Here is a 61482-nt window from a genome sequence, read left to right as displayed (position 1 = left end):
CTGCTCTGCTCTGCTCTGCTCTCCTCTCCTCTCCTCTCCTCTCCTCTCCTCTCCTCTCCTCTCCTCTCCTCTCCTCTCCTCTTCTCTTCTCTTCTCTTCTCTTCTCTTCTCTTCTCTTCTCTTCTCTTCTCTTATCCTCTATCTTTTCATCTTCTCTTCTCTTCTCTTCTCTTCTCTTCTCTTCTCTTCTCTTCTCTTCTCTTCTCTTCTCATCCAGAAGTTACAGCACAATCTCTGTCTGGACAACTTTCTTGCATCTCAAACCTTAAAGGAACATCTCTACTTCAGACCGTAATAAAACTCTGACACTGGGGACTCCTTGTAAAAATGCTAAATGCACGTCTCTTGGTTAACCCTGTAAATACAAAATTACATGGTTAAATTTGTTTATGTGGAGTGTCTGCCTTATGATGAGGTGAGAAAGCTGTAACTATAGAAACAATATCATTAAAAAGAGCACAAAGACTGAAACTTGGGCTTTATTTTTCTTGGATGGAGATGGGCGTCCCACAGAAATGTTTAGCTAAAAAGTATCACACAAAAAAATCTACACTCTTGTTCTGAGAAGTCTGAGCGGCGGCAGAGAGCCACCCTTGATGTTTAATTAACCTTATCACTGAGATCTGACTTGGTTGGAAGACTTTGATGGGAATGTTCTTATCTCTCCAGAGAGGTCAAGGAAATCTATTGTGAACTTGGACTGCTGGAGTTTGGTATGCTGTCTACAGCATGGGCGAATGATTGTGTACACCAATTCACACTGAAAGTGTTTGAGGCTTTTTTTAGCTGCTAATGTTTCGGTCCACACTAATTCAGTGAGGCGTGCAACATGCATCTGTCAAAACACGAAGAGCACACAAGGCTGAAATATAAAGATCCATTCAAAATCTAAAGTATGTTTTCTTAATTAAAAGATAAAGCGCTTGCTCTGATCCATAACAGAAATTCATTCATGTGAAGAATGTATCTTCTTAAATCCCAAATGTAATATTGTGATAAAACATATCAGAGTATTATCTTAAACTCCTTGCTGTGGTTTATAATCATATTTTAATAATAGGTAGAAGCATATAGTTCCAGTCTTCAGATCAGAATTATATCAAACATTTATTTTGCAGGCTCCATCCTGAAACCATACATTCGGTCAGACAGATGTAAAGGGCATTTTAAAGACAGGACTGACAAACATGTCAACTGAGCACATTGCCTGTTTGATGTCCTGGATAGAGGGCTGCTTTTAGTAACGCAGATGTCCATTTTTTGGCAGCTACGCACATCAAGAGCTCAAATGCTGTTCTGTATTCATAAGTTTGCAGATGAAATCAAAAAGCGGAGATCGCTGGGAGTCATGGAGCTAAAAACAAAAGTTACAGCAGTGACACACATACTTGTCCTTCACTTTAAATCTTTATTCTGACTGAGCATCTTGGTTTATCCTTCATCACCAGTCTGTATCTACTGTCACATTACAGTGCACTACAATTTAGTGATTACATAGAAATATTTAGAAGATAAAATACATCACAGCCTAATTGTTTTTAGAGCACCTACATTAATAATACAAGCAGACCACAAATGTACAATATACACCAATCAGGCATAACATTATGACCACTGACAGGTCACGTGAATAAGACTGATGATCTCCTCATCATGGCACCTGTTAGTGGGTGGGATATATTAGGCAGCAAGTCAACATTTTGTCCTCAAAGTTGATGTGTTAGAAGCAGGAAAAATGGGCAAGTGTAAGGATTTGAGCAATTTTGACAAGGGCCAGATTGTGATGGCTAGACCACTGGATCAGAGTACCTCCAAAACTGCAGCTCTTGTGGGATGTTGTGGTCAGTATCTATTGAAAGTGACCCAAGGATGGAACAGTGGTGAACCGCCGACAGTGTCATGGCCGGCTGAGGCTCACTGATGCACGTGGGGAGCGAAGGCTGGCCTGTGTGAACCGATCCAACAGACGAGCTACTGTTGCTCAAATAGCTGAAGAAGTTAATGCTGGTTCTGATAGAAAGGTGTCAGAATACACAGTGCAGGGCGGGTCAGGGCTGTTTTGGCAGCAAAAGGAGGACCAACACAATTTTAGGCAGGTGGTTATAATGTTATGCCTGGTTGGTGAAACATTTAATTCAGCCCTTGATAATAGCCTGCCACAGGTGCCATAGAAGTGTTTAGTGGACTTTTAGACAGTTTGTTTGTGTATTAGTCATTGGTCATGTCCTGGCTGTTCACAAGTAGTTGTGAAATTCCTGATTTTGGTGAGTGGAAAGAGTCTACAGATCTACATGACAGAAGAAAAGACCAATGAGAACCAGCACCAAACCCAATACCTACATTAAATAAAAAATCATCACTCGTGACAATATCATTCAATTGCAACAAAATGACAGACAGAGACAGACAGACAGAGAGGGGGGAGAGAGACAGACAGACGGGGGGGGGCAAACAGACAGACAGAGAGCAGAACAAAGACACTGAGAGAGTGAGGGACAAATTGAAGTGTCGTGTCTGTTGCGCTGCTACACAATCCAAAGGTAGCCAAAGTCCAGTCTGCAGCACGAGTTCAGAAGTCTAATTTCTGACCATACAATTAGAAGGGGGAAGCGTGCACCTGCCTGGGGTTCAAGAAGACAGCGTTGATTGGTTGTGGGTGTGGCTACAAACGTGACGTTTAGTGTTTACCTCGTCGTGGCTGTGGAGAGGCTGATCATTCACCCACGCACACTTCAGTTTAAATGCTTGCACTTTTGTCATCAGGTTGTAAAACCTAACTTTTTTCTTATTTTTAGATGTAGGTACAATAACAATTAACATGTGCTGACAAAGGAAAACTTCAAACGTACCGTTTAAACAGCTAAAATAACCCTTAACTTTACATTAAAAAGACGTCACGAGGGAACTTCGCCTATGTTCCGGTTTATTTTAAAGGGTTAAAATATCCGGGGAAGACACGGAGGATATCTCTCATCACTGTGCTCTCAGCATCATCGGTGTTTCTGTAAAACATATCCGAGTGGGAGATGGAGTTCTCTCTGATCCCCGCGCAGGTAAGATCACCTGCTGTACAGTTCCCCACACTTTAATTAATCGCTTTAATAGCCATTTACGTGTAAAGATATCATTTAAATGTGTAATAGTAATTAAAAATGTCTTACTTGTATACACTACCTGAAAGATGCGTAAAATATGATCAATTCTAAAAGTTCACTTGTTTGTGAAACTGTATTTGTTGTGGTTGAGAAAACTGATCCGGAGAGGTTGTTTGGGTGTCAATCAATCAATCAATCAATAATTCTATCTATCTATCTATCTATCTATCTATCTATCTATCTATCTATCTATCTATCTATCTATCTATCTATCTATATTCAGACAACTCCGTTTTATTCACAAAGTTGAACAAAACTGTATTAAGTGGTTGACAAAACTGATCCAGAGAGGATGTTTGTGTGTCAATCAATCAATCTATCTATCTATCTATCTATCTATCTATCTATCTATCTATCTATCTATCTATCTATCTATCTATCTGTCTGTGTCTGTCTGTCTGATAGTGTATTCAAACAACTCTGTGTTATTCACAAGGTTGTTTGTGTATCTATCTATCTATCTATCTATCTATCTATCTATCTATCTATCTATCTATCTATCTATCTATCTATCTATCGGATGGTGTATTCAGATAACTCCGTTTTATTCACAAGGTTGAACAAATCTATCTGTTTGTCTGTCTGTCTGTCTGTCTGATAGTGTATTCAGACAACTCAGTGTTATTCACCAGGTTGTTTGTGTGTGAATCTATCTATCTATCTATCTATCTATCTATCTATCTATCTATCTATCTATCTATCTATTTGATGGTGTATTCAGACACGGTTGAGAAAAACTTTATAGAAGATTTTTACATTTTGTTTCCAGTGAATTTCACACAACAGAAGATAAAATATAGCTTTTCTGTTTGCTGTGACAACCCTTTAGAGAGTAAGGATAAAATTTGTATCGAGATATTCAATGCAAGTGGCATGGCTCAGTGCAGCTATTTATTTTACTGGTCATAGATATTTATATTAGGTCTATATTTAAAAAGATGACTACATTTACATTTCTACATTCATATATCTGCCATTTGGCAGACTTAGGATACCATCAGCCTTAGAAACTGTGTTTTTTAATCAACATACAACAATACATAAAACAAACAGGGAAAAATAAGAGCTAGTTTAAGTGCTTCAGGAAGAGGTAGGTCTTCATCCGGCTTTTGAAGACGGTCAGTGACTCGGCTGTACGGACATCTCGGGGAAGTTCGTTCAACCACCTCTGTCTTGATATATACCTACCTTGCACCCTGAGAGATGGTGGGATTCTTCACTATTAATATTAGTGATGTACCAAATTAACATATAATACCAAACTCACATTAAATGACTTGATTCTGAAGTAAGGTTTTGATAACATTTGTGAGTTACTAAAAAATGAACGTAAAAAGTGTTCTTGTAAAACACACTGGCAGGTCAGATAGCATATAATAAATCTAACTGCTCAAGGAAAATTATGCCTCATAAGTGTACTTTGTTGATTTCTAGATCAGAATTCAGTACAAATCATGTCAGTTTACTGATCTATTTTTTTTTATCAAAATTTTAGTTGCTTTCTCTTGTGGAAAAATACGTAGAACCTTTACACCATATGGACTTCAATTCTTGGTTGTAAATCTATTTTCCCCAATCTTTGCCCTAAGTAAAGCAGATTGGAAATTAAAGGTATAAACAGATGGAGCAAGCTATTTCATCAAACTTCGTTTTTTTTTTATTTTTATAAATTATAATGAAGTGACAGAATATCAATTAGGGTGTCAAAGAAGGGCACCAGCTCACATCTGTTCCCTTTACTCCAAGATTGTAATTATAAATGTAATGAAGAGGGTACTGACACTAGTGTGTGGTATAGCTTTGAAAACCGTGTCCATAGGTAATTTTGTCACCTTGACCATTTTATAATAGTTTATTGACATTAAGTGAACCATCTAAACCTCTCCTTTACATATATCATACTTTGTCCAATGTGTAGTTCAAATCTGCTCCATTCAAGCTGACTGTATCCTGGCATGGCTTTTTGGCACAGCGGGGAACAGAGACGATAGCTTCCGAAGCAGGTGTTCAGTTAGCTAATGAGCGATGGAAACTACAGAAAAATATGCTGTCGTTCTGTTAAACGTGTTCCAAAGTGAGTGGGTGGTCTGGCACCACAACACCAATATTAATGCTGTTGGTTTAATACATTATTTCACTAGTAACGGCTTATCTACAGGGACTTATATGGCTCAACAGAAAGTGCTATTTATCAAGGGAAAACATATAATTGCTGATGGAGGAGCAACTATTTATAGTTATATGATACACATAACATGTGTAACACCGGGAAATAAGTATACGAGACTAATAGGAGCTCACAGAATCCATAAATATAACTATAAATCTATCTATCTATCTATCTATCTATCTATCTATCTATCTATCTATCTATCTATCTGTCTGTCTGTCTGTCTGTCTGTCTGTCTGTCTGTCTGTCTGTCTGTCTGCCTGCCTGCCTGTCTATCTATCTATCTATCTATCTATCTATCTATCTATCTATCTATCTATCTATCTATCTATCTATCTATTTGTCTATCTGTTTGTCTGTATGTCTGTCTGTCTGATAGTGTATTCAGACAACTCTGTGTTATTCATATTAAGTGGTTCAGAAAACTGATCCAGAGAGGATGTTTATGTGTGAATCTATCTATCTATCTATCTATCTATCTATCTATCTATCTATCTATCTATCTATCTATCTATCTATCTATCTATCTATCTATCTATCTGTCTGTCTGTCTGTCTGTCTGTCTGTCTGTCTGTCTGTCTGTCTTTAGCTCCTGTACTCTTTATTCTGCTGTCTCTCTGGAGCCCGGGACTAATCTGTTCAGAGCGATCCGTCCAGTGATTGCAGTTCACTCTCCCATTAACACTGGTCGAATCGATGTGTTGCTCGCTTGGTAGCCTTGCAAGCTGATCACTACAAACCCGAGGACTGATCTTGCTGCATTCAATTGCACTCAGTAACTGAAGCCTGAGGTATTCGATCAGTTCAGTCTCCCTTTAACCTCGAATCCACAATCTCCTATCTATGTCTAATAATTTCGAATCCTTTCTATAGTTCACAAAAGCATTATTATTATTTGTTTCTTGTAGTGTACAGATCTTCAATTGCATCCTCTGCAGATGTGCGGTATAAAATACAAGGATGCAGATCACAAAATATAGTACACATATAGACATAATGCAGTTGTGTCCACAGTGTGTAGGTGAGCAGTGCAGTATTCAGTAGTGCAAATGGAATTGTTAGGAGTAGTAATAGTATAGTAATAATAGCGCTGTAAACATTATTGAAGTGTATGCCTTTGCTGAGCAGGGCATGAGGCGTCAGTTACAGTCTTGTATATCAAACTGTATGTAGAACATGGATTAAGCCATGGCCTGAGCAAATGTTTATGGAGTGACTGAGAAAACTGACTCCTCACCTAGAATGCTAGTCTTACCTAATGCACGTAAAATTATAATTTTTATATGTCCTAAAATTTATTTCCCATGCTTTCATAAATCTCGACTCTACCTTGACATCTTTACCAAGTCTGGTACACATGTATACTAGTTTACAATATTTTGAGTATTACTGTCTATGAGGATCTATGTGGCTTGCCCTTGGGTTCTCTGGTTTCCTCCCTCCTGCCAATAAACATGATAGAAAGGTTTCCTCTAGATGTGAATGAGTGTGTGTGTGTGTGTGTGTGCACCCTGTGATGCACTGGCAGCCTCCATCCTGGGTGTATTCTCACACTCCTCATGCCCAGTGTTTCTAGGACAGGTCCTGGATCTAATGTGTAACCCTGACACATGTACCTAACACACAAAGCCAAACTACTTATCAAAGGATTTGCTATAAGCTTATATTTTGGAGGTAAATGTGAGAAGTTTATTTGGCAACATATCACTGAAGTTGCGTTTCTTGTTTCTTCTTTAGTAGGTGGATGATGAGTTACAACCTTTGTAAATTGCTCCAACTGTTTGTGAGAGCAGTTTATTGCAATGTAATAAACTCATACATTTCTGCTCAGATGGACAGAATTAAGAAAAACCCTTGTAAGTAATCCCTTAATTTAGTTACATGTATTCACTTACAGTCAGTCCCCTTCTGTCGAGGTCTGTCCTATTAACAAGAAAGGACGCTTAAGAGTCCTTCTGTGTCCTTTACTGTGTTGCTGTCAGTGCTGTGAGAGTGATGAGTGTGTCTGTGTGTGATGAATGAAGCCTCTCACAGTGGGGAAGGCAGAGTCGTTGGGGTAGAGAGCAGCAGGGAAGTGAATCGGACCACACTGCTCCGAGCGCACCTGCTCTAGCAGACTGGTGTCACCATATGTCAGACCCAGACGGGAGCTATCAGACGTTTGCATGATGAATGGGAATACATGAGGCGTAAACCAAGTTAGTTTTTCTGGTCTGGAACCCGTTTGATGGCTGACTTTCAAAGTCTTTAGCATCATGGTGAAGGATGTTGGAATTATTATTATGAATGATGATATTGCTTTAGCTGCAGGCATTCAAGCACTACAGTGAGCAATTTGCTATACGCAGTAGTACAAGATACTCAGGTGTGTGTGTGTGTGTGTGGGTCTGTGTCTGTGTGGCCATTTTTATTTTACCAAACAACACCAGAACAACAAAAGCAACATTCTAGCTATTATTAACATTATTTAACACAATTAATTAAGTTCTAAATTATTTAACTTAGATTATCCTAAATACAGGTTCCAGTGAATGTCCTATTGCTATAGAAATGATATATTGTATTTGAATGAGCACATTAATAATTCATTTGAAGTGCAGCAGGAAATACTATCAGAACTGTTGTTTTTGAGCGTTAACATTATATTTTGGGATTTTACTTCCTATTTACTGTCACTTTAAGCCATTAATAATTTAATAATTACTGTTGAGTAGATATGGAGGCATGTTTCTCGAGGGTACCCGGTCACATATTTTATTTTAATAATACCTGAATGACGATGGAAATAATTTGAATGCTAAGTTTCACAATTGTGTTAAAAATCATTCAGAACTTTTTGCTTTGATTTTATCTGATAATCACATTGTGTTACTTCACAGCAGTATCCAGTCACCCTCATGGATTCCCCGTTGAATGGCAATACGTCCCTCCAGACGTCTGCCTCTAACTTAAACGCCAAATTCTCCCGGCCTGCCGAGCAGGAGGACGAGGGCAAATTCTCCAGCGACGCCATCTGGCTGTGGGTGGCCATCATTGCAACTGTCTGCAATATTGTGGTCGTGGCAGTGGTGTGTGCCTGTGCCTTTTAGACTCCGTAACATGCAAGTACACAGCCTGACTTCCTCATTAGTCCCAAATAAAGTTTTAGAGTACATCTTTATTCCCAAAATTCAATCCTGGAATATGGGCTTATTCGGAATATTATGTATTTTAGATTAGAATTAATCACTACATATTTATTTAAACAAGTTGCGGTATCAAATGTTGATTTAACTGTGTAATCATATAAGTGTGTATATGTGAATGCTCCTACAAATAGGTTCTTTTCAGCATGAAAGGCTATAGCAGGTCAGATCAGCTGGATAGGAATTATTTAATGGACCCTTCTCTTAAAAATCCAATCTCAGTCACATAATCAGATATAGCTTCATAACCAGTGTGGCTGTGTGTAATAAAATGGTGACAGATGTTGCTTGTTCAGAGGGGCTGTAGAGTATTCAGCTGGCCTGAGCTGAAATCACCCATAGCTATTATGCTCGATGTAACTGTACAGGACAATGCATCTGTTGATTTGGATTCTCACATCTTCATTTTATTTTAAAAAGGAATAAACCACTTGGAAGCATGCTGTATAAGAAATAAGCTGTAGAAGTGTGCTGTGATGAGGTGCAACATGATGAAGTTACTGCATCTTCCCAAAGTTGATTATTTTCCTATAACAGCATGTCCTGCTGTGTGTTGTTCCTCGTATACCACAAGAATGTGCCAATGATTATATTTATTACTAGTTAAAGAACAACAACACTCACTTTATCAATTTATAGTTCCATCAGTAAAGGAAGTTTGTTCCTGTTGTCACTCCTGTTAAAGCAGCTAACCAATAATTATTTTCCTATAACAGTGTTTTATTGCTCTTATACCACAGCAGTCAGGGAGCTCTCTCTCCCTCTCTCTCTCCCCCCCTCTCTCTCTCTCTCTCTCTCTCTCTCCCTCTCTCTCTCTCTCTCTCTCTCTCTCTCAAAGTTAATAAGACAAAAATACAGCTTGTCATGTTAAAGCCTACAAAGCCCAAAGGCTTTTCTGTAACGGAAACATGTAGTTACAGCTTCACCTTTGACTGTTTCAAAGCACTGACACCCTTTCAAAAAATAAATGTCTCTTCACAGAAACATTTGAACATTTCCCTGATAAACAAATCCTTTTTGTTAATGAAAAATACACATTTAGATTGGTTGCATGAGTGATTGGAGGTCTAGTGCAATTAACCCTCAACAAAATCACTTGAAGCCTTTACTCCTTAATTGCTGACATTGGACATGAAGTGTAATTATAAATGAAATATGTTTTACGTGCAAAATCATTGAAACATATCCTGGAATTGACCTCAACTAACTTAAAGCTATATTACACAATCAGGAAGATTTTAGTGTCCTGATATTCCAGATCAATCAGTCCATTGTGCTAATTTGCTCAGATGACTTCTCTGAACACTTCTTTCTTCTATATCTTATTAAAACTGGGGCTCAAAGCAGACATGAACAAAGCTTGTTCTATCATTTTATCTTCTACTCTGTCTGTCAAAGCAGGAGGATGAAAAGAAGCCAAAGCAGATTAATATAACTAACCAGTAGTCGTTTTGCTTTCCTTAAATCATTCCTCTTTTTGTTTTAATAGGAAAACAATTTAGAGCTCATTCTGACAACATGACAGGAAAGGTTTATTCAAGAGGAATGGATCTAGGGTAGGGAATGATGACAGCCAACAGTGCATCACCCTGATAGATAATGTCCAAAGACCACATTTTGCACGTTTACAGGCCCATGCAATGTTCCATAACTTAGTTTTACTTAGTAAAAAGGCTAACTTAAATGTATGCTACAAATTTATCCCTCTTTTACACGTTCTTCGGTGGAATGGCAGACGGGCTCTGTTATTTTTCTTGGCATGAATTGAGTCTCAGCAGTTGTGCCAGAGCACAATTCCAGCCACTGCTGCCGTCTGGCTGTGTGCTTGAATCCACAGTCAATGGAGGCATAGGTGTCCATCACTGACACACACACATATACCATGAAATGTGCCTTAAAATGCTGCAAGTGCATAAATCTGGTCAAGATTCCATGCAAGAAAGAGGTCCAGCTAACCATGCAGGTAAGATGTTTTACACTAAACTCCTCTTCTTCATGGATAGTGTAGTTGTATACTGCATGTGGAGGTCATTCGGCTGCATCGCCCTGAGGAAGGGACACTCTGATAAAACACAATGCACAACATTGTGACTTTGCTGAAGGCAGGTTATGGCCCCATGTTTCCTTATTGGTATTCTCATTGAAAAAAGGATTGCAGAAAAGTAACAAGCCTTTAACCATCACTATTAATGTGAAATTGCATCAGAGTGGTATACTGTGCTTTCTCCAGAAAAAGGCAGAAGAACCTTTTGTGCTGATGTGAAAATTAAGCTCATGTGAAGTCAGTAGTTTAAATTATCCATCAAGATTAGATTTAGTAATAAAGATGAAATAAAGATTTGTTTAATTTTGATGATGAGGAGGAGGAGGTTGTTTGCCTTTGCCATAGCTTTGGAGAATGAAAATCCAGGAGACGAGGAGCTGCTTGTGTGACTTGGCTGTATGCAGGCACAGTTAAAGTGGGATGTCACATTGTGTACTGGTGAAAGTAGCCAAGCTGTTGTTTTTAGTTATATTATAACATTGGAATGTTGGCACTTTAATGTTTACAATTGAACATGTCACTTTTCCGGTGACATTCCTTTCCTCCAAGTGTTCTTTTTTTCACACTCAACCCCAAGTTGCGTCTAACTGGTCAGTATTCCTATTACTGGAAAGGTAGATGGCTGGCTCTGGTAACTTGACCTGAGGTATGTGTGTGTGTGTATGTGTGTGCATGGTATTTTTGACAGACCAGTGTCCTTTTCAGGTTGTTTTTCTACATCAAATTCACTGTTCCTGGTACAGGCTGTGTATCCAACAGAATCCTGTCCAGGATAACGCTCTCACTGCAGACGAATGAATGAATGAATGAATTTACTCCACTCCACTGTGACACAAAAGATTTTCTCTTCTTGTCTCAATCTTTCTGGGCACCTTTCACTTCCACTTCCTCTAAGATTATTACATGCAAAACATGTACTGGCAAAAAACCCCAAACTTATTAACATTTCAAAACAATTAATTCAAAACAGAACAATTAATTCAAAACACCATAATTGTTTGCCTTTTTACCACTGGATGTTTTATGGAGCAATAGTTTTTTGAGTTTTTGTCAAATTTATATGCGGATGCTTCAATAAATGACGTAGTAAAATGTTTTTGCTATGACATTAATTTGTCTTCAAACTGACTTGAACATTTCCATATTAAAGGCTTTACACAATGATGCAATAAAATTATACGTAATTGTTGAAACAATGGCAATCATTACACAGTATAACACCAGCCACTTGCCCAAACGGCCAACCACCCACCCTCACCACCCTAAAAAATACACTGTATGGTCAAAAGTTTGTGGACACACCAATAGGTGCTGGCTGAGCATCCCATTCTAGATTTAATCACCATTTGCTGTTATAATAACTTCCACTCTTTGGCTTCTGGCTGGAGTGTGGTGTCGGGTTTTTATTCAGTCATTCATCTGCCAGAGCATTAATAAGATCAGGCACTGAAGTGAGGAGGTCTGGGGTACAATCAGCAATTCTAGTTATCCCAAAGGCGTTTGGTGGAGTTGAGGTCAGGGGCTCTCTGCAGGACACTTAATTTCTTTTACTTCATCTCTGGTAAACTATATCTATATGTACCTTGCACTGTGCACATGGGCATTGTTATCTGGAATATGTTTGGGCTTGACCACTTAGTTCTAGTTAAAGGGATATTGTAATGCCAGACCATACAAAGACTTTCTATACAACTGTGTGCTTTTTGTTAATTTTGTAGCAAAAGATTGGGGAAGACCCACATATGGCTGTGAATGCCCTTAGAAATGATCCTAAGTACTTGTTTATCTTGAGACATCACTGTTCAACTCTTGAATATGTGTATATCATCTAATTAACATGCATTGTGCTTTCTGTCTTTCTTATCTTTCAGATGGTGAGAAGCTTGCACATCAGGATGAGTGAGACCACTCGAACCGATGCCATGACACTCAAAGAATTCTGACGCTGAGAATTTTGGCTGAAGATATCACTTTAATTAATATACTGACTCATGAATGGGAATGAAAAAGAATGAAATATAGGGGATTTGGTGTTTCTGAGTCCAGAAAAAAGATGGCCATAATTATTTTAGTGGGACTGAGTGCGGCTTATCTTCATAAAAAAGGATTCTCAAAGAGAAAGATTCAAAAGACCAATGCGCTTTTTGGAGTTTAGTTTACTTTTGTTAAATATTTATTTATTTATTTATTTATTTATTTATTTATTTATTTATTTATTTATTTTTAAAAAGCATGCAGCAGGACCACTGAGTCCTTTTAATGATTAAAAAAAAATAAAGAACTAACAAAAAAAAATATTTTATTCTTTTATTTTATTTATTTATGTATTTATTTATTTTTTATTATTATTATTTTGTGGTAAGAGTGTAAATGGAACAGATATTTGGAGTAGTGAAAGCTCCACCTGAAGAAGCATTCAGTTTATTTATTTTGGGGGTATGGGGTCCTGATGTTTCCTGTATAATATTAAGTATTATTCATGGGTGGAATTCTGAAGAAATGTCCAGGTTATTCCAAAAGTCTTTATCCATAAAGGAAATGAACTTTTTTTAGCAAATGTAACTTTTCACAAAACATCCTCTACATGATTGCCATTTCTTCGTAAACACACGCTGAGTCACCTCTCCCAATTTTGGCTCCCAGCTTGGCAAAAATGTGATGTCCTTGCCATGTTTCCTGTTAGTCCATCATAACCTTCCATCCCAATCCAGCCGTGAGGATGATTTTGAATTCTTTGATTATACTCTTCTTTTGTCAAAGGTATGTTTGAACTAAGGATGAAAACGTTTGGATAATATGCATTCCTTGAACATTTTAGGTTATCTTTTAAGAGTGAGAGTAGCGCTCAGAGTCTGGTAAAATCTTGTCTATTCATTCATGCCTCCAATAGACTTTAGGCAACCTTACCTTGGTACTATGAGCATGCTTTAACAACCTGTACAGTAGCACTAATATAGCAAATATATATTATGTTTATATGACATATATCAGCATGTACAGTACATTTAGCTAAGGAATAAAATGCAGCTGGTAAGAGACCACAATTGTAATATTAGTTAACTACAGCCAGTATTTATGTATAAATGCGTGTATTATCGTAATGTTGATGTTTGTACAATGTTTTCTTTGGATGATTAATACCCTACTTAATGTGCACATTAAAAAAAAGGTTTCCATTGAACATATTCTTTGCATAAAGGTTTCTTCTGAGGTTTTAAGAAATGAAACATGACTGTGTGCTATCAGTCTGAAAACACTTTAAAATGACTATTTATTCCGCCAAAAAAAACAACAACCACAACAATTCCCTTCTTGTACTCTTGTTTTCATCTATATTCATCTGTATATACAGTTATTTTCTTGTCCATATTAATGGTTGCAATCAAAACAGGCTATGAAGACATCTTTGCTTTATTATACTTTTTAAATACTGAATGTTCTCAGCATTGTGGCCAAAAGTTTGTCATGATAACCATTTTTTTTTTTACCATGTAAGGTCGGTTTCTTCTGATCCATCCCCCAGTGTGAGTGATGCAAGGGCAAATTCATGCCTTTCTACTGAGTCACCTACAACTCGGCTGTCTTTTTGGAGTCAGATTAATGACTGAGAGATTAGAGTTTGTGTAAGACCTTAAAAATTCTCAGTTGATTGTAGCACCACAAAAAAAAGGAAGGAAGAGAAAAAATAGTCAAGGAGACTAAATACCTTGACAATAGTTCAAAAAGTTTTAAATAGCCATCCTACTAAAGCACCAGTAATATTTCAAGCATTCTTATCAGTAATAATCCTTCTCTTGGAAGTTTTTGTTTGAGCCTCTGCCTATATACACATTTTCAGGTTACTGTGTGAAGTATTTAAAGGGCCATATTCTGAGGTCATTAAATCACACAGAAGATCAGATTTCCCAGAAGGTCTGCACATGTTAAACAAATGAGTCACTAGGTTTACTGTATTTCCTCCCACAAATTACCCAGAACAATCTCTTTGTTCCACAAGGCTATAATAAGTACAACACGACTGCTGAGATTTTGACCAATGGTTCAAGCTCATTTAGTTCCATGATTAAAATTTGCGAAGAAGTTTATTATACAATTGCACAGTAGTGGTTCAGGGGCTTGAGCTAGTGATCGGATCAACGATAAGTCATTATGAATGAAAGCATCTACTAGACTATCTGTATCTGTTTAGTGCTCCAAATTCACTATATGACAAAAAAAAAGTTTGTGGACACTTGACCATTACATCCACATGTGGTATATAATTTATGAAGCTTGATGAAAAAATGGTTCAGAAGAAATTTGAGTGGCCTGCACAGAGCCCTGACCTCAAACCCACATGCAATCACAACAATTATGATATTCAGTATAACTGCATAATTGTGAATGTTTTATAGTTTTTGTACTTTATACAAGAACTTTAACTGACATTTCGGACACAATATGACCAAATATTCTTTGCGCCGCTAGATCCTGAAGAAGCAATACTCACTTTATAGCAAGTCGGCTAGCTGACTAGCTAGTTCACATTGACATGTACATTCCAGTTAATGGTACCTAGGGGAAAATAGCAGTCCCTTGTTTAATTCTGACCAGTTAAGAAGTAGCGTAGGTGTATTCAGTGCCTCCACAACAAATACCAACAAACACTGTTTTGACATTACCCTCAAGTTAGAGTTCAACCACATCATCAAAGCTTGATTTAGCAATCTCCCACATGAAGCAAATTCCTGGTTTGCTAACTGTTTTAACTGCCAATATCTATTATTGTCCCAGACAGATTCAATGAGGACAGCAATGAAACCCGGCAGCTGTAAGCTAACTAAATTCAGCAACAACAAACAACCAAGGCTACTTAGCAAGACATCATAAACCTTGTTTTTACATTAGCCACTGTCTGTTGTTTGAAAGTGACTAGGCTATGCCTAAGATCTAGATCTAGCAATTCGGACACCACATGAAGCAAATCCCAAACTTTCTAGCTCCTTTAACTGCATACCAATGGCACAATATAGTGCAGAGTTGAAGAATGAGTGCATATAAACTAAAAAGAAGTGCAATAACGGTTCTTGGCAAGACACCTGCATCCTCATATGCCCCTCCCCTTTTTTATTACTTTCTATTTGAAACATTTGAACAAAAATACTTTCTCTTCCTATGTGGTTAATATAATATAATATAATATAATATAATATAATATAATATAATATAATATAATATAATATAATATAATATAATATAATATAATATAATATAATATAATATAATATAATGTAATGTAATGTAATGTAATGTAATGTAATGTAATATAATGTAATGTAATGTAATGTAATGTAATGTAATATAATATAATATAGCTTGGGAAAATGACAAAAAACATCTCAGTAATTTAGTAGCTGTAGCCTCTTGTTTATGGCGGAACCATGGTTGAGGTTTATAAAATGTACGATATGATAATGTATGATAACAGATACTTAGGTGCTTCCTTTTAAGCTCACTTCATATATTTGACAACCAGTGCATTAGATGAATGTCGATGGTAATACGAGGGTAAGTGGTGAATTAAAGCCTTCAGCTTTAAAGCTTTGGCCTCTAAACACATTATTCAACTGTGTTCATTTTAGTTAAGGTGGGGCAGTTGGAGCTGGATCTGATCACAGTGGCTGACAAACGATATACATTATATGGATATACAACCAAGTTAACAAGAGATTTCCACAAGCTTCATCAGCCCCATCATTCTGCGATCTATCCTGCGCTAGAAACTGTTCATGAAACTCAGGACTTTAGAGCTCTATTTCTGGTTAAGATAATGCCTGAAGTACTGCTAAAGATCTCCTTATGTTTCAATCAATCTTTTTCCCCCAAGACAGAGACTTTGTTTATTCATAATTTAGGGAAGAATGATCAATTTATGATGATGAAGATATGATAAACCTGTGGTACATGTTTACTGTAATATCAGACTGATTAATTTAGTTTTAATAAAACAAAAATTGATGTTTTGCATCGTTTATGATTCCAAAGAGTCTTTTCAGAGTCCAAATCACTATACAAATTTAGTCTGAGAAATGAATTGAATTGCATTGTGGGGCCAGAATTGTGAATCGAATCACATTGTGACATATAATTACACCTCTACTGAGGAGAAATTGAACGTATGGGGGGAAGGTGACTACAAGTTTGTGATAGAGGCCAGTCGCAAAGAGTAGGAATGCTTTTGCTTGAGAAAAGAGAGAAAGAGTAAGAAGGCGGGAATGAGAGGAGGAGACAGGGGTACAGACGAGGAGGAGGGAGGAGAGGAGTGTGTGTCTGTGTGTGTGTGTGTGTGTGTGTACATGTGGCTGGAGCTCAGACTGTTGAATGAGACGGCCTTGTGTGACTTCAAGCTGTTCATTCTCTCTCCACCAGAGCACATGTCCAATGAAAGTGTGTGTGCATGTGTGAGAGCGCTGACAGCCATCCAAGTTGGCCAGCAAATAATTGAGCAGCTAGAGCAGCGAACACACACCAAAAAGACATTCCATATAATTCATACCTTTGCCGGCTGGGATTCCTGCTCTCGTTTTCTTCACTGCCATGAGTTTAGTGAGACTCTGGAGAGCTGGAGTTCTCCACTGTCTGCTTTGGCTCCTCCTGAGCGTCTTGCATGCAGATTCCCACCCGCAGTGCCTGGACTACAAGCCTCCTTTCCAACCTCAGGAGCCGCTACTCTTCTGCAAAGAGTATGCCAAGTTTGGCTGCTGCGATTTGGAGCAAGACAAACAGATTTCATACAGATTCGACCAAATTATGGACTACTTTGATCACTCTGGGTTCATGGTCTGCGGGAAGTACATCCGCAGCATCCTGTGCCAGGTAAGACTCAGTCTTAGGCCCGTCAGGCCTGTAATCACTGTGGGGCATCTTGTTTCAAAACCTCATTGCTTATTGATCAAAAGAACCAAATCTGACATGTGTAACACTGAAATATACTTCTGCTTAAATAGTGTAGAGGAATCAGTCATGTGTTGACCATATTGAAATAACAGTGTCTTGCACAAAGTGATGTTTACACCTAAGACCTTACGTCACTCAGCCATCATGTGTTCTGAATGAATTGTAGGTTTTACACACTTTTGGGACTTTTTGGGCTTTAAGTTTTCCTACAGGTCTAAAAAGTTATTATATATTTTATCTTTTATTCTATAAATCAAATTCAGTATTCTGTTCTTTGAGAAATACATCATGCTGATAAAGGGCATGACCAAAAAATTATACCAACCAGGTTGTCCTTCATGTTAAACTCAAATACACTTCACAAGGGCATTAAGTGTCTAAATATAAAGGTGTGCATGGTAGATTACAGCCATCTTTATCTCATGATGGGCAAATAAATACACATAGATTTAGAACAGCACAGAAACATATCATTATGCAAAACCAAGTCTGACTCATGCCTGTTTTGTGCCTACTGTGCCTTGATCTATTTGGATCCAAATCATATAGGACAAAACCAGCCATTCTGGCAAAGCCTTTAACAGATAAGAAAAAAAAATACAACATCAAGCACATTTGGTTCCAAACCACTTCAATAATGGAGGTTTATTTTACCACACTGATCCTCCATAGGTAGTACGGTTGGCTGAGGAAAGGTCTGATTCTCTTGACCACTTAGAGAGGAAGCTTTGCTCAATGACAGCCTTTGTTTGGGACGTTTATGATCTCAGTTACAGGGAGCTGCTTGTGTGGCAGTGGAGTCCTGGGGAGAACCAAAACATCAACTTCCTTTCAAATCTGGAACAGCATCTCTCAAAACCTCAGACAGTGGCTAGGGATATTAAGTAAGCAATAATAATAATTAAAAAAAAACATCAGTTAGATATATGAAGAAGATTGAGGACAGTGAAAAGAAAGAATAATAAAAGGACGTATGACACAGATGCCGTTAAAGATTAGCGGTTTGATAAATAGCGGCTAAGAAAAAAGTTCAGCCAAAGCATTAGTATTAAAATGTGAAACTAGAGGATTTATTCTTAAAAGAGTCCTTATCTGCTATTCAGTCCTTGTGTTTATACAAGGATTGATTCAAAAATGTAGAAAATATTTACTGGCGACTGTATATAAAAATGAGCCGGGATTGAAATAAATAATGTAGCTCACCTTCCTTTAGGTGGCTGTTTTCCAAATTTAGTAGCCAAACACTGTGACCACAAATATGATTAATTAACCGTCACTATGATAAATATAGTTAAATTAAGTCTACACAGTGGTGAAGTGGGTAGCGTAATTGATATAGTTCCAGGGACCCTTGGGTTCAATCCAACGTGCCCATGTGGGTTTCCTTCGGGTTCTAAAGTTTCCTCCCATGGTGGATTGGTTTGCTAAATTACCCCTAGGTGTAAATGTGTGAATGAGCGTTTGTGTGTGTGTGCACATGTGTGTGCATGTTGCCATGTAGGCTGATGTCTCATCTAGGATGTCTTCTGAACCCATGCCAGGGTTTCTGGGATAGGATCTGGATCCAACATGACTCAGATCAGGCTACAAATCAATCCTTGCCTCTTTGTTTTATTATATTCCATGAGAAATCACTCCAGTATTTGTCTATTTGCAAATCATAGATGCAGACAGATTCCCACTTAGTCACCATATAGAAAGTAGCTCACTGGTTTTAAAGACTTAGTGGAATGCACCAAATGTGGCGGCTGTGAGTTTGGGATAGGGGGACCATCTGTTTTCAATCTGTACAGACCCAGTGGAGTTCGACTGATCTGAAATCCCAATCCCGTCCAGAGCTTCCCAATTATCCGATGTCAGTGAAATCTAAACACAAAAATGGAAAGAGTGGGAAATGGAAATGGCTGTATGATGTTGACGAACATGTACGGAAATTGATGAAGACTGGGTTGTGCTGCTGGGTGTTGAAAGGGCAATCATAACACCATTTTCGTTTTTATTCCTGTGAATTGAATTTCAGAGAATTACAGAGTAAAACAGTATATTTACACAAAACTTAAAGGAGAAAGTGGAGGTCTGGAAAGCATGACAAGGTTTAGGTGTGTAATTGTATACAGTTGAAATAAATACTTTGCTCTACATGTAATCAAACACTGTCAAGTTTAGAAGTGAGTTAAAGCAGGAAGTCATCAACTTTAGCTTTTTTTCCCCCTTTAAGATTTTCACCCAGATAAACTAAGGCAGAGACATTACATAATCCACCACATGTGTGGTTTAACATGCACCAGACATTTAAGTTGACCATAAATAACCCTTAAAATGGGAATAAGTTTAGTTTCAATTTTAATCAAAGTACGGACACTTCTATACCATGGAAACATATAAATCTTTACAGTTCTGCCAGTTTGTGAAGCAATAAATCCTAGTTACTTTGATTTAGTTTTATTGTTGTAAAGCCATTATAGTCATTTGGGATGATTTGCTTGGGTGTAGATGTAAGACATTGTTGTTGAGGTCGACGTAGTGATGGGTGTGGAGTTGTGGCCGAAAGGTAATAAGAGCTTGGACTAGCCAATGTGCCCATGAGCTGTTGTATTTATATCCCAAGTATCCATCACTAGCTACTGAACTGAATTCTGGGAACTCAACAAAGACGAACGTGCAGAGTGGCACGTTTCAGGAAAGAGTTCAGAGAGAGAGAGAGAGAGAGAGAGAGAGAGAGAGAGAGTGAGAGTGGGAGTGGGAGGGAACAATATTTTCCCCTAAGAGTTGAACGATTCATGAAAGACTAGAATCTGCTAATTGAGTACATCTACAGAATTCTTGAGATATACTTATTTATCACATTCTAGAATAAATAAAAGGATTTATTCTAAAAAAAATAGGATTCAGGCTGTTGTAAAAACAGTTTCTTTTTAGTAAATAAGAAAAAGGAAAATGATCTGAAAGTGCCTGAAGCAGGTATTTAACTTGGTATTATTGCATTGTGCTATATATCCCATAAATCCCTGAAATTACTGTTTCTTTTTCCTGCTATAAAGACCAAGTTAAATGTCATTAAGGGATAGATTAGTTTTTCTTTTCTTTTCTTTTCTTTTCTTTTCTTTTCTTTTCTTTTCTTTTCTTTTCTTTTCTTTTCTTTTCTAAACCATATAAACAAACTTATCACTGAAATGAAATGATATTTATTTTTAAACTTATTTCTCAAAAAAAATTCATCAAAAAAAAATTATATTATTTTTTTTATTATTAAAAATCTCAGTTTCTGTATTACTTGTATAACTTGTATTGATTTTTTTTTAAACATGTTTATTTTTTTTATTTATGTTTCTTAATAAAATTATCATTAAGGATAATTTTCTGTTAAAGACATTCTCTTTTTACATTTATCATCCAAAGGTTTTTTTTTTTAATCAAGTGTGCAATTTTCCACATATTTGATTAAATGAAGCATCATTTGCCAAAAGAAAACAAAGATCCAAATATTCACACAGTTTGTGATATTGATAATTTTAAGAAATGATACTGCTAACTGGTAGTGTCTTAAACTAGGTAAAGGATTTTAAACAAATCTTTGACAAATCATTTTTCTATCTGATTAAAAAAGCTGGTCAATGATCATGTATCATGATTACTAAAACTAAATTTGAATCCATCCTGTAGGAATGTTCTCCTTATGCAGCCCACCTTTATGATGCTGAGGATGCGAATACTCCCATGCGTGAGCTCCCTGGCCTTTGCCGTGACTACTGCTCTGATTTCTGGCATCACTGCCGTTACACACTTAGCCTGCTGACAGACAACAACATAACTGCCACCATTGAGGAGGACCATGATAAATTCTGCGACTTTTTAGAGTTGAAGGATCCAGAGTATTGCTACCCAAATGTTCTCGCCAGCGATGAGTTAAACGCTAACCTTGGCAGTGTTAAATCTGATCCCAAGGGCTGCATTCAGCTTTGCCTACAGGAAGTAGCAAATGGTCTGCGTAATCCAGTGGCAATGGTGCATGCAAATGACGGCACACACCGCTTCTTCATAGCAGAGCAGCTGGGATATGTATGGGTTTACCTGCCAAATGGCTCAAGGATTGACAGGCCCTTCTTAAACCTCACCAAGGCTGTGTTGACCTCACCATGGGCTGGGGATGAACGTGGATTTCTCTGTATCGCTCTGCACCCCAGGTTCAGCGTGGTCAAGAAGGCATATGTCTATTACTCTGTCTCTGTGAACAAGCAGGAGAGGATAAGGATCAGTGAGTTCCTTCTGTCAAGCATGGATATGAATATGCTGGATCACTCATCTGAAAGGTGAGCAGAGTGGAGAGTTTAGAATCATTACCAAAGTGCAGTCACAGTGCATATACAGTATATATATATATATATACCAATCAGGCATAACATTATTAGCACTGACAGGTGAAGTGAATAACAATAGTTATATCCTCATCATGGCAGCTGTTATTGGGTGGGATATATTAGGCAGCAAGTGATAATTATATATATTTATATATTAGTAGGTATACAGTATGACTAAAGAATGCAATGTGACCGGGTCTCCTGTCACAGGAAAGTAATAAACAACAAGGTGGGCTGATGTAGCCTGACGTAACGTTGTGGACCAACAAGCACAGCAGCTATAAACATTAGTTCACTTCCCAGCCTCTTTTTTCTCTCTTTAAATAAATAAGACAAAAAATGAAGCGTGTTATGTCACCACAAAGCACAACATCTTTTCCAAGTCTAAAAACCGAAAATTACAGCTTTACATAGCGTTGACACTGGAGACTCCTTTCAAAAAGTCATATAAACCGCTCCTCACAGAAACCTTCACCACATCAACAATGCACTTACACACTTTTTAAAATCTTTGTTCATGTGGAATGGCCACCATGCAAGTCCCTGTTGTTATAAAAATGCTAACACATTAGAACAAGCTCATTAATATATGCGGTAGTAATCCATTGTGCCGCATCACTTTCCCCAGTGTGTATTATTCGCACGGTCTGGAGTGAGTTATTGCTAACTTAATAGGAATAATGTATACACCATTAAATCTGAATATTGAAACAAACTATTGTGGTTCATGTGGTTTTCTATTATAGTAATTGTTTTTGTTAATAGGACCCTTTTGGAAGTTGTTGAACCGGCATCAAACCACAATGGAGGCCAGCTTCTGTTTGGTCTGGACGGCTTCCTTTATATCTTCATAGGCGATGGAGGCAAAGCAGGGGATCCCTTCGGCAAGTTTGGGAATTCCCAAAACAAGTATGTTAACTTTCGTTAGACCACAGTTATTTATTTTTCTTGTAAATGTTTCAAGTATAATAAACTAAAGCTCTTTATTACAGGGTAACACTCTTAGAGAAAACTACTGAAATGTACCTTCTCTTCTGCTAAGACACACTTAACAAATCCAAGACCGTTCCCATAGTTATTTTTGTATGTGTCTTTTGGTGATATTTAATGAACTTAGTTGATTTCCCAAAATATAAGGAACTTGCGACCAGAGAGGCTATGACAATGATAAAACAGTTACTAATGATAAATGAATACAGTGCAACAAAATGAGTAAACCAAATCTATATCAACTCTGTTCAATATGTATTTCACAATTTTATATCCTCTGAGCTTTGTGCTGAATGTAACTATTTAATAAGGAATGAAAAGATGTGGTTTAAAAAGATACAAATGAAGAAAAGGCTTGCTAGAAAGGTTCACAGGACTTCTGATTAAGACTAGAAGATTGGAGGATCAGTGAGGCAGAGTGGGCATTCAGATATAAATAGAAAGCTTGTGGAACCAAGTAAGTACCCATGTTTATCTGTTAATTCATCCTTAGTAACTGCCTGGTTAAGGATGCTGTGTTATTATTTAAATAAGCCTTCTCATCTGTATATATTTTGGGAAAATAGGGTGGATTACAAAAAAGGTTCTGCACACATTTAGAGGTAAGAGTACAGCAATCAAGAATTCAAGAGAAAGAAAGAAAGAAAGAAAGAAAGAAAGAAAGCCCTTTCCACTTTACATGGCACCCAGCTTAAGATAAAATCCAGATACAGATATGGATATTTGGAGCACCAAAATTAGGCAAAAAACAGGCTGCTATTCTGAGGCATTTCATTACACCTCAGCCACCCGTTTCCCAGCATTATTAGAGAAAATAACACCTAAACCACCCCCACCCCCTTGTTCGGTTCTGCAGGCTCTCAGTTCCAGTGCAGTTTTACTCAGTCCCTCAATTTTACTTCAGGGGAACATCTGTTGTAACTTTAGTATCTTTTTCCTGGTGTAAATTTAAAATGCTTAATTTCAAACATAACTAAAAGTATACTAATGGTCCTTAAGATTAACAACCTAGTGACCAGTAAAGATGCAGATTCCCGGAGTGCCGAATTGTGCAAATGGTCTTGCAGCCGTCAGCGTTTTTGTAGTCATTAAGTTAACCATGCTCATTTGTCAAATCTGCATAAGTAGAGAAGATTAAATAGGAAGGTTATTAATGTCTTGTTACTGTTGATAATGAGTCAGACTACATTGCAAGGAAGCCATAACTTACATTTGGAAAGGAAAATTAGCCATGTGTTACCTCAGCTGGTGACTGTCCAGGGTGTTTGGCAAACATTTACCCTTAGGCACCAATGTACATTCATTCAGATGGAGACATAGCCTCAAAATATTAGTGTTGGCTCTGGTAGCCTGGCTTCCCTAGCAATAACCAGTGAATCTACAGAGAGCGGCACAGTGCCACTCTGAAACACAGTTTACCCTTAGAAAAAGGGCCTGCCATATTCACACAGTGTAGACTATGGCTTTAGAACCTGGGTGCCAAGACGAAGACGTCAATGGCCAGCACTTTGGATAAAGTGCAGAGCGGTAACATGGAGACTACATGTTAAATGTCTCATTGTGGCGCACAGCAACTGCTTCAAGGGTTACCGCACAAGGCATTGAAGTCACAGCAACTACCTATGGCAATGTATAGTGAATATAAAATGTCCAGGAAAATCGACATGGTTTTGTGGTGTAAAAACAACAAAACCAATTTAAATCGTGTCAGATTCTTTTCTAACTTTAATGTAATATAACACCCAATAAAATTAATTAAGTAAATTCAAAATTCAGTGTAAACACCCTTTGAAAATTTGACTAGTGCTTAAAATTAACCAAGTACATTTCAACTCATGATTCTCATTTATTCATCTTCAGTAAGTGCTTTATCTGGTCAAATTCAAATTCAAATTCAAATTCAAATTCAAATTCAAATTCAAATTTTTATTTGTCACATACATAATCGTACACAGTATGATATGCAGTGAAATGCTTACACGACTGTTTTGACCCTTGAAAAAGGAAAAGGAAAAGGAATAAGGACAGAACAAAAGACAAGGATAAAATATACAAATACGAAATATAAAATATAAGAATATGAATTATACTAAAAATACAAAATATAAAATATAAAAACAACAAGTTCACAGTAAGTAAAAAATAAAATAGAATAAAAATAGAATAAATATAAATAAAGTAAGGTATGGTATATATGGATATAGAATATGTATATAAAATAGAATATGTATATAGGAAGTGTAAAATACAACAACTGTGTTATGCAAAATTATATAAAATTAAATAAAGTGAATATTGTGTAGTGCAGTAGTGTCCAAGGTGCAGACAGCAGCAGTACGGGGTGGTCACGAAGTGGAATAAGGTGATGAGAGCAATGGTATTGTCCATCTTTAGAGTGCAGATGTGCATAAGTCCTCTTTGTATGTAAAAGGGAGCAGACTGTGCAACATGTAGGTTTATGTGTTGTATATATCTTGAAATGTGCAAATGTGCAGATGTACATTTGTGTGTTTATTGTGTGCCACAGTCCTGTAATGTGCACATGTCCAGTGGGGTTGGTTGGAGTTCCAACACGTGTGTAGGAGCATAGTACGTCTAATCAGTTGAGTCCTATGTGAGGTTCTGACTGAGAGACCGTATAGCCTGTGGGAAGAAGCTTCTCCTCAGTATCTCAGTGTTGGCCTTCAGGGAGCGGAAGCGCTTCCCTGACCTTAACAGAGAGAAAAGTCCATTGTTGGGATGGCTGAGGTCCTTCACGATCTTCCTGGCCTTGGTCCAGCACCTGCACTCGATCTACTTGATTGTAGATCGAGTGCAGGTCAGGGAGCTTGGTATGGATGGTGCACTCAGCTGATCGCACCACCCTCTGAAGAGCTTGTCTGTCCTGCATGGTACTGTTCCCGAACCAGGTGGTGATGTTTCCCATCAGGATGCTCTCTATGGTGCAGGAATAAAATTTCCTTAGCAGACAGTCTAAAGTCTCTCAAGCGTCTGAGGTGGAAGAGACATTGTCGGGCCTTCTTCACCACGGTGTTGATGTGACAGGACCATGACAGATCCTGCGTGATGTGAACACCGAGGTATCTGAAGGGTCGAGGAGGATCTGAAATCTATCCAAGCAACAATAAGCATGAAATGGGAATACATCCTGGATGGGATGCACTTATTGCAATGCATCCAATGCACTTATTTATTCACTCACACCTGTGGGCAATGTTGTGTTGTCAAACCACCTACCTGTATATTTTGGGAACTGGGAGGAAATCGGAGAACCTGGAGGAAACTCATGGACATGGATAGTGCACACAAAGCACTGCTCAGGAGTAAACCTCATGGATACAGCTATGGAATTTGTTGTGGTTTTTAATGTCTTGTCATTGTTAAATGCTTTGTGATCTACTGTCCCATTGTTTCCTTTATCTCTCTCATCATGATTCATTTTGCCCTTTATTTATGTCTTGTCGTTGTTGTGTATGTCACACATGTATCGTGTGCCTTGGGTTCAGGAGAAATGTTTTGCCATTATATTGTGCCAGCCTGCCATCTGTGCCAGCTTCTTATAGGTTTTATCTAGAAGAGTAATGAGAAATATTGTTCATGTTTTGCAGATCCACTCTACTAGGCAAAGCTCTACGAATCGATGTGGACAATAATGATGATGGTGCCCCCTATAGCATCCCCTCTGATAACCCTTTCATTGGGGAGAAAGACTCAAAGCCAGAGATCTACGCCTACGGAGTCAGGAACATGTGGCGCTGCTCCATAGACAGAGGAGACCCGATTACGGGTCAGGGACAGGGTCGCATGTTCTGTGGAGATGTTGGCCAGAACAAGTATGAGGAAGTGGATATGATTGAAATAGGGGGAAACTATGGATGGAGGGCAAAGGAGGGGTTTTCCTGTTATGACAAGAAACTCTGTTTAAACTCCTCATTGGGTAAGACAAACTTTCCAGCTCTCTTCCAGTTTTTTATTCTTTAAAATGTTCTCGCATTCTGGGTTCTGGTGTCTTTTCACTTAGGCCATGCAGATTCATTTAACACAATCCAATTATTAAAGGGAATGGAGAAAGCCACTAAAATTGGCTTAGTGCTTGGGATTTATTAAAACTGGACAATTTTGTGTGGAAGAATTATTTTGTTTATTACGAACCTTTTTAAGAAAACAAAAAACACTGTTGTTGCTCTACTTTTAATATACAATGTAAATCTGGATTAAGTTGGCAATTTGGACAAATAGGCTCTTTCCTGTACAATGTATGTGTCTTGATCTACACTGATTTTTCTACTGATCTTTGCTTGGTTTTCCCAGATGACATCCTGCCAATTTTTGCTTATCCACATAAACTTGGGAAGTCAGTGACTGGTGGCTACATCTACAGGGGCTGTGAGATGCCAAATCTTAATGGTCTTTACATTTTTGGGGATTTCATGAGCGGGTACAGTGGCCATGCTATTTATGTTTGTTTTAATGTTTCTTATATAGTCTGCAAATGAAAGTAATTCTGTAAAATAAGTAAAAAATTAATAAATTAATTAAATAAACGATTTAATAGTAACCACTCATGCAGGGACATGTATAACAAGGACTTTGTTGACTTTGTTGTAATTGTTGGATTGCGTGAGTGTCACACAACAGCCTGGGCCAGAACACCAGAGGGAGCCCTCGCCTGAATATTAACTATCTCTGGCCACTTCCGGTACGGAGGCATATTTAAGCAGCGTGCCACCTCAGCCTCATTGCGAAGCATTGTTTCCGTTTGTGTCACTTGCCAAGCCTTTATTCTGTTATTGTCTAGTTACCTCGTGTATGACCTTGCCAGTTTATTTCTTGACTTCGAGTTTCGGATTTGTGTTTTGGATTAGTTTTCTGAGTGTTAGCCTTCTGGTATTTGACCCTTTGCTTAAGTTATCTTGACCACGATTTCTGCCTACCGTCCTTTACTAAATCTGCACATGGACTCTAACACTCCCCCGCCTGACGAGGCATTACAGAATGCTTCGCCTGAAATGAGTCCAGCGGATATGCGAGCGGCGTTATGGCGACAACGAGCCCTCCTTCGTGCTTATCAGGAAGAGGTTGACTCGCTGAAAGCCGCAAATCAACAACTTCAGCAACAGCCGCGAGAACAAACAGCCGCCACGGCGTCGGCATTCCATGTACGCAGCGAACTTCCTCATTTTGCCTTACCCGAAAAGTTCGATGGATCCGCCGATCGCTGCAGGGGTTTCCTTCGTCAATGTGATAACTATTTCGCTCATCAGCCAGAGGCATACAGCGACGAGAGAACCAGGTGCGCCTTTATATTATCTCTGCTAACCGGAAGAGCGCTAGATTGGGCTGCAGCGGTTTGGGACTCAGACCCCCAAGTCAAAGCGTCCGCGGATTATTTCGCGAACTTGATCAGGGAAGTGTTTGAATACCCAGCGGGAGGCAAGGATGTGTCTGTACAGTTGCTGGAGTTGCACCAAGGGAGGGACGCGGCCGCGGATTATGCCATTAAATTCCGTACATTGGCCGCTCAGTCTGGATGGAATGCGACAGCTCTCATGGCGGTGTTCCGCGAGGGACTCAACCCAGAATTACAAGCGAAAATGGCCTGCCGTGACACCAGCATGACGCTATCCAAATACATCTCCACCGCCATTCGTCTAGACAACCTGCGCCGTCAACACCGACCTGCAGCCACCAGTTCACGTGCCATGCCACGACGCATGATGGATGTCCAGCAACACACAGAGGATCTAACCGAACCGATGCAACTAGGGAGGGCTCGAGTTACAGAGGCTGAGCGCGAGCGGCGCACTAAGCTCCAGCTATGCTTTTACTGCGGCAAACCAGGCCACCGTGTGCTTCGATGTCCTGAGAAGCCAGCTACAACCCAGGTAGAGACAACTGAGCATTTATCCAAGGTTTCTCTTCCTGCTTTCTTGCTCTTTGCTAATTCAAAATTCTGTGTCACAGCGCTGATTGACTCGGGCTCGGCAGTTAACCTCATTGACGCTAATCTGGTGCACGAACTTCACATCCCCACGGTCCCATGCGTGCCCCCGCTCCATGTGACCGCCATTAACAACCAACCCATCGGAGGGGGCCTCATTTCTTATCACACACAACCCACAGACTTCCAACTTGGGTTATTCCATCGTGAGCGATTATCATTCTTTGTCATCTCTTCCCCATCTAACCCCGTAGTATTGGGCTTCCCCTGGCTGCAGCTTCATGACCCCGATATCTCCTGGAAGAACGGTGACATCCGCAGGTGGGCCCCTTCCTGTATAAAAAACTGCTTTCAGGAACACACTCCTCGTCCATGCCTCGCTATGTCCATAGAAAGCCCAGGTTCAACCAATCTAATATCGCTCCCTCAGGAATATTCCGACCTGCAGGAGGTTTTCAGTAAAGAGAACGTGACCAGGCTCCCACCACACAGGCCATGGGATTGTACCATAGAACTCCTGCCTAACACCACACCACCCAAGAGTCGAGTTTACCCTCTTTCCATCCCTGAGAAAAAGGTCATGGAGGACTACATTGAAGAGGCCCTCACTGCCGGATATATCCGACCCTCTACATCGCCGGCAGCTGCGGGTTTCTTCTTTTTGGAAAAAAAGGATGGAGGGCTCCGGCCATGCATTGATTATCGCGGTCTGAATGCCATCACTGTGCCTTACCCCTATCCACTCCCTTTAGTCCCGGCCGCCCTCGAACAGCTACAAGGAGCGAAAATATTCACTAAGCTCGATCTGCGCAGTGCTTACAATCTGATTCGGATACGAGAAGGAGATGAATGGAAGACAGCCTTTCACACCACGAATGGACACTATGAGTACTTAGTCATGCCATATGGACTCACCAACGCCCCAGCGGTTTTCCAATCCATGATAAATGAAGTGTTCAGAGACATGCTCCACAGTCACGTTATAGCTTACATAGACGACATACTGATTTATTCATCCAACTATGAGCAACACGTTTCCCACGTTCGTGACGTACTTCACCGTCTAGCAGCCCACAACCTCTTCGTAAAATTGGAAAAGTGTGAGTTCCATCGTTCCTCCATAACGTTCCTGGGCTATGTGATATCTCACAAGGGAATAGAAATGGATCAGTCCAAGGTATCAGCGATCACATCCTGGCCGGAGCCCACCAACATTAAGGGCTTACAGCGATTTCTGGGGTTTGCTAACTTTTATCGCCGATTCATTCGGAACTATAGCACCATAGCCAGTCCCTTGACCTCGTTACTAAAGGGGAAGCCACGTAAACTCAGATGGACTGACCAAGCCAGCAATGCCTTCAGTAAGCTCAAGCAAAGCTTCTCGTCTGCCCCCATACTCCGGCACCCCCGACCAGACTTACCGTTCACAGTAGAGGTGGATGCCTCTAACAGCGGCCTTGGGGCGGTGCTCTCTCAATGCCAGCCAGAGTCAGGCAAATTACACCCATGCGCCTTCTTCTCTCGTAAGCTAACCCCGACGGAAATGAACTATGACGTGGGTAACAAGGAACTACTGGCCATGAAGGCTGCTCTGGAGGAGTGGAGACATTGGCTGGAGGGGGCAGTTCACCCATTCCTCATTCTCACAGATCACCGTAACCTAGCCTATCTACGGGAGGCCAAGCGTCTGAACTCACGCCAAGCCAGGTGGGCATTGTTTTTCTCGCGATTCAAATTCACGGTCACCTATCGTCCTGGGTCCAAAAACGGAAAAGCAGATGCGCTCTCTAGAATTCATGAAGTCTGCGAATCCTCCGTTCACCCGGACACCATCCTTCCGCCTTCTGTGCTGGTTGCTCCCATACGTTGGGATTTCATGAGTGAGATCGAACGGGCCTGCACCTCCGAGGCACCCCCCCCAAACTGTCCACCCTCCAAGCGGTTTGTGCCCACGACACTCCGTCACAGACTGATTAAGTGGACCCACGAGAGCCCCAGCACCGGCCACCCAGGTATGCACCGCACTACTCAGCTACTGCGCCGGACCTTTTGGTGGCCCTCTCTAAATCAGGATGTTGAGGGGTTTGTACGTTCCTGTCCCGTGTGCGCCCAGTCTCGAACCGACCGCCATTTGCCTGAGGGCCTGTTGGAACCGCTACCCGTCCTACGACGCCCCTGGTCGCACCTCTCTATAGACTTTCTCACAGACCTCCCCGAGTCGCAGAGCTTCACCACGATCATGGTCGTCATAGACCGGTTCTACAAGGGATGTAAACTCATCCCTATGAAAAGCCTACCCACATCTATGGAAACCGCCGTAGCTATTTTTCATAACGTGTTCCAAAATTTTGGCATCCCTGAGGACATAGTATCAGACCGAGGGCCACAGTTTACCTCTAGAGTATGGCAGGAGTTCTGTAAGCAATTGAGGATCAACATCAGTCTGAGCTCGGGGTACCATCCCCAGTCCAACGGACAAGCCGAACGCCTGAATCAAGAGCTGGGGAGGTTCCTGCGAGTATACTGCAGCAAGGAGCAACATAGATGGAGTGAGTTCCTCCCGTGGGCCGAATATGCCCAGAACTCCTTAACCCATTCCTCTACGGGGCTGACGCCGTTCCAATGTGTACTAGGCTATCAACCACCTTTATTCCCATGGACCGAAGAACCCTCGGATGTCCCCGCAGTGGACGACTGGGCTAGACGTAGCCAAGAGACTTGGGAGCGAGCCCATGTCCGACTTCAAAGGGCAGTACGAAGACAGGTAATTCAGGCCAATCGCCGACGTCGGCCTCACCCAGCCTACCAGGTGGGTCAGAGACTTTGGCTATCCACGCGTAATTTGAAACTCAAACTACCCTGTCGCAAACTCAGCCCCAAATTCATCGGCCCCTTCAAGATCGTTCATCAGGTTAATCCTGTCTCATATCGCCTGGAACTGCCTGCCTCTTATCGTATCTCGCCCACGTTTCATGTATCTCTGCTCAAGCCCTATCATGAACCTCAAACCACGCGCTCTGATACCCATGAACCACCTCCTCCCCTGGACATCGACGGCTCCCTCGCTTATCGTGTTCGCACCATTCTCAACTCGCGTCGACAGGGTGGCCGCCTCCAATACTTGGTGGACTGGGAGGGGTATGGCCCGGAGGAGCGCTGCTGGGTCAATAGGCAGGACATCCTGGACCCTGCACTCATCGAAGAATTTCACCTGAACTTTCCCCACAGACCGGCCCCTCGCCCGAGGGGGCGCCCACGACGACGAACACCTGGAGGTGTCCCTAGACGGGGGGGTTCTGTCACACAACAGCCTGGGCCAGAACACCAGAGGGAGCCCTCGCCCGAATATTAACTATCTCTGGCCACTTCCGGTACGGAGGCATATTTAAGCAGCGCGCCACCTCAGCCTCATTGCGAAGCATTGTTTCCGTTTGTGTCACTTGCCAAGCCTTTATTCTGTTATTGTCTAGTTACCTCGTGTATGACCTTGCCAGTTTATTTCTTGACTTCGAGTTTCGGATTTGTGTTTTGGATTAGTTTTCTGAGTGTTAGCCTTCTGGTATTTGACCCTTTGCTTACGTTATCTTGACCACGATTTCTGCCTACCGTCCTTTACTAAATCTGCACATGGACTCTAACACTCCCCCGCCTGACGAGGCGTTACAGTGAGGTTTGAGGTCTGTAATGAGAATATGAGCTTTTGTAGTGTGAGTGCTTGATAACAGTCAGAGTTATATTTAGTCTGTTATATTTCCCAAGTTCCAAAGTTTTCAGGTTGGAAGAGAGGATGGTATCTGTTATATTGTGTGTAACAGTGACTACCTTGTTTAGCAGACATTTCGCAACACTAAATGTTGCTATAAATGGATAAAAAGTATGACGTATCATTCTCTAATAAACAGACAAATGGTTAGTGTTGGTATAAAACACCTTAGGACAAACGATTGTTGGAAAATAACCAAATTCAGGTTGGTAACAACAACTCTGCTTTGCAGCAGGCCACATCACACCACCCTGTTTTATTTACATGTCTTAAAAAATTAACATCAATGCTCCTTTTCACAACAACACAGATGACCTTCATCCGTAGAAAACGAACACTTAGGAAATATAAAATCAAGTAATGTCGAATCAGTCAGTCAATAACAGTCATTTAACTTGTTTGATTCTCATTATAACTTATTTATTCCTTAATAAAACATTTAGATCAGTGGTTTTTCGAGTGTATTTCGAGTAAATCTGATATTTTGTTTTCTGTTTGAACCCAGACGACTCATGTCTCTTAAAGAGAACACAGACACTGGGAACTGGGACTACACAGAAATATGCATGGGCAGAGACAAGACATGCCGCTTTCCAAAACTGATCAACAGCTACTACAAGTACATCATTTCCTTTGGTGAAGATGAGGCAGGTAACCTTGAGGAGTAGCTGTGTGTGTGTGTGTGTGTGTGCTATTCCCATCTGCAATCAGAGCAGGGAGAAACTCATCCAATTACTACTAAACCTTTTACTAGAAAAGTACATCTCTTAGCATCTCAATTCATCTCCTACATAATTGCAGAGGTTTAGAGAGGCCATGCATTGTTAATTATTTTGATATTCCAAGTACCTATTTTAAAAATCGATTAAAGATTAAACGAATAATTACTGTTGAAGGTACAAGCGCTTTCCGAAAAATATGACAAACCTGAATTGTCCTGTAGTCCAGAAGAAAGACATAACAGCTGTTAAAGAATCCTTGTTCCACAAATCACAAGTCAACAGAAACTATGCTAGGTATCTAGCTAAGGTTAACTCTATAGCTAGACCTTTAGCCTTACACATCCATGTGGCATGCAACAGGTTTAGGATTCCCAACATTTGTTTTTCCAAGATGATACAAAAAATAATCCATGCTAACTCAAGACTTGCGATAACAGAACAAAAACTCTTTCATGCTTTGCATTCATAACATTAGCTGGATATTTAAAATCTAATTTGCATTGCACATCTTTTTAAAAATTGTGTTAAAATGGATCATTTTTTTGTTCACTTGTGTATATCTTGAGTTCACTTGTGCAATCTCTTTTCTGTACTTTTTATACAATGTTTTGTCACATCGTAATTTAAGCAATAATCATGACCAAGTATAATTCATCTTTTCAAAAATGATCCTTATTATAGAATCTCTTCATAAAATCTCTTAATTGCGTATTTGTTTTGAAATGTATTTCCCCCCATCCATGTTTAGGTGAGCTATACTTCCTAGCCACAGGAACGCCAAGCGCAGCTTCCAGAGGGGGAGTGGTGTACAAGATAGTGGATCCATCCAGGTACTTACAAAGTATCAGTTCTGTAACTTGGATATACTGTATATTTCAGTACATCCTCTAATATCAGTAAGATCCGCTGGGACAAATTAAGAGCAGTAGGTATTTCTACAATGCCAATAGTTTGTGCAACTGGATAAATGGAACTCAGTATAAAAGCAGAAGGTCAGTGTTACCAAGTAACTAGGTAGAACACAACACTGACACCTCAATGATTTTGGATGATGACTGTAGTCTGTATAGATCCAAATGTGAAAAATCAACTGACCTGAATCCCAGAGAAAATTTGTTGGATAATCTGAAACACGATACCATAATAGGGCACAAATTCAAGCTGAATTGCACCCAGGTGATGGAGTAGTATGCTAAAAATGAACAGGCATTGATATTAAGATTTATATTTGTCAAAATAATATTGATAATTCAATATTAATATTCAGAACCTGAATATTTATAATAGAACTGCCAAAATTCTTAGTTTTGTACAAAGTCTACTGACCTGCAAGCCGTTCACTATTCTGTGGTTAATTTGGTGAAGCTACATTTGATATCATGTCATTATATCTTTCAGGAGAGCACCTCCAGGCAAGTGCAGCATCAAACCCAGTCCTGTCCAGATAAAGGGAAAACTGATTCAATTTCATCCTAAAGAAGGTAAGAGGGTCTCCAAAAATAAAAAAAATTCAACCCTTGTTTTCTTGTCTGCTCTGTTCTGGTGAGGCTTTTATGATGTATCTCTGAAGACTCAAAGTTATTACATAGATACCAACTAATGATGTTTTTTTTACCGCCCATGTTGAACTGGCTACTCTGGATTAGCCCTTGGTGTAAATGTATATGTGTGATACATTCGTGATCAACTAGCAACCTATCCAGGGTGCATTCCTGTCTCATGCCCAGTGTTCCTGGGATCCACCATAACTCAGAATAAAGGATAAAGTAGTTACTGAAGAGGAATGATTAACAAAATAACATTTGTATCAATCACAGAAAGCACAAGCACTTACTCATTCTTTTCACATGATCCAATAATCTTGCTCCCTGCACCACCAGCACCAACCTCACCTCACCTCTGTTCTAAACATCTGCAATCTGATCTTTCGATCACAATAACAAAAACCACCAGCTCAAAGTGTTTCAATTGATTTAATCTGTCCGATCTGATCTAATCAATCAGGTAAGTGGTCACTGATCCGTTACGGCAACTGAAGGTTGCTCACTTGTATCCAGTGTCAGTTTTTAATCAGTATGGATAAAAGCATCAGCCGAATGAGTCAATTCAATGCAAATAATGTAGGTATGAATTTGAAATCCATCATCTGGTCTTCTTTTGCAGAATTTGTGATCAACAAAAAACCTACAACCACTGCTCCCCCTAAGACCAAAGCAACTACTATACCCAGCACAACCAGGTTTCAGGCCACAACAAGAAAACCTACCACTGCATCTCCAAGGATCCTTACCCAAAAGCCTAAAGTCAGTAGACCAACTCAAAAACCAAGGACACCTACTAAAAAACCACAGACCCCTGCTCCAAAACCAACTTTAAAACCATTAATGACTACTGTTCTCAGGAGAAATCAGTCACCAACTGGGGCTCTGCAGCCACTCAATAGCCAGAGCACTACAGTGAGACCACAGTACATCACCACTTTGAAAGTGAGATCAGAAACCACACCTCGTAGGACTCCTCCACCAACCACATTACGTCCATCCACCAAGCAACCACACACATATTGGACTGCCTCTATAACTGCCACCACCACTAGGCCTGTATATTGGACTTCAGCCTCCATGAAGACATCTCAACCAACAGACAGGCCACGCAAAAGAGGCAGGGGTAGAGGTAGAAAGAATGGGCAGAGAAGAGGTAAAGGGGGTCGCAGAAGGCATCGCAGTGAGCTGGTGAGGCTTGTTAGTCCTGATCCGAACCGGTCAGATCGTGGACGAGTGGAGATCTTCGTGAGGGGTGAGTGGGGTACGGTATGCGATGACCTGTTTGACTATAAGGCAGCAACAGTGGTGTGCAAGCAGCTGGGATTTGCTAGAGCACTGAGGGTGGCGAAACCTGCTGAAATGGGACGTGTTGCAACAAACCTCCGAATCCTGCTAGATGATGTGGAGTGCGAGGGAACGGAGAGGACACTGCTGCACTGCAAGCACGCTACATTCGGCCAACACAACTGCTCCCATGCTGAGGATGTAGGGGTGGTGTGTAGCTCAGAAGAGGAGCATGCTGTCAAGTGATGACCATTTCCCAGTCCACTCTTGAATGACTAAAAATATTGGTTTGGCTCTTGATTTGCCCGTTTGTAAAACGGTGATGAAGTACTTCACCACCATCAATCTCAGTCTGATTTGTAATACCTACAGAGAATTACTTTTTAAATGAATATTTACAGATATTAAAAGATAATGCTGTTGCTAGGTCAAAGGGAGATGTTGATCATCTCAGACTAGGCTAAGACAGGTAATGTTTTGTGCTTAGTAAGATTCAAGCAAATTTACCTCTTTGGAAAAGAATGCAAGAAGGGAAACACTTCTTAGCCCTATATATACAAGATCACACACAAACACACATTAATATTTTTTTCATATGGACACCATGGTATAGATTTCAAACTTCAAACACAAAGAAAAATCTTTGAGGGAAAACATGCAGTTTTTACTCAAAGATCACTCAAAGCAGAAAAATCATATTAAACTAGATGTGAACTACAGATTAATGGTGCATCTGCATTTTAAAAAAATGGCTCTGAAGTGATACATACATAAACTATATGGCCAAATGTTTGTGGGCACCTATCCATCACACCCTGAGCCCTGACCTCAAACACACTTTGGGATGAACTGGAACACCAATGGCACCCTAGATCTCCTGACCTGACATCAGTTCCTGATCTCACTTATGCTCTTGTGGCTGAATGATCACAGAGCCTAGACAAGCTCCAAAAACTATTAGAAGGCATGTCTAGAAGAGTGAAGGTTATTATAACAGCAAAGACGGGACTAAATCTGGAATGAGATGTTCAACAAGCACATGCAAGCGTGATTGACAGCTTTTCACAACCTTTAGGCCATAGGTTATTGCAAATTCTCTGTATAATGCTGCCATCTTCTGTTCCTGACTAAACCACCACCAACACACACACACACACACCCCACCACTACCACCATTCCGAGTTTATATGTTTAGCTTTATTTTTATTATTAATGCTTAATGGTACTTTTCATTCATTTGTACTGTTTTTGGTCAGTAATCAGATGGCCGATGTTTACTGTCTATTATATTTGGATGTTTGTAATTCAAACAACTAGATCTGGTTTTACGTCAAATGAAAATTATAAGACTAAAATGCTGGACATTCTTTTTTATTTTGGAAAAAAAAGGAATATATATATATAAATAAAGAGAAGACATTAATTATGAAAGTGTTAACTGTGTGAACACTTTGAATAAAAGACTTGGAAACGCAGAAGTATTTTCCAGTTCAGTTTCTTTGGCCAAATAAATCGTACGAAAACAAACAAACAAGCAAAAAACTTAGGACACAGCCAGTCATGGTTGACTTTTTTATAATGAATAGAAGATTATCTGTGACCACATTTTGTACAAAGTATAACATGAGAATAAAACCCTTACGTTGTAATGAAACATTGCACTGCAGTAAATTACATGTACGCCAGGGGGCGCAAGGACGTCCCTAAAGACTCACGTTTCCGGAACAAGCCATTTCCCAATCACAAAATGATTATATCAAAAGTTTAATAAACACAAAATATCACTGTAATGTATACCAGCAGACATTTTTTCTCAGTTTGTTTGTAAAAATACTATTTCACGTATTCACCCTCCAAACGCCACACACTCCAAAGTCATAACTCTCATTGCCTTAGCGTTGGAAAGTATTCGGGTTTTCTTCTGCGCATGCGCGAAATTGCTACTTATAAATATCTACCATATAAATAAATCAAGAACTGGCCGCATTTCCACACATGCGTTTCCACACAGTACTGTTGGAGAGATGAAGCTCTATGAAACGTCCCAATCTTTTATTACACATCCAAGTCTAATATTTTCACACGCTGCACCGAGTATCAAGTCAATGAACTCAAATCCGGGCTCTCTAAGATGGCGGCGCAGTTGACGACTCTACCGTTCTGCTTTAAAAAAAAAAAAAAAAAACGCCTCATGCGCATGCGCTACGTTCTTGGCCCCGCCTACACCGTTAGCGGAGTAGGTTAGAATCGTGCGTTTATTGGTTATGGCTATGCCATGGAACGTCCCTTTTAATACTTCTTTGCGCTGTGATTGGTTGTGTTCGTTGTCTCTGAACCGTTGCGATTACGTCACTCGAGTTGGGGGTAGAGCAAGCCGGTATCTTGGGAGAGGAATAAGAAAGTAATCTAATATTAAGCCGCTTTAAGAGAATAGCATTATTATTTTTATTTTTTTAAAAACATTTATTAATCGCAGCGAAGTTTAACATATATATCTATTATTTGTGAGTATGGATTACACGAATCAGAGTGGGTTCAGACAGCGTAAGTTACGTACGTCATGCTATTTGTGTTGTGATTTCTTTAGGTAGTCTCATTTTCTTTTGCTCTTGCTTATTTTACTACGATTAAGTAATCAAATGTAACTTCACTACACGTGTATTTATGTGCCACAGGTAATATTTTTTCTATCAAAGCGGATAGTGTTTAATTGTAGGCCAGATAGCATGGGTAGAGTTAGCTCGGTTGGGCTACGGTTCAATCCCAAATATTCCACTCCTCCCTATTTAGGTGCCCTAAGTAGGGTATGCGGCAGTTGCCTTGACGCCTTCAAACTAGACACTAAATGTCAAGCAGGAAGCCGTTTGTAGTTAGGCCTATTTTTAGCTCGCGCACAGTAAGCCGTGACACTCCACTGCTTTCATAACGCTAGCATCTGTTATCTGTCTAATGAACTAATAATGCAACTAAGCGCAATGATGCTTGTATCGCGTAATAGCAAGATAATTCTCCGTAATGTTTAGTACATCTAGGTGTTTAGATTAGCTAGCGGCTAATGCACGCTACCGGTGGCTTGGTTAGCGTTCATTAATTTATTCATTTATCCATTCATCTATTAATCTGCATCTTGTGTTTTATCAGTTTTTGAATTATGTTTATTTTTTCGCAACATAACACTTTAAGCATGTATAGAAGAAAACAGAATATATTTTATAACCATAGCGCTGCTGAATTCTCGTTTCTGACTGGTCAGAAACTACTAACTCACTTCCGGGTCTAAGGCAAATCGCAGACTTATTATTATTATTATTAATGTATAAGTCATGTTTAAATTTATAATTAATGTAATTTACTCAAGTAGACAAAATCAGGTTAAGTTTATCACTAGTTTAAATCTCAAATAATCTGCAATGCAGGCGTTAAAATGTTAATTTCATTGCCTGAACATTGTGCAAAAGCAATATTGCAAACAATGAAACCCAACTAAAAGCCCTGTGATCACTCTATAGTCCAAACTAGGAATGGTATTTTTTGCACTAGGAACTAGGAATGCTATTTTGTCCGTAAGAACAGTCTGTCAGATCTACTGTCCAGTGTGAAATGCTGCAAAACAGTTGCGTTTAGTTTGCAAGCATAGGAACACAATACATGTCACACACCGTGCAAAAGATTTGCCAGAGCAACACTGATCTGCTGAATTGATTCTGATAAATCAGGTGTAAGATAAGCTTTATCACATAGCTGGTCCACACCAGGATCAGCATCATGAAAATTAGATAAATCCTCCAACTCAGAGCTCTCTCCTATTATTGCATTCAACAATCTTTCAGCTCCTGACAATGAAATATGCCCTAGAAATGTATCACAGAAGAAGGAAAAAAAAATAAAACCAAAGAAGACTCGTGTTTACTACGTGCAAGAATTCTGTAAACTGTTGGTTTCTTCCCAAATCTTTCCTAGCTATGTGCTCTTACTTGAACATGTTCATTTTTGCAATTATACCATTATAAAGTCCCAATGTCCTCAAACGAGTACTGCCTAATTAGAAGCATCTAATATTGTTACTATTGATAAAACTTCTCAAATTTGTAAGCCGCGTGAAACATTAAATGTTAGTAAGTTTTGACCATAGACATTGATGATGTTTTGTACCACTTCCACTTTTATCTCTGCATTATGTGTTGACTGAGATCCACGTCATATTGTATTTCAACTAATAAGTTGATTGTGCTTTAGCTACCACTAGGGGGCGCTACAAAGTTTCTAAACAAGGATAACAGGTCTAAATTAGGCAGAATTAAGTATAAAGTGCAGCGAACCCAAAATGTAATGTCTCCATATGAGGACGCAGGGTCTCGAGGTTAAGACAAATTCTTAGAAATGATTTATTCATAAAAAAAAAAAAAAAACAATGCAATAATATGTGCATTTTGTCTATAAGCTAAATGTTTTTTGTTTTTTTTCAGATACTTTAATATTGTGAACAAAATGTGCGGCACGTACACCAAAATTATATACACCGAACCAGACATATCATTATGACCACCTGCCTAATATTGTGTTGGTCCCCCTTTTTATTCACTGTGTATTCTGACACCTTTCTATCAGAACCAGCATTAACTTCTACAGCAATTTGAGCAACAGTAGCTCGTCTGTTGGATCGGATCACACGGGCCAGCCTTCGCTCCCCATGTGCATCAGTGAGACTTGTCCGCCCATGACCCTGTCATCGGTTCACCACTGTTCCTTCCTTGGACCACTTTTGATAGATACTGACCACTGCAGACCGGGAACACCCCACAAGAGCTGCAGTTTTGGAGATGCTCTGATCCAGTCATCTAGCCATCACAATTTGGCCCTTTGTCAAACTCACTCAAATCCTTACCCTTGCCCATTTTTCCTGCTTCTAACACATCAACTTTGAGGACAAAATGTTCACTTGCTGCCTAATATATCCCACCCACTAACAGGTGCCATGATGAGGAGATAATAATAGTCTTTTTCACTTCACCTCTCAGTGCTCATAATGTTGTGGCTGATTGGTGTATATACATTAATAAATTCTCCCAATAAAATGTATTAAATAAATAAAGTCACAGACTCAGAATTGGAAGACACCTGAAGAGACCAGTGTTGTTTGGAAGCCAACTGAATAGCTATTTCTGTCAAGAGAACTGTTATAACATGTTTATGTATCTGTTTAACTATATGTCCCAACACCCTCTGTATGTATCGGGTGCAATTCTTTGCTTACGACTCTGTTGCAGCAGTTGGGTGTTATGGATGTGTTATCACACCTTATTGTCAGGTTTCAACAAATCTTTGGCCATATATTTTATCTGCCTTCTATTCAGTCTATTCTAAACCAAATATTTCCTTTCCTGGATACCTTCCTGTTGGACGCTTTTATGTCCTACATAGCCTGTAGAATCCATTGTTTCTGAGCCACTATAATGAGACGTTTGGTCTCTCACTCACAGATGTTCGTTTGTTTTTCAGAATCCACACCGAGGATGAGGAGTCCTGGCTCAGACTCTGGTGAATCCCGTCAGCTTTTTGATGACACCAGTGCTGGTCAACACAACTCTGGACCTGGCAACATAAACAAAGGAGGGATGGACTACGCAGGACATGCCATCTTGTCAGATCCCATGTCCAATCTTGCTATGGCATATGGGAGCAGCCTTGCAAGCCAGGGCAAACAAATGATGGATAAAAATGTAAGGTTCTATTTGTTTTAATTTGCTTATGTGGTCCAGAAATGAATGGAGTGGGGTTTTTTTTGTTTTTTTTTATGGCTGCACATAATCCAAAATTGAGCTTGGGTTTCTGTTTCTTGAAATATGTCTTCAGGGTTTAGGGTTACAGTTCACAAACTCAGTTTTCTGGATGTTTGCTTGTAATATCACCCCACTTCAATATAAAACAGGCTACTTTACCTAATCATGTCCTGCAAGCAGCATATAAGTTCATGTGACAATGAAAGGCCACGTTAATAAATATGGGAGCATATTGGAGGCACCAAGATGCTTTTGCCACATTCATTCACTCAGTAACTGCTTTATCCTGCCACATTATCCTAATGTGGTTTAAACTTATGTGTTTTATATGTGTTGGAAAATAGAACCAAATCATTTAAAAATAACATGAAAATGAAATAGACTATCAATCCTAAAAAAAGATGTAATAGTAGATATAAAGTACAGCCACAAACAACTAAAATTAGGAGAAGTATACCGTTAATGTCTCACAAAATGCAAGATGTCGCTTTCTTAATCAAGGCATGTATTGTATTAATGTGTTTAATAAATAATATGGTTATTTTCATCTTTATTTATTTAACAGAGAAACATTTGCTTGCTGATTAACACCAAAATCCTTCAGCTTGTTCTTGTGAAATGATACTATAGCTATATTTCTATATTTCTAAACTATATTTCCAGTATAAGTAGGATCAGAAATACAACAACACAAATAACCATGGCTTTTTGGGAAGGACGTAAATGTTAAAATCCCTCTAAGTATTTATTGCAGAACTGAAATACTTGTGATTTTGCATGCAGTGTTGCTGACACAGCACATGATCATGTGTAATAGTGCAGATAGCAACTTTGTCTTTAAAGGAAGAAAAATGTCAGATCTGATATGATTTATTTTCCAGATTGCTTGACACGTAAACTCTTTCTAAATTCACAGCTTGACCGTTTTATCCCCATCTCCAAACTGAAATACTATTTTGCTGTGGACACCGTGTATGTTGGCAAGAAGCTGGGACTGCTGGTTTTCCCCTATATGCATGAGGTACGACTGATGTGTTCCTTATGTGCTATGTAAAACTGCACATATTTGCACCTGCCACCTGGCAGATGAAGGGGCTATGTAAACAGATGTGCTCCAAGAAAGTGAGTTATACCCTGTGCACGACCATCCGCATGCCACACAGGCACCAAGTTTGCTGCTTATTTGCCTTTTTTTTATATTTGTGTTGAGCAAATTGAGCACTAACTCTACTATAACACTACTCTATTTATATACTATAATTCTCTCATCTATCTCTCTCTCTATATATACATATATGCACCCTGATCAGCCATAACATTATGACCACCTGCATAATGTTGTGTTGCTGCCGCTTTCATTTCAAGTCAATTAGTATTAGAACTATGCTGACTAGCAGCCTAATTGACTCAGTGAAACCAAGTATGCTTATATTAAATATAACTCTCTTGGAACACTGCTCAATGAATACAATTAGTGGATTGGACACCAAATGACTGCTGTATAATATAACAGAATGGGATGTTCAAATAGCGCATACTGGTTGAGGGGCAAATGTCCACATACTTTTGGCCATATAGTTTATCACCAGGGACGTAAGCTTTTTTTCCTGTTGTTCTAACATCGTCTTAAATTGGCTTAACTATGCTTTTAACTAAATGCATTTTCACAAAAGCAGTAAGTTCTGCTTTGTGTGACATAATAAGGTTAAGTGCCTACAGTTAACTGTGTGTGTTTGGTGACTCTGGGGCTTTGGTGTGTCATCATTGCTTTTGTTACAGAACTGGGAAGTGAGTTACCGGCAGGAAACTCCAGTAGCTCCACGCTTTGATGTCAATGCTCCGGACCTGTACATTCCCGGTAAGTAATCTATATATATCACAACAAATCACCCAGTAGGTTGATACATCAAAAATGTTTTGTTTTACATTAAGTATTATTGCAAATGATTTAGATGTATGCAACGTGGTTTATTTATTCCTTTGCTTGTCAGGATACAGGTTGTGTTGGATTCTTATGCACCATAAACTCCTGAAAATCTCTTTCATTTAATGGTCGTTTAAACAATGTTTAAAAATTGGAACTAATGGAGTATTGTTGCACAAATGAATAGTCAGATGACACTTCTGCCTTGATTAGATGATGACTGAAGGGTGTCAAACAATCAAACCATGGGACCCTTTGCTGTTCAGTCTCATACCAGACTTCTAGGATTGTTGGGAACAGTAGTTGGTTCCAAAATATGTCACAAACTCTAGCCGAAAGGCCTCCAATCAGTGGAAGAGAGGTTTACAATTAGGAGAAGCTCAATACACTGGTGGCCTCTTTTCTAGACAGGGCTGATGCTTATACACTATATTGCCAAAAGGTTTAGGACAACCCCTCCAAATCATTGAATTCAGGGGTTGGGCTTGGCCCCTTAGTTCCAGTGAAAGCACCTTTTAATGCTTCAGCTTCATACAAAGACAATTTTGGACAATGTCATCCTCCTAACTTTGTGGGAACAGTTTGGGGTTGACCTCTTCCTGTTCCAACATGACTGTTCACCAGTGCACAAAGCAAGGTCCATAAAGACATGGATGAGTGAGTTTGGTGTGGAGGAACTTGACTGGCCTGCACAGAGTCCTGACCTCAACCTGATAGAACACCTTAGGGATGAATTAGTGTGGAGACTGTGAGCCAGACCTTCTCATCCTACATCAGTGCCTCACCTCACAAATGCTCTTCTAGAGGAATGGTCAAAAATTCCCATAAACACTCTTAAACCTTGTGGAAAGTCTTCCCAGAAGAATTGAAGCTGCAAAGGATGGGTCAACTCCATATTACATTCATGTGTATATAAAAACAGACGTCCCAGTTTTGGCCTGGCTTCTAGTTCTCTTCTTGTTCATCCTATGTTCTGTCGGGTTGTGGTCAGGACTCTGTGCAGGCCAGTCAAGTTCCTCCACACCAAATTCGCTCATCCATGTCTTTATGGACCTTGCTTTGTGCACTGGTGTGCAGTCATGTTGGAACAGGAAGGGGTCATCCCCAAACTGTTCCCACAAAGTTTGGAGCATGAACTTGTCTAAAATGTCTTGGTATGCTGAAGCATTAAGAGTTCCTTTCACTGGAACTAAGGGGCCGAGCCCAACACCTGAATTCAATGATTTGGAGGGGTGTCCCAAAACTTTTGGAAAATATAGTGTATTAAGGCAAAAGGAGAAGTAATCAAATACCAAATTTTATCAGTCACTTTCCTTGTTTTGCTTTGTCAGTCTTAACAGAATATACTTCAACTCAATTTAAACCACCAGTCAGATTATTACTTGCATGCAAACATACCTACTTTGTCCATGGTATGCATGCTGTGTGTCTAATCTTATCCCCTTATCATTCCAGCAATGGCTTTTATTACATATGTCCTGGTCGCAGGCCTGGCCCTGGGTACTCAGAACCGGTAAGGTTTTCTCTACACTTTTACACTCTTGTCATAGATCCTTATGCACCAGGGCTGTGGTGGTTTTGGGTTACTGATCAGAAGATTAAGCCTTCATATGACATTGGTGAGCCCTTAAGCAAGACCCTTAAGTCTCTTCAAGGGTTGCATTGCTATTGCTGATCCTGCATTTGGGTCCTAACTTCCTAAGAAGTTGGGATATACGGAGCTAAGAATTTCACCATGTAATGCATATGTGACAAGTAAAGGAGTCAGAGGGAACACTCTATTTAAAGACACAAGACACATTTCCTCTTCAAACCTGTGGGGCGTTGGAAACATCTGAGACATCTTTTATCCAGACTGATTTCTATTTAAGGAATTAAACATAACACGGTGTGCTGATAAGAAAATATAGAATTATTAATGATATAATAATAATTTGCCTTTATTTGTCACATATACATTACAGCACAGTGAAATTCTTTTCTTTGCATATCCCATCCTTGGGGTCAGAGCACAGGGTCAGCCATGATACAGCGCCCCTTGAGGGCGTTTAGGGCCTTGCTCAAGGGCCCAACTGTGGCAATTTGGCGGTGCTGGGGCTTGAACTCCTGATTGGGCAACAACCCAGAGCCTTAACCACTTGAGCCACCACTGCCCTGGTATTATGACACAAAGCACAGTAGTTGTTACCCTGATGTTGATTTATTTTATAACCCATAGTGTTTTATTTATCATATACTTCAGTGATTTGCCAACGTAAACAATTTTTAATGACACATCATACATTTTATTTGTTTTTATTTATTTTTGTGATTCATGTGGTAAGAGATCTGATTTAATCTACACAATATTTATACAGCTCTGTTGATTTATATTATTGAATCTCTCATTCTATGTTTCAGCTTCTCCCCTGAGATCTTGGGGATGCAGGCTAGCTCAGCCCTGATATGGCTCATTATAGAAGTTCTTGCCGTTCTCCTCAGCCTTTACTTGGTCACGGTGAACACAGACCTCACCACTATTGATCTTGTGGCATTTTCTGGATACAAATATGTTGGGTAAGGTGGTTGAATAAAATGATTTAGTTCCTGACAGGTTTCTGACACTTGTGTACTTTAAATATGCTTATTACATCCTAGACACAGCTATTTTATTGTTGACAACCGTTAAGTATGAGTAATTCCCAAAGCTTTCTGAACGCTGACATGCCTGTGTGTCTCATTCAGCATTTTTAGCTATCGAAATGTGTCTGAAAACGTTGCTACGCCACCTTTATAAGAAGAGATATTACTAAGAAATGAAATCTGTAACTGAAAGTGAGCTACTCCCATTACACAGGTTTTCACTTCCACATTCTAACTTGTTGCCATTCACCCTAAATATGCTTGTCCGTACTATTTCGGCTCTAATTTGTTTGTTTCTGTTCCGGTTTTAATTTTTGTCCATGAGACATTAGCAGTAGTGTGCAGCTTTTAAGGTTTTTCGGCATTTAACAGAAAGAGAAAAAAAAATATCAAATCTCAAACACAAGAGATAATGGACAGGATTCATTGCTGACTCCTAAAAACAAAGCTTGTTTTTTCACTTCCACTGACAATTCTATCATCTTGATGAGAAATTCTATTTAAAAGTGTTGGGGACAACAAATGTTCGACTCGCGACTAGCAATGGAGCAGTGTTGCACTGTGTTACTTAAGAGGCTTGTCTAGTGTATAAGATGTTGACGACATGGTGATGCTGACTGTAGTATTAGAATGAATGTTGAAGGTTGTAAACTGAGTGCACAAATAAGGTGAGAAAGCTGGAAAGGTCTAAAGTGTTGTTGCATTGCTGTCTTTAAGTATAGATGAATCCAGGGCTAACTCTCATTTGTGTTGACACTGAAGATGTAAAATTGTAAATAAAAAATAAGTCATTCAGAATGATTTAATCCTTTAAGCTTGAGTTGCAATGGTCTTGTATAATGTAATGTTAAATAAAAAAATATGTAATCTAACATATCTTGGAAATCTCTCTGAAGCTAGTAATAGTGTTTGCTGTAATCATTTCTTCTCTCCATAGGATGATAGTAGGAGTGTTGGCTGGGCTCCTGTTTGGAAAGACAGGATATTATCTCTCACTATTCTGGTGCTGTGCTTCTATTTTTGTCTTTACGGTAAGTGCCCAATACTAGTTTAATCGTATTTGCTGATGAGATCAGGCTTTTAAGTTTTATTTTCCCATCCACATGGTTTGATCATTAATGATGATGTCAGGTGTGAAAAATCACGTTGTTATTTTGTTTTTAGGACTGCTGGCAGGGAAATGACCATGTAAATCCATCGAATTTAGGCTATGTTGACATAAAATGATTAATCTTATCAGTTCTTATCAGTGCTTTATTCTGTTGGAATAACCCTTATACTCACAGTACCACCACATACACTATAGTATTCGCTCACCCATCCAAATAATCAGAATCAGGTGTTCCAATCACTTCCATGGTCACAGGTGTATAAAATCAAGCACCTAGGCATGCAGACTGTTTTTACAAACATTTGTGAAAGAATGGGTCGCTCTCAGGAGCTCAGTGAATTCCAGCGTGGAACTGTGATAGGATGCCACCTGTGCAACAAATCCAGTCGTGAAATTTCCTCGCTCCTAAATATTCCACAGTCAACTGTCAGCTGTATTATAAGAACGTGGAAGTGTTTGGGAACGACAGCAACTCAGCCACGAAGTGGTAGGCCACGTAAACTGACGGAGCGGGGTCAGCGGATGCTGAGGCGCATAGTGTGAAGACGTCGCCAACTTTCTGCAGAGTCAATCGCTACAGACCTCCAAACTTCATGTGGCCTTCAGATTAGCTCAAGAACAGTGCGCAGAGAGCTTCATGGAATGGGTTTCCATGGCCGAGCAGCTGCATCCAAGCCATACATCACCAAGTGCAATGCAAAGCGTCGGATGCAGTGGTGTAAAGCACGCCGCCACTGGACTCTAGAGCAGTGGAGACGCGTTCTCTGGAGTGACGAATCGCGCTTCTCCATCTGGCAATCTGATGGACGAGTCTGGGTTTGGCGGTTGCCAGGAGAACGGTACTTGTCTGACTGCATTGTGCCAAGTGTAAAGTTTGGTGGAGGGGGGATTATGGTGTGGGGTTGTTTTTCAGGAGCTGGGCTTGGCCCCTTAGTTCCAGTGAAAGGAACTCTGAATGCTTCAGCATACCAAGACATTTTGGACAATTCCATGCTCCCAACTTTGTGGGAACAGTTTGGAGCTGGCCCCTTCCTCTTCCAACATGACTGTGCACCAGTGCACAAAGCAAGGTCCATAAAGACATGGATGACAGAGTCTGGTGTGGATGAACTTGACTGGCCTGCACAGAGTCCTGACCTCAACCCGATAGAACACCTTTGGGATGAATTAGAGCGGAGACTGAGAGCCAGGCCTTCTCGTCCAACATCAGTGTGTGACTGGTCAAAATGAATGAATGAAGAGTGGTCAAAAATTCCCATAAACACACTCCTAAACCTTGTGGAAAGCCTTCTCAGAAGAGTTAAAGGTGTTATAGCTGCAAAGGGTGGACCGACGTCATATTGAACCCTATGGATTAGGAATGGGATGTCACTTAAGTTCATATGCGAGTCAAGGCAGGTGAGCGAATACTTTTGGCAATATAGTACTTTGAACATGCTTTGCTTTGAGATGTTTACGGAAACTGTACAGGTCGATGTGCATCAAAAATACGATGCGTTTTTAATAACGCTAAGCATTTAAAAAAAAAAATTTTTTAATTCTTATCACATGAAATAAGGTCTTGCATGTTACACAGAGTCAATTTACCATAAGACACAGCAATCAGACATTCATTTTTCATAGGAGATTTGCATTTTAACATGAGTGTATTCTGAGACAAGCTGGCGCTCAAAAATATGCTCTGATAGACAGAATGGTGCCTTGGAAACCCTGCTAAGTTCCACCCAGTTTCACACTACCTTGAAAGATGCATTGATGCAGCCCACTCGATTTCTACCTAGTTCAACAGAGCATGGTTAGAATTCATTAATATGAATCAAATTTGTGAAGTAATAATTTAAGGTTACTGTGAATAACCAGACAGATATAGATCATCTTTTAAAATATGTACATTAGACTAAATGGCAATTTTTTCACTTATCTGTTACATTTTATTGTTCAGAATATGAACATTTGAAGATTTGACAGACTGTTAACAAGTCCTGAGGTGACACATGCTCAGTTATTGACAGGCTTATAGACAGTTTATTACTTTAAAAGATGACGTGCAGCTTTTGTTAACTTTCTCACTATTCCACTGTAGTCAGACCGAACAGCTATATTTTGCCATGCACATTCACGTCACTTACATGAAATGAATACTGTTAAACTGTCAGCTGAATGTTTTTACAATTACTTATTGCATAACTTGATGACTTTTCAGAGAATAACAGTTAAGAAGCTTATTTGCCAATTACCTGGTGGTGTCTAACTTGCATTGGGGGGAAAAAATTGTATTCTGCTTTTGAAAGTGGTGTTTACTGCTTCCTGATGGTTATAATTATCAGCTAAATGTAAGGGCTCTTTGTTTCTCCCTAACAATCCTCTTCACCATGCATGTGGACTGGGATAGTGTGCTCACACAATTTCAGATATGGGCTTAGTGGGGTTTTTAATTTATATATTGTTTTTATAACCATTACCTGATTTGTCCAAGTCTACAACCTCCTCCTTTGTGTTAAAAGATATTTTCATGGATGACAAAGTATTGTACAGACGTATACCTTAGGATAACTAGACATGGTTAAAGGCAACAACAGACTTCCTCGAGTCTGAGAATTTTGCTTAAATATAGCCAAAGTTTTGCACTTAATATTATTCTAATCCCAACAATAACTCACTAAGTTAGCTGTTACTGGCAGTGTACATTGCACAAGAACAACCATTCCATTTTCTTAAAATAAACTTGAAGTCATATTCCATGACTTCAAATAGCTGCATCAATGTTCATTTTGGGCTCAAAGACACTACCGTCTGCTTTATTGAACCATCTGTGTGCGTTGTAGATCCGAACACTGAGGTTAAAGATCCTGTCCGAGGCGGCTGCAGAGGGCGTTCTGGTCCGAGGAGCCAAGAATCAGCTGCGTATGTACTTAACCATGGCCATTGCTGCAGCACAGCCCGTGTTCATGTACTGGCTAACTTTCCACCTGATTAGGTAAGGAGTGGATATACACGGCAGCGAGCATTGATAATGAAGGACACAACCACTACAGCCATGACTGAAACACTCGGTCGGTCATCCTCAAAAGAGACTCAAAGCAAGGATCCATTTGCACAGGTGCAAACAAATGAACAAGCATTGTGAAGGCTCGCAGTACAACAGTTGCTGTGATAGGTCACTTATTTTCCACATGTACACTTGTAAAATGGACTATTTGCTTTTTATGTGTTTTTCTTTTTGTATGATGTCGAGTGCAATTATTTGATTCATATTTTTTAAAACAATGTGAACACTTGAAGTACAGGCTGAGAACGTATATTTGAGCCAGTCTGCACAGTTTACTCCAATACCCAGGTAACTGTTAACACCAAATGCCTGTCTTTTTTGTTTTCGACTGTCTCCATTTGTATTTGTGTATGTATATGCTTTTCTCTGCTACTGATTTTAAAAAAAAAAAAGCAAAATATGTCTATGTAACTGCTGAAAAGTACTTTAAATGACTGATTCAGATGGTTCGGCAAACAAAAGCCTGACTCTCTCTCTCTCTTTGTAATTAAAACAAGGACAAAATTTCTACTCTTGTTTTCCTTAAAATATTATGAAATGAGATTGTAACAGATTGTAATTACAGGGAAGCGGGATATCGGGTGAAGACTGGGTTAAACCTAGGATTTGGTAGGAAAAAATATAAATGTCTGCCTTCATACATGCATGCAAAATGAACATATATGAAAAGGAGAAAGAGAGCAGAGACAAAAAAAAAAAACGTAAAATTTGGCAGTCATGGAGATATTTGGGTTTCCTTTAAGCAATAAAATTTTTGGGGTGTGCTGAAAAATAAGGTACAACAGGGCAATATATTATTGTCTGAGGTGAGGATGACTTAATCCCTGAAGTTGATTGTTTTTCACAATAGCGGTTGCTATTTCTCGAACAGGCTACTTCCGGTCATGTGACGACTTCCCTCGCTACCTGCACAAGACAGGAAGTTTCTTGACATTTCCAGCTAGGTTTTGCAGAACCAAAAATGTAATAATAACCTTCTTCCACTGTTTTGTTTTCTTTTCCTGTCTTATTTTATCTAAAAAAAAAAAAAAAAAGAGTAGACATTTTTATAACTCTCAGAAATTAGCATAGAAATGTATCAATAAGATTAAACATACTGGTACACCTCACCAAATGAATTCATGTGAATTCAAGGCACGGTTTGGAACACTTATTTTTTAGCACGGTCATGGAAGTCTCTTTTAGAAAGCATTTCAGCATTTCCTACTTGTTCCTCACCAAGATCTCAAAAGATCTATTAAAAGTATAGAAGCATGTTTAAAGAAAACCTTTAATAAGAGGATGTGAGGGGGAAAAAAAATGCCCACGTGACTAGCTATCCAGTGAAATGTTACTGTCCGTTGCAATGCAGAAAATCATGCAAATCCAGGTCATGAACTATAGTTAATGATTAACATCAACCCTCAGAATGGAGATCTGTGTGATCTCAGCTCAGGGACTGTTTTTTGCTAATCTTCTCGGATTTCCATGCAAAGTAGTTGTATCACAGCAAGTAGTAGATATCTATGCCTAGAGTTTCACAGAATGGTAAAAAGTGATCTAATAATGAGTCATGAGAGAGGTCAGAGGAGAATGGCCGGAAATGTCTGTGCTGACAGGAAATCTAGAGTTAAACACTCACAGAACGTGTAAGAAAGATACAAAGGCCAGGCAATGTTTGTCCAGTCCTCAAATGTCTAGTTTTGCTGATACTGTTCCCACTGTAGGCTAGAATTCCTGGTCTTAGCTAACAGGAGTGGAACCCGCTATAATATTCTGCTGTAACCCATCTCTCAAGATTCCATATATTGTGCTTTCTAAGATGATTTATCTTCTTAACCCTGTCAGCACAAATTATTATTGCCTCTGATCTCTCTTTTCAACAACACATTTCCACCTACTGAACCTGATGTTTTTTTGTTGGCTTGTCACCATTCTGTGTTTGGAGTAAGTAGGTAGATAGAATTTATTTAGCCAATCTATGGGAAATTCTTAGTATCATAGACATTAATCTAACAATATAATTCAAATCAAATAATCTAGTATCAAATTGGTTTGCTATAATGGTTTTGTTCAACAGCGGCAGCTTGGTGGCTCTGGGATTTGAACTCACCACTGTCTGTTCAGCAGTCCAACAGCATAACCATTGAGCTTTCCCATCCCTGTAAAGTTCAGTTTTTGCAGACATATAGTCCACACACTATGAGAAACATTTGTTTAAGAAAATCTTGAACACCCTGCAGCTTCTTGAGACGAGAGCCATGATTTTCTCATGGAGTTTGCATTGTGCCCAAACTTCCTATTTGAATGATGTAAATGGCTTGAAATGGTGACTAAATAAGCAGTATTTAGATACCAAATGTAGTATTGTGATGTTAAAGGAATTGTGTACGTATGAGGAAGTGGTATAAGATTACTGGAATCTTCTTCAAGTCTAAATTGTGGTTGTGCTTTTATTAGAAAATATTTATGTAAAATGGCCTGACATGGGGCACAATTAATGTTACCAAGTGATTCCATGAAACAAGTTAAACACTTTAAACATTTCCCTCAACATCTCTGCTTAAAATCCTCCGTCATAAACATTTTCCTGAGGCACTGACATTAGAGACATTTAGAGAATGTCCAGTGCTTCCTGCAGCACTTCAGAAACAGCAGGGATCAGCATATCTGCATAGTCCCTGAGACGTGTGTCTCGGACGATGGAGCGAGTTAACAAGGTTTCATTCAAAACCTTCCTTATGTGGTAAATGTGTGCGATCTCAGGGTCCACCCTGATGCTATCATTCACAGACTGCAAAAAGCCATGCACTGTAGTACGAAAGACTAAGCGAGGATTTACAATCACTTTAAAATCATTGAACACTTTGGGGTCATTGCTTAACTTAAAAACATGTTCTAAGATGTTGACTCCCATAACTTTCTTCCATGAGCATGGTAAATCTAGATTCAAATCTTTGATGGAAAGAGGAAACAAATATGCCTCGAATTCAAAGCCCACCTTCCGACTGTATTTCCTCTCCAATTCAGGCAGGAGTTCTGTCCAGTTTTTGAGGTTAATAGGCAGAATGAATTCATCCAAATCATGAAGAGCTACATAGTGACTCTGGTACATGTAACGATACACACAGTCATTAAGTGCCGCAATTTGTCCGAAGTAGTGTAGCTCTCCTGAAGACAGAGTCGAATTCCAGCCTCTGGACACATTAATGTAGGAAGCTACATGCCATGGGATGAGCTCCACAAGATTCTGCCTCACGTAGTAATCCAGGATCTTCTGCGTAACAGGATGGCAGCTGGTTTTGTAAATAGCTACCCTCTGGACACCAAGTATCTTGAACATCTCCATGGCCTGCACAAGCTGCAGCACATTCACATAATCAAACATGGTAGAAATGCAAACTGTGAATTCATAGGGAAAGACTTCCTGTTTCTGTTGATTCCTAATAGGTTGGAAGACATGAATGTCCTGCAAGGATCCATCCTGTTTAACTGATCGCGAAGTGATAGCCACATGTGTTGGTGTTGGACACATTTCTGGTACTTTGCAGATAATATCAGCAGTGCCATATTCAAACCCAAAGTGGTCAGAGTGAATGCTGTAATTACCAGGTATGGACACAATTTTTCCATTGCAGCACAACAAGCAGTGATACTCTGTGCTTTCATTGCGATGCACTATAGCAATCGTACGAATCTTTTTCACTTCTTGGCGGTGCTCTATGTAGGAGCCGACCATATATGTTTTAAGATTGCTGACTTTAACGATCGGATCAGTTTGTACTGGTACACCACATGCCATTAGCTTCCTTCTCCAGTCTGTGAAATTGTAAATAGGCTTAGAATTCTTGAAGCTAATTACTCCAATTAGGAAGATAGGCACAAGAAGGATGAGAGGGAATAAAAGGATCCGTGGAAAAACAAACAGCTTTGAAATTACTGTCCTGTGATATATTAACAAGAAATTCAGTTAGTTTAGTTATTGGAATTGGTGCCATTTTTTTTCCAACACATTCAACGTAAACTTCAGTTTACATCAAGCCAGTATTATTTATCTATAAAGATTAAAACATATTTAAATACTAATATATGAAGAATTAAATAAAAACTTTTAAATAAATATAAGCAACGATAAATAGCTTTAAAGCCCAATACCTGTGGCAAGCTGCAGTCCGAGCACCCATCTGTCCAGTGTGAAGCTCCTACAGCATTCTCTCTCTCTCTCTCTCTCTCTCTCTCTCTCTCTCTCTCTCTCTCACTCACACACACACTCTCTCTCTCTTTCTCTTCAAGGGGCAGGTCTTAACAAAGGTAACAAATCCTTCCACACACACACACACCTTTCTAATTTTCATTGAAGACGGCTGAGCCAATAGGCCTCATTTACGAAGCCAGATACAAATGGATTTTTTTGTTCGTGGGAACATTTACCAACACTTGTGTATGGACACTTTGTATGTATGTATGCTGTAAAAATGTTTTTATTTATGAAATTTCATTATTTAAAGCAAATACCATGGTCCAGAGCATGTTATTATTTCAGTATAATTGTCATTTTTCTGTAGCACACCAGTTTCAAAATTCAGTCCACATTACTTCAATAAAGTTCATATCCAAAGACTTAAATGGCCTTTGCAAAACAATGATTTTGTATCAACACAAATTTTGCATGTGACAACAATCTTTCTTATTCTTCACATGTTTTAAGAGGTATGTTTTAAGCAAATAAACAAACAAAAATGGTAATGGCAGCATGGTGGTGGCATCATCCTACTTTAGGGCTGCTTTTCTTCATCAGAACTGGGGATTTAATCAAGGTGAAGGGAATCCTGAAAAGCTACAGTTTTCTAAAAACTGGTAGAAAAGCATATTCTTATTTGTTCATAGCAAAATCTTTGATGACTTCATGATTGATGATTTCATGGAATGGTCTATGTGTCTATGCCCAATGTTTGCTGAAGCACATGAGAAACAGCAGGGATCAGCCTGTCTGCATAGTCCCTGTGATGTGTGTCTTGTATGTGGGAATGCGTTGACAAAGCTTGTTTTGAAATGTTCCTCATGTGGTAAATATGGGCGATCTTTGAGTCCACTCTGACACTACCCCCCACAGACTCCAGAAAGCCATGCACTGTAGTCTTAAACACTAAACGAGGATTTACAATGACTTTAAAATCATTGAACTCTTTGGGGTCATTACTTAAGCAACTGACATGCTCTAAGATGTTAACTCCCATAACTTTCTTCCAAGAGTCTAGGGAATATTCCGAGTGGAAATCTGTGATGGAAAGAGGAAAAAAAAATGTCTCAAACTCAAAGCCCACATTGTGATTGTATTTCCTCTCTAATTCAGGCAGGAGTTCTGCCCAGTTTTTGAGGTTAATAGGTAGAATGAATTCATCCAAATCTTGCAGAGATACGTAGTGACTCTGGTACATGTAACGATACACACAATCATTAAGTGCTGCAATTTGCCCAAAGTAGTGTAACTCCCCAGGTGAGGCTGACTTCTTCCAGCCTCTGGACACATTAATGTAGGACGATATACGCCAGGGGATGATCTCCACAAAGTTCTGCTTGACATAATAATCCAAGACCTTCTGCGTAACAGGATGGCAGCTGGTTTTGTAAATAGCTACTTTCTGGACACCGAGTATCTTGAACATCTCCATGGCCTGCACAAGCATCAATATATTTACATAATCAAACATGGTAGAAATGCAAACTGTGAATTCATAGGGAAAGACTTCCTGTTTCTGTTGGTTCCTAATAGGTTGGAAGGCATGAATGTCCTGCAAGGATCCATCTTCTTTAGGTGATCGGGAAGTGATAGCCACATGTGTTGGTGTTGGACACTTTCCCGGTATTTGGCAGGTAATATCAGCAGTGCCGTATTCAAAGCCAAAGTGGTCAGAGTGAATGTCATATGCAGCAGGTACAGAAATCTTCTCTCCATTGCAGCACAGCACACACTGATACTCTGCTTTTTCACTGCGAAGCACTATAGCGATTGTCCGTATCATTTTAACTTGATTACGGTGCTCAATGTAGGAGCCGACCATATATGTTTTAAGATTGTTGATTTTAATGATCGGATCATTTTGCACTTGCACCCCACATGCCATCAAGTGTGGCTGCTTCTTTTTCCAGTGTGGGTAAATAACATTAAGCTTGTATTTATTATTTCTTTTGTCTCCAGTTATCCAGTAGACAAACCAAAGGAACAAAAAAAGAATAAAAAGGATGAAGAATGTCCTTAGAAAAGCAAACTGCTTTGTGGAGACTGGTTCTGTCCTGTAAAGTATGAAAATTAAAACATTTATCAATCTTATTAATATGTGAAGGTAGTGCCACCAAAATTATCATTTTTTTGAAAACCAATCATTTAGGTTATTGAAGAAGAGTGCATGGGATGCAAGTAATGAAAAGATGTTCTAACATAATTAATAAAACTTTATTAATTGAAATAGTCTTCAGATTTTTCTGTTGCCTAGTCATGCTGACTAGTTCTCTGGACGCTGATGTTGAGGCCATTAAGCCACATTTCCCTATCTACGTAACCCTTTATTATCCTGACTAGGCCATATTTATTTAGAATATAACAAACACTTTTGCATTACATATACACTACCAGTCAAAAGTTTGGACACATCTTCTAATCCCATGGTCTTTCCTGATGTTTATTTCTTTCTACATTGTAAAACAATGCTGAAGGCGGCCGAAATACACAATAATGTCCTCTGAACAGTTGATATTGAGATATGTCTGCTACTGATGCTCTGTAAAACCTTCATAACGGCTCTAATCTGAGGTGCTGTTAATTGGTGATTTCTGAGGCTGGTAACTCTAAATGAACTTCTCCTCTGCAGCAGAGGTAAGTTCTGGTCTTGCTTTACTGGGATGGTCTTCACGTGAGCCAGTTTCATCATGGTGCTTACACAACAACTGACTTTTTTTGTCGTTACATATGGATTACTTAAGTCCATGTGTGTTATTTCATAGTTTTGAAATCTCCAGTATTGTTCTAGAATGTAGAAAATAAATCCCTAAACAAAAAACACTGAATTAAAAGGTGTGTCCAAACTTTTGACTGGTAGAGTATATGTATCAAAAATACACTACAGTACTCACAAAAAGTTAAGGATATTTGGCTTTCGGGTGAAATTTCAGGATGCACCTAAAATGCACTATAATCTTTGCAGGTGAACTTAATTTGACCTTCTCTACACTTTTGAATGCACATGTCCAGCTGTTCAGTGTTTCAGTACTTTTTGCATAACTTGCTGTTCTCTAACAAGGTGCTTAACAGCAAAATTCACAACCGGTGTTTGATCCATGAATCGACCAATAAAATTTCTGGTTCAATTTTAGTATTTAGACAGTCCTCTTCATCATGCTGTTCACATTTTGACCACATTTTGATCATGAGACCAAGACCACACCTAACAACTGACCAACAGTACCTCGCCATTGCGAGGCTTCAAACAGGATGTTCTCAGAGGGAAGTGGCCACTGAGCTTAGAGTGTCACAGAGTGTCATCAGCAGGTTGAGACAGAAATACAGAGAGACTGGAAGAGTTTTTATTTATTTATTTATTTATTTATTTATTTATTTATTTATTTATTTATTTTACTATTATACCCTTTATGGGGGTCTGAGTCCCCCTTAAATGAAAATTCTAGACTTGCCCCTGATTGTGCCCATATACACAGATATAAAATGCGGTCTGGCTCCTGTTTGATTTTATTTAGCCTGTAAATTGCATGTTGAACTGCTTTACAAAATTGTTTTTCTTCAGGGATTTTTTTCCAGGTGACAATTATTTATTTTATAAAAAATGATTTAAGTTAAGTCTGAAGTTTGCACTTTACAAATCCCTCATATTTTGTTATATTACTTTATTTTACTAGAATAATTAGAACTTGTAAAGACTGGTGAAAGTTTGCATTTTATAAATCCCCAGAAAAGGTTTTTATGTTGTTGTATTGATTATTGTTTTTCTAAACAATAACAAAAACAATAACAAAAAAAACTTGTTAGCGAAAGTAAGTTTGCACTTTGCACTTTTAGTCCACATTAGAAGTCATATATTTGGTTATACTGTTTTTGTTCAAGTTAAAAAAAATCTATTCTATAGTATCTAGTGTTTTATTAAATTTTTTTTAAAGAAAAATAATCATTTTACAATCGAAAATCGAATTTTGTTTTAAAAAATCGGAGATTCAATTTTTAGGACATATCGCCCAGCTCTACCTGCAAGGGTACCTGACCACACCACCAGGCCAGGGAGCATTTATGCTGGATGAGGGACCAGTGGGCCTCAGTGCTGTTCTCTGATGAAAGTCGATTCACGTTGAGCAGAAATTATGGCCACCAACGATGTTGGAGACGTCAAGGAGAGTGTTATGCATCAGCCACTGTTGTCACCAGACTAGCCTTTGGTGGTGGTGGTGTTACAGTCTGGGCAGGTGTGTCTACTCAATACAGAACTGCCCTACATCTTGTGAATGGTACAGTGACAAGCCAATACTACCTGAGTAACATCATTAATCCAGTCATTGTGCCCCTGCATGAACAGCACAGGCCTAATTTCATCTTCATGGACGACAATGCTCCAGCTCATCAGGGTCGCATCATTAGGGAACGGCTGCTGGAGGCTGGGGTACCTCAAATGGAGTGGCCTGCACTTTCTCCAGACCTGAATCCCATAGAAAACGTATGGGATCAGTCGAGTCGCTGTGTAGAGGCTCGTAACCCTGCACCCTAGAACCTCAATGACCTGAGGGCCACCCTTCAAGAAGAGTGGAATGCCATGCCTCAGCAGACAATAAGTCGACTCGTGAACAGCATGAGACGTCGTTGTCAAGCTGTAATTGATGGTCAAGGGCACATGACAAATTATTGAGACATTGACATTTTTTGTTGTGGTATACCCACCACTGTTGTTGGCTTTTCAATAAATTGTTTGAGATAGGAAATCACCATTGCATGCTTCTACTTAAATGCCCTACTTTCATAATATAATATCACTGTAGTGTGAATTTTTTACATTTTCCATAGATTTCACCCAAAAGCCAAATATCTTTAACTTTTTGTGTGTAGTGTATATCATGTGTCAGGTATTTTGCATTAGTTATGGTAAGAAGTGGTCCCAGCACTTTGGAATTCACCCAATATTTGCATTTGTCTCATAATCATAAAAATGTGATGTTTCCTACTTCCTTTAAGTAGTAGATCTAGAGATGTAGCTACCTGCAGTTAAGTAGAGGTGAGATTAAAATCTGCCTGTAACCGCATCTTGTGTACTCTGTGGATTTCTTCTATTATAGTTTTGCATATTGTATTTGTCATACAAAAAAAAAAAAAAACACAATATATTTATAAGTGCATTTACAACACCTAATTGCAGGCCTGCTGAAGCAATGAGAAAATAAGTAATGTGGTCAGAGATGACTGTGCTCCAAATATAGCACTTACATTAATATGTTAGATTATGTCTAACATTTGCCTTAATAGACTACGGTACCTAAGGGACCGTCTACAAATTCCAACAACTGATATACAACATGGTGCAAAAAATTACTTAACGGAAAAAAGTAACATTTGTATACTGTATAAATTATTTTATGATAATTATTAGTCCTACATCCAATTACAGCATAAAACTTACCTGTAGCATCCTAGTACAACATTTGCAATATGATAATGTCCATAATTTTGTAGATGGTAATGCTATAGATGTGAAAATGTGTGTGGAATTCGACGACGGTCCCTTATTGAAAGATAAATCGAAAACCCAAACGAAACTAACTTTACCACACTAAATTTGGGTAAGAAAAAAACGTTTATTACGTATGTAATAGATATGATATAATAAATCTTACGTTTAACCTGCTAATAAATATAGAAACACATAGGTTTTTTAAGGCTACTTCGTTTTTGTATGCGCTTTGCGGTTTTAGACGAAGGGGAAAAACGTTACGCTCCTGTCGCATATGATAAGCTCTATACTAAAAGAAATACAAATGGTTTTTGTTGTTTTTAAATAACGGATAGTAATTTCGGAATTAAAATATAGTTGACTATAAAATATATCCATCCATCCATTTTCTATACCCGCTTTATTCCTAATAAGGGTCACGGGGATCTGCTAGAGTCTGTCCCAGCACACATTGGGCTAAAGGCAGGGGTACACCCTGGGCAGGTCACCAATCCATCACAGGGTCACATATATAGACAGATATTTATATATAGTAGTACAATTAATTAAAAAAAAAAGAAACACAACAGTTATACGCACAACAAATTTATATCATATATGGATAGGAAATTAAACTACAATTTTTATACATTTCTTTGAACAAGTAGAAAACTATAAAGAACAAGTAGAAAACATTATTAAAATGGAAAAGCCTGATACCTGCCGAGAGCGTGCATGTCCATTTTCACTTATTCTACGCGGTGTATAGGCGTCACATGGGTGTTAACTGTGAAAAAGTTAGAAACGGAAAACACGCGCGCACACACACACACACACACGCACGTACACACACAGTGCTGTGAAAAGGTTTTTGTCCCCTTCCTGTTTTTTTTTATTCTTTCATTTTTTTTTGCATATTTGTCACACTCAAAACATTCAGATCAAATAAATTTTAATATTACACAAAGATAATGCAAGTAAATACAAAATGCAGTTTTTAAATGATGATTTCATTTATTAAGGGGAAAAAAACTGGCACTGGCCTGGCACTATGTGAAAAAGTAATTTCCCCCTAACCCAGTGGGCAATTTGATGTCGAAACAACATCAAATTGACGCCAAAAAATATGTCAAAAAATGCAAATCACATTGATGTCAAAACACCAAAATAATGACACAAAAGTAAGAAATATTTTATTTTATTTTTGGCCCTTTTCTTAGTCCA

At 39.2% G+C, this 61482-nt stretch overlaps 3 protein-coding genes across 5 annotated transcripts; 2 read left to right on the top strand and 1 right to left on the bottom strand.

Annotated features, from left to right (window-relative positions):
* The first annotated feature begins 16895 nt into the window (after positions 1-16895).
* On the top strand, positions 16896-37824 carry si:ch211-136a13.1 (HHIP-like protein 1). The gene is made up of 9 exons (XM_058388571.1): positions 16896-17409; positions 21154-21800; positions 22614-22757; positions 26447-26775; positions 27150-27276; positions 33048-33193; positions 34013-34094; positions 34663-34745; positions 35428-37824. Exons 1-9 carry the CDS (start codon positions 17131-17133, stop codon positions 36336-36338), a joined length of 2748 nt encoding a protein of 915 aa, XP_058244554.1. The 5' UTR covers positions 16896-17130; the 3' UTR covers positions 36339-37824.
* A 608-nt stretch (positions 37825-38432) lies between these two features.
* yif1b (Yip1 interacting factor homolog B (S. cerevisiae)) lies at positions 38433-51086 on the top strand. 2 transcript variants are annotated; one of them, XM_058387883.1, is made up of 8 exons: positions 38433-38636; positions 41592-41812; positions 42789-42893; positions 43652-43730; positions 45252-45309; positions 46197-46352; positions 47356-47449; positions 50355-51086. In XM_058387883.1, exons 1-8 carry the CDS (start codon positions 38603-38605, stop codon positions 50508-50510), a joined length of 903 nt encoding a protein of 300 aa, XP_058243866.1. In that variant the 5' UTR covers positions 38433-38602; the 3' UTR covers positions 50511-51086. The 2 variants fall into 2 exon arrangements, with proteins under 2 accessions (XP_058243866.1, XP_058243864.1); XM_058387881.1 differs by having other exon boundaries at positions 38433-38645.
* Positions 51087-51717: 631 nt separating this feature from the next.
* Positions 51718-61104, bottom strand: LOC131352043 (glycosyltransferase family 92 protein F13G3.3-like). Of its 2 annotated transcripts, none has more exons than XM_058387880.1 (2): positions 60979-61104; positions 51718-56851 (listed from the first exon to the last, which is right to left on the bottom strand). In XM_058387880.1, exon 2 carries the CDS (start codon positions 54357-54359, stop codon positions 53172-53174), a length of 1188 nt encoding a protein of 395 aa, XP_058243863.1. In that variant the 5' UTR covers positions 54360-56851; positions 60979-61104; the 3' UTR covers positions 51718-53171. The 2 variants fall into 2 exon arrangements, with proteins under 2 accessions (XP_058243863.1, XP_058243862.1); XM_058387879.1 differs by having other exon boundaries at positions 55021-56851.
* Positions 61105-61482: the final 378 nt, after the last annotated feature.

The sequence above is a fragment of the Hemibagrus wyckioides genome, linkage group LG04 (genome assembly GCF_019097595.1).
Source record: "Hemibagrus wyckioides isolate EC202008001 linkage group LG04, SWU_Hwy_1.0, whole genome shotgun sequence".
Classification (NCBI taxonomy): Eukaryota; Metazoa; Chordata; class Actinopteri; order Siluriformes; family Bagridae; genus Hemibagrus; species Hemibagrus wyckioides.
The sequence above is the reverse complement of the archived record's forward strand: the minus strand, read 5'-3'. Positions and strand labels throughout refer to the sequence as shown.

Excerpts from the sequence above, each read along its gene's own strand:
- si:ch211-136a13.1 (XM_058388571.1), top strand. The coding sequence starts at position 17,131 with ATGAGTTTAGTGAGACTCTGGAGAGCTGGAGTTCTCCACTGTCTGCTT. Across the intron at positions 21,801-22,613 it reads CTGGATCACTCATCTGAAAG|GACCCTTTTGGAAGTTGTTG; the intron begins GTGAGCAGAGTG and ends TTTTGTTAATAG. Across the intron at positions 34,746-35,427 it reads TCAATTTCATCCTAAAGAAG|AATTTGTGATCAACAAAAAA; the intron begins GTAAGAGGGTCT and ends CTTCTTTTGCAG.
- yif1b (XM_058387881.1), top strand. The coding sequence starts at position 38,603 with ATGGATTACACGAATCAGAGTGGGTTCAGACAGCGTAAGTTAC. Across the intron at positions 38,646-41,591 it reads GTTCAGACAGCGTAAGTTAC|AATCCACACCGAGGATGAGG; the intron begins GTACGTCATGCT and ends TTTGTTTTTCAG. Across the intron at positions 45,310-46,196 it reads GCCCTGGGTACTCAGAACCG|CTTCTCCCCTGAGATCTTGG; the intron begins GTAAGGTTTTCT and ends TCTATGTTTCAG.
- LOC131352043 (XM_058387879.1), bottom strand. The coding sequence starts at position 61,001 with ATGGACATGCACGCTCTCGGCAG. Across the intron at positions 56,852-60,978 it reads GACATGCACGCTCTCGGCAG|GACAGAACCAGTCTCCACAA; the intron begins GTATCAGGCTTT and ends CATACTTTACAG.